A 72,089-nucleotide genomic window follows, 5' to 3' on the forward strand; every position below is an offset into this window, starting at 1 on the left:
GTTGTCGGAGGCGGGGGTCCCCTGAAAGCCCGTGTGGGCGTCAAATCCCACACGGGTGAGTAAGGGGCTCGGGGTCAGGCCGGGGTGTGGTATCCCCCCGGCCAATGACGTATGTCCCTTCCCCGGGGGAACTTGGGGCCCGGCCTTGGGGTGTGGCCGGTCACGTTTCGGGGCACCCCTTGGCCGGTGGGGGTATACCCTGGGGGTATACGACGGAGCCGCAGCGGGATAGTGGGAAGAAACAAAATGAAAGTACAAAAGCAGAAAACAAATAAGAGGAAGAACTCTAGCTCAGATGAGCCTAAAGAAATGGAGGAGGGAAAAGGTCTACCTTTGGGAGATCTATCTCTCCCTAAATGGGAGAGATAGATCTCCCATTAAAAAGGACGAAGGATCTCCTAAAATAAGGACAAGACTAGGCGGAAGCCTTGATGAAAAACAGGGAGGGACGGGAACAAGCACCAACATGCTTGAGTACACGGTTTCCATCAGAAGAATGAAAATGAGCCCGGCGAGCAGTACAAGCTCTGCTAACATCACAGTCGGAACTAAGGAAGGACAGGAGCAAAACACCCAAGAACAAGTGGTGTCCGCTAATAAACAACAGGAAGCAGAGACGGACAAGGACCAGTCGGACTCTGTCGCTGACAGTAAGTCTCAGCGGACATGAGACAGAGGAGGTGGAAGTCACCCAAATGTGTGTAGACAAACTTCGTAAGAAGAAGAAGGGGGGGAAGGATTCCCACCACTGGCGCCTATTATTTAAAACAGGAGGAGGAAAAAGAGAAGAAAGAAAGATTTGCATAGATTGAGAGAGATATTCTCGATAGTACATCGAAGCCCTACGACACGAGGGCGTATCAAGAATTTCTCTTATCCACGAAGAATCTAGAGGAAGAGATGAAGCTGACTCCGATAGTAGATATAGAGTCAATAGTTGCGGAAGAAACCACCCAACTCTACAAAGTGGCTAAGGACTCGGGAAATCTGAGGAACCTTTCAGAAGCAAATCAAGGAATCGGCCGCTAAGATGAGTGCGGCAGCGACGATCCTTACAATGAAATTGCAAGAGACCGGCAGCCCCTCAACCATCGAGAAGAGATTGGAGGAAATGAGCAAGGAACTAAAAGCCTTGAGAGAGGAAAATAGTAAATTAAGAAGGATAATAGATAGTATGAGGTATAAAGAGAAAGGGAGGGAAAGATCCCGTGACAAGGTCTCGGATATGGACGAATGGGGACATATTGGATGGGAGGAAGCCTCCGTAACCCCTCTTCCATCAAGCGATGGGGAGGTCACGGAGGCGGAAAAGGGAGCTCCACTTCTACCCGCAAGGGGTAGGGAAGCCCTCAAGAAAGGATATCCAAGGAAAGGAAGTGTTGGAGAAACCCCACCTCTGCCAAAGAATGGCAGGGGAGCCGCCCCAACACACGAGAAAGGAAATATTGAGGAAACCCCACTTCTGCCAAAAGGCAGGGGAGCCTCCCCAATACCAAAGACATGGGAGAGGATGGAAGTGGAGGAAGAGAGTACACCACAGCCTCAAGCTCAAAAAACAGAGGATGAGGAAAATAAACTGGAGGAGAAAATAGAGAAAACGCTCCATAGAATACTCTACGGTGAGTTCTTCCCAATGATGGAGAGGATGATTGGAGACGCCACCGCCACCGTGGCCAAGCCACTAAGGCCACCTCTTAGGTCGGACGAGATGCCGACCGAAAGAGACAAGAGCCTGAAAAGCAAAGCGAGCGGGCAAAGGGTAACAACCCTCAACCCGCCCGCTCGTAACCCGACTCCAAGAGACCCAATTCCCAGTAACATAGGAAAAAAGGAGGGAAAGAAAAACAAAGAAAAAGAAAAAGAGAAGGGGAAAATCAAAGCAACAGAAATAGTTGCGAATCCAGAAAAGGAAAGTAAAAAGAAAGGGGAGGAAGAGAAAAAGAAAGAGGACGAAAACAAATGGATCACTGTGGTCAAAAAGAAGAAAAACAATAATAAAGAGCAAAATGCTCAAGAGAAGGGGAAGACCTCCACAAACGGACAGCCCCAAAGGGAAGGTTCAAAGATAAAGAAAGAGAGGCTCAAGAAAATCCCGCGAACAGTTGCGGTGATTCTGACGTGCCCGAAAGGGACATATGATGAGAACATGACGGAAGCAAGGAAAAAGATAAAACTGACGGAACTAGGTTTCCCGGAGGGAGAGGGAATCCAAATTAAAAGAGCCCTCACGGGAGCGATGAAATTTGAAATTCCCTCAATACGAGGGAAGGAAGGAGAAGTAATCCAATCTGGAAAAGAGCTAGCCGATAGCTTTGCTATGAAGCTCCAAGAGGTGCTCGCCGGGAAGGAAGGTGTGAGAGTGGATCGACCCACCAAGACCGCTGAATTGAGAGTTAAAGACTTGGTGGGGTCGATCTCACTCTCAGAGATAAGAGAGGCGATCGCGGAAGCCGGAGAATGTGACGCAGAGAGCGTCAGAGTGGGGGGACATCAGAATGTCTCCTGCAGGTATGGGCACAGCCTGGGCTAGATGCCCACTAGCGGCTGCAAAGAAAATAGGAGAGAAAGGGAGGATCACAATTGGATGGGCAAGGGCCAGAGTGGAAAGACTCCAAGACAGGCCCTTGCAGTGCTTCAAATGTCTGGAGGGGGGTCATGTGAGGGACAGGTGCCCAAACAATGTAGACAGAAGCTCCCGCTGTTATAGATGCGGGAGCGAAGGACACCCCTCCAGAACATGTACAGGAAAGGTGAACTGCCCGGTCTGCAGTGACAAAGGACCCCCTGCTAATCATAGGGCAGGGAGTGGTGCATGCGGACCGATGCAGAAAGGCAGCAGGGGAACCGGATTAGGACCAAAACTCCTAGAAAAGAAGGAGACCCCAGCGGAAAAGGGGAAAAAAGAAGAAAAGGAAAAGAGTACAACACAAGGAGTAGAAAAAGAGGGAAGAGAAAAACCTCGTATTGTTGAGGTGAAGGAGGTGGCACTGTCGATCACCACTAACACTGCCAGACCCCCTATCCCCTCAACGTCCAGAATCCCTGTCAAAGGGATGAGGACAAGGGCAAGAAGAGGAAAAAGAAGAGAGACAAAGGGAAGGAGGAAAGAAGCAAAGACTAAGAAAGAATCTGAGTGAGGACGGTCCGGATGCAATGGAGGTGGCACCAGAAGAAAGGCCAAGCAAAAGCTCAACATGAGCTGCCCAGTGCTGCAGGGAAACCTGAACCACGCCAGAAGGGCTCAGGATCTGTTTATACAGAGCCTTGCTGAGCGTAGTGGAGGACTTGATATTGTATCCGAGCCGTACCGTGTTCCCGAAGATAACCCAAACTGGGTGGGAAGCACGGACGGCTCGGCTGCCATTCTATGGAGAGGGGCAACTAACTCCCCTCCGGTTTCGAAGATCGAAGCCGGAGTAGGATATGTCGCGGTAAGATGGGGGGCCATTGTCGTCGTAAGCCTCTATGCCTCTCCAAATATGGGAGGCATGGAGTTCGATGAGAGGTTAGGGTGTGACCGGACGATGGGTCTTGAGAGTTCGGAAGTTATGTTGTTTAGGTAGATTTCCTACCTTTAACACGGTCGCCAGTCCGTTTCTCTACACCACGGACAAGATCTCTGGATCCCCGGAATGAGAACCCCTTCACCAGATGAGTACCGCTGCTGCGAAGTCTACCTGGTCCACAGACAGGACCTCTGGATCCCCAGGATGAGAACCCCTTCTCCAGATGATCACCACTGCTACTTAGTTTACCTTATCTACAGACAAGACCTTTGGATCCCCAGGATGAGAACCCCTTCTACAGATGAGCACCTTTACTGCTTCACTGCTCGCGGCTACTGCGTAGCTTCCTTTGCCAGAGACAAAGGCACAAGATGACGTCATCCAACTGTCACCTTTGTTCGTTGTATGCAATGACGCAACACTCGCGTCACACACTTTGTTAATAATTAATTGTATTAATTATTGTTTCCGGATCCACCAGGATGTGGCAGCTTCCAGTCTATGCGTCAGGACCTGTCCAGGATTCACCGAAGACGTCACCACGCACAGGATTTCGTTTATGGATAAATGAACGAGCACTCGATTTTATATTATAAATATATAAAATATTTATTTAAAATTAATATAAAATAATTCTCTCCCTTCACATCCAAAACAAAATAAAATTACACGCACAAATAAAATAAAATATTCTATTGTTGAATTGCACGACTTGACTCATGCGTCTTTCCGCGTCGGTGGTCGCGAGAGCAAGAGCCCGGTATCCTCTCCCGGCTCTCCCTATATAGCCGAGCCCCCACTCCGCATGCTCGAGAGCTCCTTGCGCCTGCGCCTCCTACAATCACGCATACGCGTCTTAAACTCTAAATACATATTATATCGTTCACGCTTATTATATCTAACCGCTTACAGTTCAATAAACGCTTAATTGTACCGCAATTAATAATAATTAATAATTAAATAAGAACTAAATATAATATGGTTATCTCCGCAATGGTAAGTACCATTGGTAAGTTCGAGTGTCGGTAAACTTACCGACTGCGCTCGGTCGGTAAGTCGGTAAGTCTTTTTTGTGTTCACTTTACAGTCGGTCACTTATCGTCCGTCGGTAAGTTGTCAGGCTCGACGTGTAAAGTCTTTTTCCTCGGATCGGTTAGTTACCGACCGTCGGCTGTCGGTAACTGTTTATCTCCTGTCGCTTAGTTACCTCAGAAGAAGTCCGCAGCGGCTGACCTCTTTCCCAGGTCCCGGATCTGGTCTGTCGGGACTCCTTCGGCCGTCTTCACCTCCGTAGACGGGCTTGGCGGATGTTTGACTGGATTTGCCGGCTCCCTGCTGGTCGAGGCTGTGGCCATCCTCACCACTCGTACCTGCGGTTGCAAGGGGCAGTGGGAGAATGTATAAGGAGGCATCTCCCACTCCCAACTATAATTGCGGGGGACTTCAACGCCAAATCTGACGCTTGGGGTTCCCCGCAAAATAACGCAAGAGGGAGAGTAGTCCTGGACTGGGCGGCGGAACTGGGGCTCTCCGTAATGAATACGAGCACCAGCACATATGTTAGGATGCGGGGGAAGTCGGTCATAGACCTGACATGGGCGACTCCCTCCGCAATGAGGTTGTCGGAGGGGTGGAGGGTGGCGACGGAGGCGGAGACATTGTCCGATCATAGGTACATTGAATTCTCCGTCTCCGTCGTCCCGCCCGAGGTACAGGACCGCCGCCGAGCCCAGGAGAAGATGCGACGACAATGGTCCCTCAAGAAGCTTGACGAGGACATGTTCGGAGCTATGCTTCAAGCGCTCTACTAGCCAGGGGAGAATAGGGGGGGGTCGGAATCTGCAGGAGCATTTGGGCTGGATGCTAAAAACAGAAGAGGCGTGTGACGCCTCCATGCCTAGAGTTAGATTCCGACCCCCCAAATGCGCCTACTGGTGGTCGAAAACGATCGTCGATCTAAGGCGATTGACCGACCAAACCAGGAGACGACTTCGAAGAAGGCGACGGGGAGAAGACGCGGACGAGGACGCATGGAACGCGTACCGAGCTGCGAGGGATGAATTGCGTGCAGCGATAAGGGAGACAAAGGCGGTGGCCTGGAACGAGTTCCTCTCCCTTGATAGGGATCCGTGGGAGCGCCCATACAAGATGGTTCTCAATAAGCTGAGGAGAGGGACGTCCCCGCTGATTGAATTGATGGATCCCTGTTTCGTCGAACGGATCATCGATGTCCTATTCCTGCGGGAGATACAGTGGGTTGGGGAACCAATCCCACGCAGGGAATTCGAATGGTCCGGCGACGAGATGGGGGTCACGGGAGGGGAGCTGAGAAACGCCGTCAGGAAGATAAAAAGGGGCAAAGCCTCAGGTCCTGACGGCATACATGGTAAGATATGGGCCACTGCCTTTGCCCATTTAGAGAAGGAAATGCTGCAAGTGTATGACGGCTGTTTTAGGGAGGGAATATTCCCCCCGGTCTGGAAGAGGGCAACGGTAGTTCTTCTTCCAAAGGGGGGCAGACCGCTGGAGGAGCCCTCTGCATACCGGCCTATCTGTTTACTCGATGAGGCGGGCAAAATCCTAGAAAGGATTATTGCCGACCGCCTCGTCGACCATCTCTCGCGGAGTGATCCTGATCTTAATAAGGACCAGTATGGCTTCCGGGCTGGGCGGTCCACCATAGACGCGGTCTTCAGGGTCCGCTCAGTTGTGGAGGCCATCACTGAAGAGGGCGGGGTGGCATTGGCTATATCTTTGAATATATCCAATGCATTCAACACCCTGCCCTGGCGAAGGGTAGGTGAGGCGATGGAACATCACAGAGTGCCTCCTTACCTCTTCGCCATAGTGAGGGACTACTTCCGCGAGAGGAAGATTGGTTATACCAACCGCGAGGCTGATGTATGCGAGAGGGAGATGTCGGGTGGGGTTCCGCAAGGCTCAGTATTGGGGCCATTGATGTGGAACCTCACCTATGACACGGTTTTGCGGACTGCCCTCCCCTCCGGCTGCAGCATAGTGTGCTATGCGGATGACACACTTGTTGTGGCCGGGGGAGTAGACTGGGGGGAGGCTCGTGCTAGAGCAAATATAGCGGTGAACCGCGTGGTGCGCGCAGTAAGGGGATTGGGGCTAAAAGTGGCTCCCCGAAAAACAAGCCGTATACATGCATGACGGCTTTCACGGGAAGCCTCCGGAAGCCCATATTAACGTAGAAGGAACCCCCGTCTTGGTGGGGGCCCAAATTAAATACCTGGGCCTCCACTTGGATGGTAGATGGGCCTACAGGGAACACTTTCGCCGGGCAACCCATAAAATAGAGAGGGCCTCTATGGCCCTGAGTAGGTTATTACCAAATATGAGGGGGCCCGACGGAAGGGTTCGAAGATTGTATGCGGCCACGGTCCATGCGATGATCATGTACTGGGCCCCTGTGTGGGCGAACAAAGTCACGGCCACCCGCGATATTAAAGCAAAACTGCACCAGTTGCAGAAACGGGTGGCCGGTCGTATATGCAGGGGCTACCGGACCGTCAGTTGGACGGCGATGGAGATCATCGCAGGGATACCCCCCGTGGAGCTGTTGGCTCAAATGTACGCCGAGGTTTACCGGCGTACATGCGAGCTGAAAAGGAGGGGTGTCCCAATAACGGACCGTGACCGACACGGAATTAGGGCCCAAGCTCGACGGTCCCTGATGGAGAGCTGGACCGGTATGTTCGAGGATCCGAGACTACCGGGACAGCGGACCGTCGAGGCCATCCGGCCCCACCTAGAAGAATGGATAGGTGGGACTAAGGGAGGGTGACTTATAGAATGACTCAGATGCTTACCGGGCACGGTTGCTTCGGTAGGTACCTGAGTCGAATAGGCGCACCACGCGGTGTCACCAATGTGGAGCAGAGGAGGACACCGCGCAGCACACTCTAGAAGAGTGTGCTGCGTGGCATGGGGAAAGGGAAGAGCTAAAGGGAAAAAGAGGTGGGGACCTCTCCCTCACAGCAGTGGTGGGGGAGATGGTCCAATCTAAGGAAAAATGGGGAGCCTTCTCCTCCTTCTGCGAGAAAGTAATGTCGCGAAAGGAGGAGGAGGAAAGAGAAAGAGAGAGAAGGGGGAGGGGAGGAGAAACTCCCCCCTGACATTGGAAATGGGGAGGAAGATGAAGGAAGCGGCGGGGACGTTTCCCCTCCTCCTCCGCCGGATGCGGGTAGTCCCGCAGACGGCGGAAACCGGGGGGGCGGACCCACACCCGGTTCGGCGCAGTTAAGCCTCGACCCGTGATGATGCCGTCGGGGGGGACCCGGGACATTTAAAGTCCCGGAACTCCCCCCCGCGGCCTCACGGGAGGGTGGGGGCTCTCCTTTTTCCCCCGTCGTCGGTGGGGGTGTCCACTTCGGTGGGCATCCCCATTTGTGGTGGCGGGGGAGGGGGGAGGCGTCCCCAACATAATACCTGCGCCACACAGGGCGCAGGGCGGTGGTCGAGGGGGGGCCTTATTTTCTATTAACGCTGTGGAAACCTCATGGTACCACTCACCCCCCGGAGTGGGGATGAGGGTTATGTGGGACTCCTTGTCCCGCATCGCTGATCCACGCATGGGTGGGGAAACCAAGACCTGCCGCACTAAAACCACAGCGAGTGCCTACGCTGGCGCTTATGGTGATGGCGGGGAACTAGCAATTGCATCACTTCCCGCCATCCCTGGCCCTACCTGTCCCGGGAGAGCATCTTCCCCGTGAGGAAGATACTCTCCTCCGCCAACGTGCGGAACCAACCCGGTTGCGGCGCAGGGTGGCATCACCCCCACGCCGCGCCCTCCCAAAAGGTTTGTGGGGCGAGGTCACGGCTGGAGTACTCCCGCTCGAGCCGCCACCCCCCGCTCCCGGAACGAGGCTCCCTCTCCCTCCCAAAGGGGAGAGAGATTCGGTCAACGCTCCGGGAGCCCTACTCCTGGGAATTCCCCCCAGTGGGGGGGAACCCCCCCGCAAGCAGTGGTGCCCTCCCAGCAGCGCTCTGAGGCACCGGTGAGAGGGTCTTTGCAACGATGGCCGGGAGCGATAGATCCTCGCCAGTCTTCTGGGCGAGGACACGGCGTTCTTCTGCCCACGCTGGGCAGAACTCCAGCGTGTGCTGCGCCGTGTCCTCGTCCTCAACACAGTGGTGACACTGCGTGGTGCGCTCCTTTCCAATTCGACACAAGTATTCGCCGAAACATCCGTGTCCGGCGAACACCTGCGTCACGTGGTACGACATCCAGCCGTGGTGTCTGTCCATCCACTCCTCCAGGACAGGCCCCACGGCCCCGACGACTCTCCTTCCCGAGTTGGATGGGGGGATGTGTCTTAGATACTCCCTCCATATATTGGCGGGGGGGGCCTGGGACTCTTTTGGAGCCTTGGGCCTCCCCCGTCGCCCCCTTGGGAATGGGGCGCGGGCGCCCCGGCCCCCAATTGGGACCGACACACACGCGCCCCCAACAGGCAACCCCCCTGGGTGCGGCCGAATCCTAACTCCTTTGGGAGCGGAGGATGCCGCAGCCGGGGAGGCCGGGGGGAGGGGTCGCGCGCCTGCGGTCGCGCTTTGCTCGGCCGCACGGGGCGCGGACTCACCCCTCTTAGACGTAGATGCGGCGGGAAGGCCCTCTCATCGGGTGCCGAAAGGCACTGGTGGGAGGGCATCAACGCCGTAGAGGGGGTCCCTCTCCTTCTGAGAGGGCCCCCCCGGTGAGGGCCTCCGGGGCTGGATGCCGAATCCCCTTTCCCTTTGGCAGGGGGAGGGAGCACCGCTCCGGAGGCGGGGGGTGGCGGCTCGAGCGGGCTACTCGAGCCGTTACCCCGCCCCACAGATTTTTTGGGAGGGCGCGGCGTGGGGTCGGTGTCGCTCTGCGCTGCAACCGCGAGGGGGAGAGTCGTCGTAAGACGGCTCTCCTTTCCGGGAAGGCAAGGCGGGGGGGGCGCGGAGTCGGCATGGGATACCAGCATCCTCCGCGCCCCCCATCCAACGCCCGCGATGGACACCCGCTGTGGTTTTAGTGCGGTAGGTCTTGGGCCCCCTGGTCGATCCTCTTGTGGATCGATCAAGGGGAACAAGGAGTCCCACATAGTCCTCATCCCTTACCCGGGGGGTGAATGGTACCGTGATGGTTTCCACAGCGTCAAAAAGAAAAAAAGGCCACGCACCCTAAGTTCGTCTCTTTTGGCGGAACGCGCAACTCGAACCCCCTCTTTTTCCTTGAGGGCCTCCCGTAGCTTTTGGGCAAAGAGGTCCGCCTTCCTAATCTTATCTTGCCCTGGTATTTCATATACCAGGGCCCCCGTGATGGCTCTGCGAACCTTAACCCTCTCTATCTGTAGGTTCGTCAGATTTATTTCCTGGCGGGCCATACGAATCGCTTCGCCGTATTGCCCCTCCGGGCATGTAATCGTTACGGCTGCCGTCTTTGAAAAATGAATCACCCTGTATAATTATTGATGTAAAATAAGAAAGTGAATAAAAAGCGTAATAATATATAATAAATTATATATTGAAAAATTATGATGAAAAATGTGACATACCTGATCCATATATATTATAAGTATTTTTCATTAAAGCGGTCTAACCAACTTAATCTATACAAGGTGGTTCACGTTATGGTCGCCACGATTTTTGAGACATTTGCGCCAGTTTAAAATAAAGTTTATACAGTAAAAATTAATCTACTTTACGCAAGCTATAGCAAAAAAAAAAAATTAAAAAAAATTTTTTTTTATAAAAAAAATCTCATTTTGAACTTTTTAAATTGCACCATACAATTTTTCTTTCAAAATATTGTAGAGGACTTCAAGATGAATTCAACGCACTATAAGTATCACTTTTATTGATATTTAATATTTACAATATTATTTTAAATAGCAAGCTCTGACTAAAAATGTAAACATAAACATTGAACATTGTGTGGGAATTATTTTCATCGTTGTTGTGTGCCTCGAGCAAGGCACTGGGATTGCATCGAATAAAGGATGAGGATCCTCGGGTCGTGCAGGACTTCGTAGGAAGTTAGGAGTGTTGTACTCTTTTCTTTCTCTTAAAATGCACTTTCATTTCTGATTTAATTTGGTTTTATTTTATTTCTCGTTCTTTCTTTAATTAAATATTCGCGTACATTTGAGGTTTGGCTAGCGAGCGTTTATTAGTAATTCTTCTTAATGATACAGATTTTTATTAGTGAGTCTCGTCCTGATGTTCCGGATTCTTATTAGTGACTGCCTTCGCGGGCGGGCTCTCCGTCTTATATCTTCTTTTGTTTTTCTTTGATTTTCAACAGGCGAGGCCATTGGAAACAGGTCCCCGATCGGTTAATAATATTCACGCGTTTTTGGTCTAAATGCAAGCGAAGCAGGTCGAAGTCCCAGGCCTTCGCTTGCATCTCTCGATTTCCGGTGCTTCGCGCGTGTCTCGCTGCGTTAACGTTTTCGTGCGACGAGCGTTTGGCGAGAGCGCTCGTTTATTAGTAAAAATGTCTTACAATATTCTTATTCCTAATAACTACTGGTTATAGTTCGGGCTATAACAGTAACTATAATAACATCGCACTATCAAAGAAGTGTTAGATTTAGATTAACGAGGGTGCCGGCCATTTTGATCTGGCTTTTGCCGTGACTTGCAGTTTGGAGCCGGTGCTGAATTCTTTTCCTTTTTTTCCTTTTCTGACTTATTACTTCGACAACTCTTTATCTTTAGCCCGTTCTTTACCTTACATATATCTTTATCTTTATTCGATTTCTTTTTCCTAATGTATTATTCTTTTATTTTTATATTTCCTAGTTATTGATGAATAGGACTTGTATTAGTAGTAGTAAGATGACTAATTTTGATAATTTTCAGGAGTGTAAAGATTGCATAGATATTGACTCTGAACCTCAAGAGGTTTTGGAAGCATTGAGTTCACTTACTCAGGAAGCTGGAGGATCAATTCCCGGCAGGATAGCACCTTTGAATGACGCTGGCGAGGAGAGTATATCTCTGGGGTTTACATCATCTCAGTACTGTAAGTCGAAGAGCTTGAAGAGGAGAAGTCTGCGAACAGAGGAGAATTCTGATTGTTCTTCTGCAGTTGTTAAAAGATTTGCTTCGCATGATGTAAGTAAGTTAGTTTCTTTGCAATCCTCATCTAATAGTCACGTCTCGGGTTCTGTCGTTTCTTTATCGAGTGAGATTCTATCTAATCGTTATTCAATTAGTAATCAGGGACCATTTAGTGTACATATTCAAAGGATATCTAATCCTAAATCTCTTTTACATCCGATCTATGTGGGGAAAGTAATATTTAATGTCATGAAAGGGAGTGTCTTAGAGATTAAGAGAATAGGATTCTCGAAGGTGGCGGTCTTTTTGAAGGACAGAGAGGCGGCTAATAAATTAATTGAGAGCCAGTGTTTAGGAGAAAAAGATCTTATTGCCTTTATTCCTCCTTTTTATATTTCTCGGAAGGATTATAAGGGATGTTCCTCTGGATTTGACGGAGGAAGAGATTATGCAGGGCGCGGAAAGTCCATTTAGAATGGTAGCTGTTAGAAGGTTTTTCAGGAAGAATCGATCCTTAAATAAAGACTCTAGTAATAATAAGAATAAGAATAATAAGAAGGACATTGACGATGGTAAGAAAGCTGATTTAAGTCCTACTTTAACGATGGCAATAACTTTTGAAGGTCAGCGTCTACCTAAATACATAACACTTTTTCATGTTTCATATCCGATATATCCTTATGTTTCTCGTGTTTCTCAATGTTATTCGTGTTTTAGATTTGAACATGTGAGTGCGATTTGTAAGGGGTTTCCTCGTTGTGTGTCGTGTGGGGAGGGGAGACACGTTGAGGTGACTGTGTGTCCTCGAAAGGAGCCTTTATGTGTTAATTGTAAAGGAGCTCATCCGGCGAATTCTTCAGAGTGTCCGGAGCTGAAGTTGCAGAGGGAGATTCGTATGATCTCGGCTTATAGGAATGTCACTTTATCGGATGCGAGGGATATTGTTAGGGATTTTTCTCGATCTGCTGTGCCCTCTAATTCCTCTGAGGAGTTTCCTCTATTGGTGGTTCCCATTCGGATGGGCGATTTTTGGATGGTAATCATGGAGCTTCTTACGCTAGGGTGGCTGCTGGTATGTCCTCTCCACCTTCGGCGGCTCATGTGTTATATGTTCCTTCTTCTTCGTCCTCTTCGCCTTCTTCGGGTGGAATTTGGATTCCGAAAATTAAAGCGTGGAGAAAGAAAATTAATAGAATGCCGTCTAACGTTTCTTTTTTTCCCTGAGGATTCTTATAATAATTTAGATGAAGATAAAAATAAAAATAAGTCGTCTAATGTGGATTGTAGTTTGAGTATTGGTCGTTCTAATGGTTTTGATTCTTAGAAGAATGGTGATGGGAATGAATTTAGTGGTTCTGTAAATAATTATGATGTTAATTTTAATTCTTCCGATAATGGTGATATTTTTAAGCATATTTTGTTTCAATTTAATTCTTTTACTTTACTTATTTCTAATATTTTACAGAAAATGAGTGTTTCTAATGTTTCGGAATCCGATGGGAATAATAGTTTGGTTGTATCGGCTTTGCCTTCTTCTTCTGCTGTTAATCATGAATCCTAATAAGGTTATTGCAGTTGAAGATCATGCAATGGAATTGTCATTCATTTTTAAATAAAAGGGATTCGATCGGCCTACTTGATGATTGTGATATTTTTGCTTTTTGTGAGACGTGGTTGGATGATAGACATAATATTAATTTTAGGAATTTTAATATTATACGTGCCGATGGACCGTCTTCCAGATCGGGAGGTTTGATGTTTGCTATTAAAAAGTATATCCCCTTTTCCTTGGTGGAGGGTATTTTTTCATTGGAGAATCAACTGGAGTCATTAGCTGTGGAAATTTCTACCTCTTTGGGATCATTGTTTATTGTCTCCATCTATAGACATCCAGGGGTATTTTCTTTTGATGTTTGGGAAAGGCTTTTGAATTCTTGTATTGGCTTTTCTTCCTTGCTGATTCTTGGGGATTTTAATGCACATCATCCGAGTTGGGGGTCTGCTGTTGCTGATTCACCTGCCTTTCATCGTGCTGTGTTTAGTAATTCCTTAATTCCTTTGAATGATGGAACTCCTACGTTTATTTCTCGTTCTAATCAATCTGATTCTGTTATCGATCTTGCATTTGTTTCGGCTTCGTTGTATCCTATTTGTAGTTGGAGTTTGTTGGAGGATTCTTATAATAGTGATCATATACCTATCAGTATTACGGTTAATTCCTTGTAATATTATTAGTTTTTATTCACATAAAATTAAATATAAAAATATGAATTGGAAGAAATTTACTCGTTCGCTTTATGTCGCTTTTTCGGATCTTGAGGAGAAACTCAGTGATTCTCGGGTCTCTTTTATTCAAAAATATAATATCTTTTTTGATCATCTGAGGGAGATTATTCAATCGTGTCTTCCGTCTGTTAATGTTTCTAATTCTTGCAGCAAAAAAGTTGGATGTGTTTCTCCTCCTTCGCCTTAGTGGAATGAGGAGTGCTCTGAGGCGGTTGTTGCTAGGAAGGAAGCTCTTAAAAATTATCGTAGACTTATGAATTATCCAAATTATATGGAGTATAAAAGACAAGAGGCGTTAGCCAAGAGAGTTTTTAAGAAAGCTAAGCGTAATTCTTGGAGAGCTTATTGTGAGTCGCTCAATTTTAAGTCCTCAATGACTTCTATATGGAGTATGGTAAAGAGATTAAAAAATCGTTATCTTGGTTTATCTGCTTCCTTGATTACTTCTATTTATATAATTTCTGATAGTTTAGTTAATCAGATAGATGCATTGTGTCCTCCTTATACTGCTTCTAAACCTTATAGTGATTGTTGTGTGTCGTTGTCTGATTTTCATTGTGATTTGTTTGACTCTCATTTTACGAATAATGAATTTGATAAAATTTTTAGTTTCCTTAATCCTAGAAAGTCTCCGGGGCCTGATCAGTTAGATCATATAATCCTTCGTAAACTTCCTTTGAAATATAGATCAGTCTTATTGGATATTCTGATGGGTTATTTTTGGGGGGGGAGTTTCCTTCGTCGTGGCATGAGTCTATTGTTTATATGATACCCAAGTCTTCTCCTGGTAAATTTAGACCAATCTCTCTCACATCTTCTGTGCTGAAACTTCTTGAAAGACTTGTTTATTCGAGACTAAATTGGTGGCTGGAGTACAATAGATTATATCGTAATACCCAAAATGGATTTCGTAATTTTAGATCGTGCGTTGACAATTTGGCTATTCTTACTACTCAGATAAATCTTAGTTTCGTTAGGGGACATTGTACTGCTTGTCTGTTTTTAGATTTAACTAGTGCTTTTGATAATGTTTTACCACATATATTTTTAACTGATCTAGATGAGTTGGGTCTTCCCTCTCATCTTTGTAAATTTATATTTAATATAGTTCATTTTAGAAAGCTTCAAATAGTATGCAATGGTAGAATCGTCGACGCACGACACACATATAAAGGTGTCCCGCAAGGATCTATATTGGCTCCTCTTCTATTCAATGTTTATTTAGTTAAGTTGAAGAATCGCATTTGTTCTGATTGTGAAATTCTTCAATTTGCAGATGATATTGTATTGTATTTTAGTTCCCAATCCTCCGATAGAGAGCATTCAGGTGTATAAAGAGATCGGCTAATCGGTGTATTAATTACCTGGATTCTAGGGGTCTTTCAACTTCCATTACCAAATCTGCACTTATGGTGTTTTCAAGGAAAAGGATTTCCCCTACTTCTTATTCCATCAATTTGAATGATTGTGTGATTAAGTCTGTTCACTCTCATAGATTTTTGGGTATCATATTGGATTCTCGTTTGCGTGGTGAGGAACATGTTAATTATATTCATAATAAATGTACGAAACTTAATAATATCATTAAGGCCCTGAGGGGTACATGGTGGGGAGCTGATCCTAGAACTCCGCTTTTAATTTATAAAGCGTTGATTAAGGGAACTATCTATTATGATTGTTTCATTTATCCATACAATAATGGTTCTATTTTTAGAAAACTTGAAATAATTATAAATCAATCATTGCGCTTGTGTTTGGGTTTGCGTCGGACTACCCCTACTAATGTTATTCTTGCAGAGTCGGGGGAGGGTTCTCTTTATCATAGGTTACTTTATTTGACATCTAAATTTGTTTTAAAGGTATTCTCTGAGGAGGATCATCCGTTAGTCGACAAATTATTTTTGTTGAGTCATTTCTCTCGTACATCTCGTAAAGTTTGTCCTTCCTTTTATTTTCTTCTGTATAAAGCATTTGATGGTATTTCTAATTATAAATCTAGAATTGCATCTTTTGATATTTTTTCTCTGTTTCGTACTAATTATTGGGCAATTGTTAATTGTCCTAATACAATAATTACTTCCACTAACGCTGTAAAGTCCATTAAGGATGCTCCAATTCCACAAATTATTTTTATGGATATGTAAAAAGATGTAATTAATAACTCTTGTATTTTATACGGATGCTTCTAAGAAAAGTACTTCTAATTTTGTTGGTTTTGCATTATATAGTCCTACTCTTAATATTCAAGTCTTATATACACTCGTCAAAAAAATTATCGCAACACGTAATTAATATCAAAATTTAGCATAAATTCAAATAAGCGTATCTCCGCAAAAAATTGTCGTATTTCAAAAATTTTTTTTTGTTTTAAAGGGTTTACTTTAAGGAACTTTCGTTCGATTTTGATTTTATTCTCTCCCCCTTTCTCCATCCCTTTAAAAGGAGGGACGTGTTTTTTTTTCAAAAAATTGCATAGTTTGACGAACTCTACGGAGTGTACTAAATTTTTTTCGCAAATATCATCATTACTGTCGTAAAATATGGACTTTTCTCTACAAATTTTTAAAAAAATTGAATACCGTACGATTTTTTTTCGCGAAGTTACGGCTTATCAAAGTTACCTATGCATTTTTGCCTATATATTCAATTACCGCCAACATTAGCATTATCCAATGGGCACTACGGGGAAGTTGCTGGTCGGATTTTGCCCATCGTGTGTGTGTGGGGGGGGGGAGGGTAGGGATATATGTTCGAATTTAAAATTGTGTATTTCTGCCTCGTCTTCGGATAACCTTTTATGTGAAGATGGCTGCATGATTTTGAAAGACTACCAACCAATTTCCAGCAATTGGAAGCAGCCCTACATCGAATATGGTTCGAAATTCTGCAACCCACAATTAGAGCCTGCAATATGTGTAAGCGCCTGCAAGAGGTCATCCGAAGACGAGGCAGAAATATACAATTTTAAATACGAACACATATATCCCTGCCCCAACACACACACACACACACACACACACACACACACACACACACACACACACACACACACACACACACACACACACACACACACACACACACACACACACGATGGGCAAAATCCGACCAGCAACCTCCCCGTAGTGCCCATCGGGTAATGCTAATGTTGGCGGTAATTGAATATATAGACAAAAATGCATAGGTAACTTTGATACGCCGTAACTTCGCGAAAAAAAATCGTACGGTATTCAATTTTTTTTTCAATTTGTAGAGAAAAGTCCATATTTTACGATAGTAATAATGATATTTGCGGAAAAAATTTAATACACTCCGTAGAGTTCGTCAAACTATGCAATTTTTGAAAAAAAAAAACACGTCCCTCCTTTTAAAGGGATGGAGAAAGGGGGAAAGAAAAAAATCAAAATCGAACGAAAGTTCCTTAAAGTAGAGACTTTACCCTTTAAAACCAAAAAAAAAATTTTTTGAAATACGACAATTTTTCGCGGAGATACGCTTATTTGAATTTATGCTAAATTTTGATATTGATTACGTGTTGCGATAATTTTTTTGACGAGTATAGATTATCGGTTTCGTCTGTTTTTACAGTTGAGGCTTTTGCTATTTTGTATGCTTTGGAATATATTTTACAAAAATCTATTCACACTTCTGTTGTATTCACGGACTCTCGCAGTGTTGTGGAAGCGATTTCTTCTCCTAATAGATTTAAATCTTCTAATTTTGTAATTTTGTCAATACTTCAAAATTTGTATAATGCATATTAGGATGGGGGGATTTAATTGTACAATAGTTAGGATCCCAGCTCATTCGGGAATTTTAGGAAACGAGACGGCTGATCTTCTTGCTAATAGAGCTACTTCTCGGGGTAAAGTTGTTCCTGAATTTTTGCCACACTCAGATTTTTATGAACTAGCGTTTCGTAAGTTTATGGAGGGATCTCAGAGAACTCTCCTTGCTCAGGCGAATTTCAAAGGTAAGAGCTATTTTAATTTACATAAAGAATTTAAAAATAAGACTTGATTTCACAAAATTAATCTTAAAAGGAATTATATTACTTCTTTAATAAGGATCAGAGTTAATCATTATGCTTTGAATGAGAGTCTTTTTAGGTGTAACCTGGTGTCAAGTCCTGCTTGTCATTGTGGTTTTCCTTCCCAGACTGCAGATCATTTATTTTGGTCTTGTCCTGTTTTTTTCTCTCAAAGAACTAAACTGATAATTTCCCTTCATAATTTGAATCTATTTCCTCCCTATGAGATTTCTGTTCTCCTAAAAGATCCTAAGCCTCGGGTCATCAATGTGATCTGTTCTTTCCCTAGATCTTGCGAAATGAATCTATGATCCTAGTTCTTGGAATGATACACCCTCCATGCTGAAGTGTGGACTGAGAACGATTGTGACTCTGCTACCAGTTTTTGGCTTGATGGATGAATCATTCTTGTCATCCTGTTGCCAATAAATTTTAAGAAGAAGAAGAAGAAGAAGCTTATCCTTGTCAGCCATCACTGCAGGCTGTGGTGGTTGCCTGGCCAAAGCAGCGGCCAGTTGCCGCTGCAAATCCTGCATTTCTGCTTTCAAAATTTTATTTTCCATTGCAACAGTAAACTGCTCATCACTACTATCAGTCTAAAAAAAAAAATAAACATTAGTACTCCGATCTCTCTCTCTCTCTCTCTCTCTCTCTCTCTCTCTCTCTCTCTCTCTCTCTCCCTCCCTCCCTCCCTCTCTCTCTCTGAGAACGTGAAAACGTGTTAAAGATCCTTCTTCAAAAGTGATATCTTTTTAAGCGGTTAAAAAGTTCGGAGTGTCGTAAAAGTTTCTCAATCCATGGACAGGCATTAGCCATAAGCGTTATCTATCCGAAATGTACTGAGTTGTGGGCAGGAGAAGTGCATTACCTGTTTAGGATATCGAAATTTTATATGACAGTTAAAGATATAAAGACGAACGAAAAGTGTTGATATGACATGTAAAGTGAAATAGAGGTGATTGACTTGTTTACGCTTAAATCATCGATTTCATATATACACTATCGATATGAACAGTGGATATGCCGAATATAGATGTTCGGCATGTAAAAAAGAAATAAAAAGTCAAGTGGTGGCCTGCAAAGGCTGTTATCAAGAAAATCGTAATAAGCTGTTTTATCATCCAGGATACGTTAACAAACACAAAATCTATGATAAAAACCAGGAGTTAATAGCGTGCCAGGGCCCATTTGACAGGTTTAATATTGCAAACGAAACAGATATGAAGAAATCATCGGCAGTGGCGGGGAGCAGCAGGGATAGACTGGGATCTACAGGATCTGCAGGATCTGCAAGCTCGTTCACGACGCCAAGCAGTAGGAATAAACTATCAGGAGTAAATAAATTGTCGGGTATTGACGATAAAATAGACTGGCTCGTAAAAACCGTAAAAGAAATAAAAGATGAGACGTCATGTAAGAAGGAAATTAAAAAAATTGTCAAAGAAATGGTACGAGAGGAATTGGAAGGTGTCAAGCAGGAATTAGCAGAGTTGAAAAAAATGATTCGAGAAGAAGTATGTGGAACAACTAGAGGAGTAAAAATTAGTTATAGTGAAGCGGTTAAAGAGAAAAAGAAAGAAAACGTAATAGTTGTCAAACCCAATACTCAACAAGAGAGTGAAGTAACAAAAAAATTAATAAGAGAAAAAGTAGATATAAAAAACATGGCGTTAGGAATAACGAAATTAAAAAAAGGAAGCAATGGTACAGTAATTATGGGTTGTGAGTCAGAAGAAGAGATAAAAGAGTTAAAGGCTACAGTGCAGGACAAACTGGGAGAAGATTTCCAAGTTACGGAATCAATTCAGAAAAAACCTAAGTTAAAAATTATCAATATCAGTGACGAGGAAATGAAGATGGATGATAATAACCTAATAACCACAATTAAGAAGCAGAATAAAATTGACGCAGAAAACGATGGGTTTCAAATGCGAATAGTGAAGAAAATAAATAAAGAAAGGAGAGAGGATAAAAAACAACAAAGGAGAAGAGAGAAAGATGAAGGCTCTATAATAATTGAAGTAGACAAAAGAACGCATGAGTTGATATTAAAGAAAGGGAAGTTGAGTATAGGATGGAAGAAATGTCTCGTATACAATCACGTCAATGTTAAAAGGTGCTTTAAATGTTGGGGATTTTACCATATTGCAAAAAATTGTAAGAGAAATGAAACTTGCCATAAATGTGCAGGGAAGCATAAAGCAATTGACTGCACGGCAACAAAAAATCAATGTGTGAATTGTATGTTTAAAATCCGAGCATACAACATGAAGATAGACGACGAAAATGATGCCCTTAGCATGGAATGTCCAACATTCAAGAAGGCGATACGGGAAGAAAAGATGAGGACCGGCTGGGAGGATGCTAAATAGCAAAGACAGAAAGAAGCGGAGTTAATAATATATACTAATGCGCAAAGTTTAATGGCACATAAGGACGAGATACAACATCAGATTGCGGAAAAGGTGAATCCTGCGTTCCTAGCGTTATCAGAAACTAGATTAACTGCTGAAATTGCGGACAATGAGGTGAACATACCGGGTTATTGTATAATTAGATGTGATGCTGAAAATAGGTATACAGGAGGCGTCGTTTTGTATGTAAGAGATGATGTTAAACATGAATTAATATTAAATAAAAAGTTAGAATCGAATTGTTGGTGTGCGGCGATTGAGGTAAAGGATAAAGTGCATAGGGGAATGATAATGGTTGTATATCATTCACCGAGTGCATCGCACGGTGAATTCATAAGATTTTTGGAAGACACAGTAGGAGAGTTAATAATACGAGGTAAATGTATAGTGATAGGAGACTTTAATATAGATATTAGCGTAGATTCATTTTATACTAGGAAGTTGCAAACAACAATGTCGAGCTTAGGAATGAAACAATATGTAAATAAACCGACGAGAATTATGGAAAATAGTAAGACAATCATAGATTTAATCTTCGCTAATAATGAAATAGATGTGCAAGTAGTTCATAAACCTAAAATAACGGACCATGCGTGGTTAACAGTAGATCTAAATGTAAAAATAAGTGATAGTAAATACAAAGAATTTATTGCTAGAAACTATAGAGAGTTTAATGTGGACAAATTTGTTAAACTAGTGGGAAATAATTTAGAAAAAAATCAAGTTGTAACTGTCGATAAAAGAGCGAAAAAACTTGTTGACAGTATGGTAGATGCATTAGACATTATAGCACCTAGAAAGAAATTTAGGATACCGAAAATATGGGTAGGAAAGAAGTGGTTTTCGGAGGAAATAAGAGAAGCAGCGGCTATAAGGGATGAGGCTTATTGGAAGGCATTGTATGCGAATACAGAAGAAAATTGGTTGCAATTTAGAATAAAAAGAAATATAGTAGTTAAGTTAATTAGAAAAAAGAAAAAAGAATATTATGAAGTGCAACGGACTTTTCCTTCTAGTGCCGCGCAACTTCGTCACTTTCTCGATATCTCTGAACGCCAAAAATCCGATTACTTGGGCGCCAGGTACGGTCAGGCCGCACCACTCAAAATAACACGATAATTAATTCGACGATAGTGACGGCTTACGCTCGGTAACTCAGTTTCTTAATTGGCAGAGGGGCGGGGTTCTTAATGCGAGGAATCGTACTCGGGGCTTCGGAGAGAAGGAGAGTCATTGAATCGGCACATTGAAATACTTAAATAAAAGTTAAATAAATATATTTCATATTAGAAAATGGATTGAAGTTTCACATTACTTAGTTACGGCCTCGTGACTCGGTAGATCCTCGACACTCGAGGTAGTACAAAACAATTATGGTTCGAGATTTATCGCTACCGAGGGGAACATATCCCGTATTACATTTCAATCGAGGAGGCGGGGGAGAAAGACATTCCCAAATTACAAGACTTAGCGACTCGACACAAGACAATCAGAAGAACGAAACTTGATAATTAATTAGACTAACATTTATTCACAATATTCTGGACTGTCGACTCGGTACGGCTCTCCACGGAGAGAGAGAGAGAGAGAGAGAGAGAGAGAGAGAGAGGCTGCGCAGTTCTTACTTTAATGGCGAATCTCGGTACGGGCCTCGCGTTTCGCACACTCCCGAGTGCTCGGTAACGAAAGTAATTAACAATAACATCGATAACAATTTTAGCCGAGTTACTAGAGACGCGAGTCCCCGCCGAGTTCGCTCTTACCGAGACTTTGAAGTGGTGGCCTTACAATATTCTGTCGTCCGTCGGTGTCTCACGTGGTTCGCACGCCGCAGTCTCGTCGAACAGTGTACGACTCTAGGCTCACGGCACGCCGGTAGCCGGCGTCGGTGGCGCTGCGCGCGCCGCCTATAATCGATCCTTGATCCTCTGTCGACGATAGTCGATCCTTGTGGGCCTCGTTGCCCCGGTATTTTCGAAACTGCTCTCGGTACTTTTCGGAATGTTGGTGCGGATAATGTGGCTGCTCGCTGCACGTTCCGAATAACTGCTTCTCTCCTTCTCTACTGGCTGTCGACTTGCGGGGGAACCCGCCGAGAGATGATCAGTCTCCGACGGTTCCGCTTTCTTCGGGACGGTGCCGGCGGCCCCACTGGAGTAGCCATCCCTGTCTCGAGATGTCGGTACCTTTTGATGTGCTCCTCCGCTTAATTTCGTCCGCTATCCGAGGCTGTAAAACGTATCCGGCAGTAACGGGCCCTTGCGTATTTATTCTAGTTATTTTACAATAAATATCTTACTTGATCGTGTTATCCGGCGTCCCCGAGCGCACCGCTTCCACCCAGGTCGTCCACTCTTGCTGCATTTTCCGCCATCCCACGATGGCTGCTCCCTTCGATACATTAGGGCCTTCTCTGACCACTCACTTCCACTCGGTAAACCTACGGGACTTAAATAACTAAAGGCGAGTCGACGAAGAAAAGTTCGTCGCTCGCCGACCCAAAATTCGTCCTCTCTCTCGACCCTTCCTCGGCCGGGCCGTGCCGGCCCTGTGACGGGCGTAAAAACGTCACGTCACAGAAGATAGAATAGATCGCAACAAGGAAAATCCAATATATATGTGGAAAACACTGAAGGAATTAATTAGAGGCGAACCAGCAGAAAAAAAGAAATTAGAAGATATAGATTTTGAAGGTTTAGAAAATATTGAAGGATGTAGTGTGTGTATAGCAGATAAATTCAATTTATATTACATACAAAGTATTAATAATATAGTGAAATCTATAGGTAGAGATAATCCTAGGGAAACGTGTAATTATGTTATTGACGAACAGGGAGTTATGGAAAATTTCGAGATGATTGGGATAAAACATTTACAGGAAATTGTTATGGGGCTACCAAAAAAGAAAGGTACAGAAGAGGGTATAACTGGGGGTTATACTGAGGGTATAGTGATGTATTAAAAGCGGCATTCTACGCAATAAAAGAGGAATTTGTTAATGTGATAAATAACTCGTTGAAAGAAGGCAATTTTCCAGAAGGATGGAAAACGTCTGTAATAATACCGATTCCAAAAATAGAAAAAGCTAAAAAAGCAAGTGAATTTAGACCTATCAATATGTTGCATATGGTAGAGAAAGTGTTAGAATTAGTAGTAAAAAAGCAAATCGAAGCATATTTAGAAGATAATTATATTTTAACAGAACATCAATCGGGCTTCAGGAAAACATATTCATGTGAAACAGCAATGCAAACCGTTATTGATGAATGGAAAGGGATAATCAGTGAGGGGAAAATGGTGGGGATAATTTTTATAGATCTCAAGCGAGCCTTTGAGACAATAGATAGGGAAAAACTAGTAGAGAAACTATTTCAATACGGAATGAAAGGAGCAGTTCTAGAATGGTTAAGATCTTATTTAAAGAATAGAACGCAACAGGTTCGATTTAACAACAAATGGTCTGAATTATTAATCACAGAATATGGAGTGCCGCAAGGATCTGTATTGGGACCTCTATTGTTTATATTGTATATAAATGATATAGTCAAAGTTTGTCCAGAAGGATATAATATAAAAATGTTTGCAGACGATACGATAGTGTATGTAAGTGGGGAAAGTAGTATTGAGTTAGAGAAGAAAATGAATATGATATTTAATATAGTAGAGGAATGGATGAATATAAATAAGTTAAAAATGAATGCGGAGAAAACAAAGTATATGATAGTCAGAGGTATAAGGAAAGAACTGAAAGGTAATATTACTTTGAAATGCTTAGATGGAACTGAATTAGAGCGAGTGAAAACAACGAAATATTTAGGCGTAATTATTGACGATAGACTGCAATTTAGTGACCATTGTGATTATATGCTAAGGAAAATAGGAAAAAAACGAGTTTTCTAAATAGAATTGGCAATTATATATCGTTATATACTAGATGTATGGTATATAAAACAATCATAGCGCCTCACTTTGAGTACTGTGCAACGTGGTTGATTAATATGGGAGAAACACAGCTAAATAGACTACAAAAAGCGCAAAACCGAGCCATGAGGGTTATATTACAATGTGATAGATACACCAAAGTAGAACATATGCTGCAAGCGCTGCAATTTATGACCATACGTCAGAGATTATATTATAATGTGCGTATACTAATTTTTAGGATATTGAGTGGCATGCTACCGGATCAATTTATAAATAGGCTAGAAATAGTGGGAAATAAAAGCGGAAAACAAACGCGACAAGCCGGCGACATTGCAATACAATACCGTAGAACTAGAAGTGCGCAAAAAAGTATATTTTATAAAGGAATACAAATGTATAATTTGCCAGTTGAAATAAAGAAATGTGATAGAATTGAGCCATTTAAAAGAATGTTGAAGCAGTATATATCAACAAATGTAACGTAAGATTATCTGTATAAACAAATGTAATTTAAATGTAGTATTAATAGCTGAGAAAGCTAATAAATTTCAATCAATCAATCAATCTCTCTCTCTCTCTCTCTCTCTCTCTCTCTCTCTCTCTCTCTCTCTCTCTCTCTCTCTCTCTCTCTCCCTCCCTCCCTCCCTCCCTCCCTCCCTCCCTCTCTCTCTCTCTCTCTCATATTAATTAAAATTTACTTACATTTTGCTGTTTTGAGTTGCACGTAACTGTATTTTTGCTGATCCTTTTTGTTTCCTTTTTGTATATTATGTCACGACGTGAGATGTAGGACAGAAAGCTCCAGTAACAATTGAGGTGATGTACGCATTGTTGCCAGTTTCGGGACGCGCGAAACGCCAAGTCGTAAGGCTTCTGCACATAGGACGCGGAAACGCTTGCCGCGCGGCAAAAAGCAGTACGTTTTTTTGAGAGATTGGCTACCACTTCGCTTCTTGCCGCGCGGCAAGCGTTTCCGCATCCTATGTGCAGAGGCCTTACGACTTGGCGTGTTGTGCGTCCCGAAACTAGTAACAGTGGTGATACGGATACGGTACAATAATATTGGCGTTAAAAATGTTACCATGGTAACGGCATCCAAACAAAAGGTTTATTTACACAAATTAAACAAGCACAGACCTTTAGTTTAAATAAATGCGGTTACTATGATAACATTTTTAGCGCCAATTATTATTGTCGCGTGTCACAATTTACAATACATTGTTACAAGTATTGAAAGAAGAAAGAAGAAATAGGAATCGAGAAAACGAAAGAAGAAGAAAAAGAAATAGGAAAAACTAAAATATCACGGTATATTTACTTTTGTAACTTTTGTAATGTAATATGTAACGCGAGACTACCGTGAAACTACCGTGTGTCTCTTGATGTAATATAAAATAGAAAATATACATATACATTAGTTTAAATTTTTCTGATAAAGGATTTAATATCTATGTTTATTTATTTATTTCATATTTAATATATAATTTTTTTTCAGTTTCTTGAAGAGAAGTAATAAGGTTGAAAGGAAAGAAAAAGAAAATATAAGAATAAGAAGAATATATTTAGGTAAGTTTAGATGTGGTATACTCTTTTTTTAATAAATATCTAATTATTGATATAAAACAAAGAAGTGAATAAGAGCTAATAATATCTCATAGCACTCATAATAGTTCTGAGTGCTGCAGAGCTATTAAAATAGATTTAAATGCATATTTTTTGTAATTAGTTTTTTAAAGTATTTATTAGCTCTTATATTTACTTTCTTATTTTATATCAACAATTATATAATATATTTATGAAAGAAAGAGTAGGATGACAGCGTAACAAGAAAGTAGTTGTTATTATGAAAGAAATAGTAGGATAGTAGCGTAACAAGAAAGTAGTATAAGTATCATTAATATATATAGTTATGAAAGAAATGACAGGATCTACATTCATATTTCTTTCATAATAATTAGTTTCTTATTGCACTACCACATCCTACTATTATTATTTCTATGCTACCATATTTCTTTCATAATATTATAATATTATTTCTACGCTACCATTATTTCTACGCTACCATATTTCTTTCATAATATTATTTCTACGCTACCATATTTCTTTCATAATAATTACTTTCTTGGCTAGACTTCCATTCTACTATTATTTCTTTCATAAGTATATGTGAATATGTTATAATAGATAAATTTTTACATATAAGGAAGTAATACATTTTTACATTTAATACTTATATTTATTTAATTTTCTTCTCTTCCAGAATTCTTCCAGGAGGAAAATACCAAAGGACAATAAGGGATACGAAAGGAGGAGGACACGAAAAAAGGAAACGTAATAACGAAAGTACAGCAAAATATAAAAAGGATATGTAGGTATATTTATACAGTATATATATTTAATTTTAACAAATTTATATTTATATATTTGCAAAAAAATACTTTCTTGTTATGTTACTGTACTAGTATTTCTTTCATAAGTATATAATTATTGGTACAAAATAAAAAATCAAATAAGAGCTAATAATGATAAATAATGTAATAAAGAGAAAACTTAAAAAATGTACATTTTTGATGTCTCATAGCATTCATAATAGTATTATTAGTATTATGAGCTATCAAAATATAGAAAAATTTTATAACTAATCTCTTTACGTTATTTGTTAGCTTTTGTTCACTTCATTATTTTATATCTACAATTATATATTTATGAAAGAAAAATAGTAAGATGATTGTATAACAAGAAAGTAGTTATTATTATAAAAGAAATAGCAAGATCTACATTTTGCATTACTATATTACCTAATAATATATTACATTATTAGCTTTTATTGATTTCGTTATTTTATGTTAACAATTATATATTTATGAAAGAAGTACGGATGATAGCGTAATAAGAAAGTAATTATTATAAAAGAAATATAGTACATCACATACATGTAGTAAAATGCATATTATAGTATGTATATAGTAGCATGTACATAGTATTGTATTGCAAAATGTAGATCTTTTTATTTCTTTCATAAATATATACATATTTATATAATGATATTTGTAGCTACTTTCTTATGCTACGATTTTATTATTTCTTTCATGATAATAACTATTTTCTTTCTACACTGCCATCTTACTTTTTTCATAAATACATAATTATTGATATAAGAAAGTTAATTATTTATAAGATCTAATAATATAAAGAGAATAAGTAACTTAAGAGGGATGGTAAGGTTTAAAATTTCAAAAATTCGATTTTTTGTTTTTTACACATTTCGATAGTGTGATTCTTTAAGAATATTTCTCTGTTTTATTATTTGAGAAATTCGCAAAATTGAGCTCAGGAGAGCCAAAAATGTGAGACCGTGCACGGCCGGCTGTTTGTATGTCTGTATGTTTATATGTTTGTATGCTTATATGTCTGTATGTGTTGTAATATTGTAAACATAAACCTGCACTACATGCCAAAGTACAAGAAGCGATAAAACCTGTGTATGAAGCATTGTCTAACGAGGAACTACTATTAAGATGCGTGGGACACTATACGCAAAATGCGAATGAAAGCTTTCACTCGCTTGTGTGGGCAATTGCTCCAAAAGTATCATTCACTGGCATTGATATCGTAGAAATTGCAACAAACATAGCTACAACGATATTTAATGATGGCTCGTTTCGTTTTTTGGACATAATGACCGGATTAGGTCTAGAATTCGGATCGCGTTCTGTTGCAATGTGCGAGAAGCGTGACAAGACACGCTTGTTGCAGGCAGAAAAAAAATCGCTGGCATCAACAAAAGAGGCCAGAGCCGAAAAAAATCGACGTTCTGCGATTGCTGCTGCAGTGGAAGCTAACATGGAGACGTCATTTTATAGCGCGAGTAACTTTTGAACTTTGTATCAATTCGTAAGTATCAATTTTTTAGCCAAAATTAGCTTTTTAAACTTTAACCGCGTTTTTTCCGAAATGGTATTTTTCGCTAATTTTGCCACGATAACTCAAGAACGGCTGCAGATATCGACTTGAATTTTTTTTTTTAATAAAAATAACGAATTTTTCCATAAACTGAACCTATTTTAGCGCATAAAAATTTATTGTTTATAACCGTTTCAACAACAAATAACTTGAATTTTTCGAACTTTTTTTATTTTTGACCATTGTTACAATCTTAAAATTTTTTTTGTAATTTTAGGTTCAGTCTGTAGAGGGGAATCTTAGCAACAAAATGGCACCAAGAAAATTAAAAAATTCCAACTCGTTCACTCGGAATCATGGCAAGAACAGAGCAGTGCGCAAATTGCGCGGTTGTATTTAATTATTAATATTATCCTTAATTATTAATAATTTTTGGATTTTTACGGCTCATTTTGTTCACTAAGAAAGCATTAAAAACATGCTTTAAAAAATTTTATGTATGTTTATTTGTTTGTCCACAAACAACATTTGAATTCTACCCAATTTTCGGCCGTTTAAACCTTACCATCCCCCTTAAAGAGAAATAAGGAAGCAAATAAAAAGTAATAATAAATAATGTATATGCGCACTTTTGCCTAAATCTTACATATTTTCTCAAATTGCTTGATTTTCTGATATTTAACTGTTTAAAATAAAATGAAACACCTTATATACAGGGTGTTTTTTAAGTAATACAAAATTATTATAATAAAAGAATCATTTCTTTTAATACTGATAAAACATTTTTAGATCCATAAAATTTAATAGTTTTTAAAAAGTGAACCGTTTTTAAGTTAAGATAAAAAATTAAAATTAAAAACTGTAAATTAGGGAAGTATTTTATTATAAACAAAAAAATGAAATATAACAATAACTAAAAAGTAAATATCTAAACAATTTTTGGATTTTCAAAATTTTAATTTTTTTCACATTTGACACCATGTATTTTGAAAATAAATCAGTTTAGAATATATTTCTATAGGACCTTTTTTCCTAAATAATGCAAGGAATATTCTTTTTAACTTTTGTGCTTACTTAATTATTAGAAAACACTTTGTATATACATTTGTATGATTTGTCATCTAATTTTTTTTCTTCTGTCATCATCATTTAAGGAGAATGTATACTTTAAATCTACAAAAAAATAGATATGAAAATTATTTGTGACAATAATTATTTGATAAATATAAATAAATTTATACTAGTTTCTTACATGGACTTATGAAAAATGAGATACTTAAAGTTACATAAAAATTTATTTACTCTAAATAATAAAATATACAGGGTAATAAAAAGCTTTTTGATTTTACGTTTAATCTGTATGTAAAGTTTCAAAATTTTAAATGACATTTTCTCTAAGTTCAGTTTATAGAGAAATTAATTACAAACAATGTATAGAAACTTTGATATTTACATTCTTTATAAATTCATGTAGAAGCTAGTATAAAATAGAAAATTTATTTATATTTATTGAATAATTTGTTGCATTTAAAGGTATCCATTCTTCTTAAATGATGTTAGTAAGAAAAAATATTTTATAATTCTTTGCGCAGATTAACTTCACGACTTCCATCTGACGGCTCCAAAAACCAGCGGCTTCAGCGGTAACAGGTAAGTTATTCAATTAAATTATACAAAAAGGCTGCTGTGCGCCGATACAGAGCTGCTGTGCGCCTGTAAAAAACGGCTGCTGTGCGCCTATAAAAAACGGCTGCTGTGCGCCGATACAGAGCTGCTGTGCGCCTGTAAAAAACGGCTGCTGTGCGCCGATACAGAACTCTTTGCGTCTGTAAAATCGGCTGCTGTGCGCCGATACAGAGCTGGTGTGCGTCTGTAAAAAACCATAGCTTTTCGCCAAATAGAGCAACTGCGTGACTGAGAAGCGCGATTGCTGAGTGCTCTTATAATAAAAGAGTAATTATAACAATTGTTTATTTTACATTATATACAAAATGTCTGTAGAGACAAAGAAGCATATGGTTCTATTATCTAAAGAAAAAATAACTATTCAAGGCGAATGGTTAACTGATATGCATATGGAACATTTCGGTTATCTTTTACAAAATTGTTCAGATTTTAAACCTGTCGAAACCTGGCGAGTGCAATGTCTTGATACGATTCAACCTATGCCAGTAGATAAAAAATATATGTATACAAATATTACATAGTTTATTGGGTCCATTTGATGGACATTGGGTATGCAGTTATTATAACATGAAAGATATATTTATTTACGATTCCTTAAATTCTAAGAAATTACATGAGCATCATAAGCAATTCTTAACAAGATTATTTCCCACATATTTTGAAAAACGTCCTGTCATATTTCCTACCGTGCAACGTCAACCAAACTGTAACGATTGTGGTGTTTTTGCAACAACTTTTGCGATTTCGTTGTTATTTAATATTAAATCTGAAAAAGTAAGGTTTGATCATAGTTTAATGCGTCTGCATTTGCTAAAAATTTTTGAAACAAATATAATCGAGCATTTTCCTCAAGATTTACAATATAGCACTCAGAAAGTGTTTCCATTATCAGTAATAAAAGCAAGAGAGGCTGAAGCTATTCGTATACGTACGAAACGTCAGTGTGAGACACAGCAACGAAAATTAAGATTAAAGGAAATTTTCGACATTGCTCAATCTAAAAAAGATTTAAGTAATAGTAAGTTACAAACAGAATGCAATTCAAAACAATGTTCAGAAACATTGAATAATCTTAACATTGAACAAATTAATAAATATTCTCAAAACAATAAGGAAAATAAAATTTACGATATAAATGATAATTCTGAAAATAAACGTCTTCAATATGAAAATAATGTACAATTAGAAGATGTCAAAAAGAAAAATTCAAATATAATTTGAAAAATCAAGATAAAATAAAGCACAATTTGTATTTTAAAAAAAATCGAAATTTAGAAAATAATTGTGCTCATTTAGAAGATAATTGTGCTAAGCAATGCGCACAAGTTTTGGAAAATAATCGCGCTAAAAAACGGCAACTGTATACACAAAATTTGGAAAATAATCGCGCTAGAAAGCGGCAACTATATGCACAGAATTTAAAATATAATCGCGCTAAAAAACGACAACGATATGCACAGGATTTGAAAAATAATTGCGTTAAAAGCCGGCAACAATATGCACAGGCTTTGGAAAATAATCGTGCTAAAATCCGCCAGCGTTATGCACAGGCTTTAGAAAATAATCGTGTTAAAATGCAGCAGCGATATACACAGAATTGGAAAATAATCGCGCTAAAAAGCGACAACGATATGCAAATAATTTGAAAAATCAATATAAACAGGATTCACAAAACAATTGTGTTATAAAAGGAAATCAATATAAGCAAGATTCTAAAATAAGCACAAAATTTGTACCTACAATAAAAAATTCAAATTTTGCAAATAAAGTTATTAAAATATATAAAAAAATTTTGTTGAAAAACTCTATAAAGTTTCGATATATTCTTTAGAAATAATTATAAAAAATATTATAGAGAAACTAAATATTAAAGGCCACATTGAAAAACGACTAAAAACTGAAAAAATCATACGATGGTGTATGTATATTAGAAACAATCATGTTCGCAATATATACAAAATGTTAGCTTTAATTAAAAAGAAATCAGAAGTGAGTTTGACACTTATTGCTGAATGTTCTACAATTGAAGAAAAAAAAGAAGTATTATGTGGCGAATCTAGACATACAGCCTTATCCGAAAATTATTTTATTGATTCTACATATCATCATGTAACTTCAAAAGAACCTTTGGATACGAAAGTTTTGAATATATTACCGTTAATAAAAAATGTAACTTCGAAATCTTTGGTAGTAGATACAAAAGGACAAATTGTGAATATAGGGTGGTTTGAAAAGTCCGTGCAAAAATGAAAACTACTTAATTTTTCGGGATAAACTTTTTTTATTTTTCAACGTAGTCTCCTTTTAGGCTTATACACTTCGTCCAACGGTGCTCCAGTTTGTTGATCCCTTCCAAATAATAAGATTGGTCAAACTCTGCAAAATAGGCATTCGTTTCCGCAATCACCTCCTCGTTTGAATAAAATCTCTTTCCCCCCAGCCATTTCTTCATATTGGGGAACAAGTAGTAATCCGAGGGAGCCAAATTTGGAGAATAGGGGGGATGCGGAACGAGTTGGAACCTTAATTCCATCAATTTTGCGGCTACAACTACAGATGAGTGAGCTGGTGCGTTGTCGTGATGGAAAAGGACTTTTTTGTGGGCCAATCGTGGACGTTTTTCTTGCAGCTCGGTTTTCAAACGGTCCAATAACGATGAATAATATGCACCTGTAATAGTTTTGCCCTTTTCCAAATAGTCGATGAGGACTATTCCTTGCGAATCCCAAAAGACAGTCGCCATAACTTTCCCGGCCGAAAGAACGGTCTTCGCCTTCTTTGGTGCAAACTCCCCGCTGGCAACCCATTGTTTGGACTGTTCCTTGGTCTCAAGCGTGTAGTGGTGTTTCGTCCACAGTGACGAAACGACGCTTAAAGTCCTGTGGATTCCGCTGAAACAGCTGCAAACCGTCCTTGGAACACCTCACACGATTTCGTTTGTTGTCAACTGTGGGCAATCGCGGCACCCATCTTGCGGATAGCTTTTTCATGCCCAAATGTTGATGCAAAATATTATGTACCCGTTCACTCGAGATGCCCACAGCACTAGCAATCTCGCGCACCTTCACTCTTCTATCATCCATCATCATATCATGGATTTTATCAATGATTTCTGGAGTAGTGACCTCAATAGGGCGTCCAGAACGTTCAGCGTCACTTGTGCTCATATGGCCACTCCGAAAATTTTGAAACCACTTATAAACTGTTCTAATCGAAGGTGCAGATTCACCATAATGTTTCTCAAGCTTCTCCTTAGTCTTCTGAGGCGATTTGCCTTTCATAAAGTAATGTTTTATCAACATACGAAATTCTCTTTCATCCATTTTTTGGAAATCACTCGACTTTCTCGATTTAAACGAACGCCAAACACAGAGAAATAGACCGATCTGGCTGAAACTTGGTGTGTGTTCTTCCAAGAGATGCTACTAACTAAAAATAACCCCGATACGCACCAGTGGTGCCATCTCTCTGACTTTGCACGGACTTTTCAAACCACCCTCGTATTACCGTTATAAGAATCACAAACAAAATCTTGGTTGTGCAATACTTCATGTAAAATTGATCCATCTTTAATTGATCGTTATCAAAAGTTCCTGCAAACTATAGATAAATGTACTTTAAAGAATGTACCAGAATTGATACAAAACATTCATGAATGTACTATGAAAATCTCAAATGAGAAATTGGGTCATACGCGTAGCTGTCATATTGATTTAACACTTTGTAAAGGAATGTTTCTTCCAGTTCAATTATTATCGCCTCATTTTCCAAAAGTAAAATATATTAAGCGTTTAATTTATCAAATGACAGCTTTTTATCGAAAGATCGAAAATCTCGATAAAGCATTAACTCATGCTGATTTAAACGCATTAAACGAAATTGTAACTTCTGCAGAAGAAAAAATAGATATGTACAAACATCAACAGACAGATACAATTCTGAGTGATGATGATATTTTATCTAAATATCATGAAGCATTTAAAGCTTTAACTAAACGTTCAGAAGACACACCACGGCATATTTGCGTATCATGTGAGAGATTGTGTTATAAAAGAAGTGTATTAAAAGTTAGTAATATTCAAGCACAAATAGACATTCAAGTCTGGAGAGATTTAATGGCACATATTCAACAACAAAAAATTAATGCAGAATTTATAGGGTTTTGTTTATAAGTATCCGAGCAAATATCTCGCAACTGATCAAAGTTACAAGAAAGTTTAATAAGAAAAATTTGCACGGCTTTGAGTCAGCTACAAAGTGCATGTAAAAAAATTTTTTTTTACTCGTGACCTTTTCAAGTTATAAAGGTCAACATAGTTTTTTTAAATGGATATCTATAATTTTTTGCATATTTACATAGTAGAGGTTATTTGCAATCAAAATCATATCTAGTAAAAAATTGCTACTACACTGATAATAAAATGGATGATAAAATTGACTATAATTGCATGGTAAAAAAATTATAGTTGAAATACTCATTTTAATAGTAAATTCTACTATAATATTAGTAATATAAACCATATACGCATGATACCGAGAACCAATAAAACTTTTTACTATAAATTATAATAATTTCGACTCTATATAGTAAAAAATGAAGGAAAAAAATAGTACATAATTTTATTATTCGAATATAGTCATCGCAACTATAATAATGGAAAGTTACTATATTATTATTAATCATTTAATTATTAATATAGTAATAATTCGAGACCTTGTATATAAAATTGACTATAATTGCATGGTAAAAAAATTATAGTTGGAATACCCATTTTGCCCCCTCCATACATGCTGGCAGCGGACAATCGGACAACACAGCGTTTCAAAAGTGGCATCACCACGCATCACTGTAGGCTAGTAGCTTTTGTCTGCGCGTCATTACGCGCATTACGTGTCCTATGTAAGGCCGCCATTATATCTATCGTACGACGTACGACAAACTTTTTAAACGTATTGATTAGCTACAATAATAGAGATTCAAGAAAATTTCTATATTGCAGTCAATCAATGCGATTAAACAGTTTGTCGTACGACAAATGTATAATATTAGCCTTATAAGAGTTTTTACCGCGAACGTCTCCATCATCTTATTTTCGGGTGAGCCGTGTGTCACGATTGCCGCCTGCATGTACGTGCCTCGTGCCTGTCAAAACACGATACCGCATAAAAGCAGTGTGTAAATATACGCATAATTTATCCATCTCAAGAATCATCGTGCAGACAAGTAAGTTATATTGAAATAATATATATGTATATATATTCACTTGCATGGTGCGAGGACTTTTTTTCTGACGCATTTAAGACACATTTGATATGTAGATATGATAACCATGATAACCGGGCCATATATCCTTTATTCTAAAGATCTTTATTTCAATTAGCTGTCCTTTACTTTGCGTTGCCGTTTAATGTACTAACGTGAGAATTTCACTTTTTTCTATAGCATAATGTCATTTTACGAGGAAAAATTAGAAGAATGGGGGCTTTCCGAATACATACAAAAATTTAAAGGTTAATTAATTTTATTAATCCCAAGGAGAATTGACATCATTTTGACTTTTCTGTTTTCCTTGGAATCTTTTATTGTTACCAAAATATAATTATAATTATAATTGTTGGATTTTACATTTATTTAGATGAGGGTATAGATGATCAAGCATTTTTACATATGCCAGAACATATGATTAAAAAATTAATACCCACTCTTGGAAAACGGTTTCATTTTCTTGAAAATAGAAAAAAATTACTTTCAAAAAAGAGAAATTCAGTAAGAATTTATATTTTCTGTGGCTTATTTTTATTGAAATTAATAATTTTTGCAAATATAGATTAGCAAATAAGAATTATCAAGTTTATAGAAATATCAATTCTATATTTTGTCTTCTTTGAGTTTTGGTATCAAAAATTCAAAGGAGACATAAAATATAAAATTGATATTTCTATTCTTGATAATTCTTATGTGCTAATCTATATTTGCAAAAATAAACTTATAATTAACTTAAAAATGAAATAATTAACTTATCAGTTAAGTTATGAATCATCGTTGCAGGAAATTTCAACAGATTTGGTTACAGCGGACTTGGTTACAAGTGCAAGTGACATCGAAGAGACTGTCAGTACCTGTTCTTCGAAGGAATCCTGGACAATCGTGGACAATCGTGGAGAAGTATATATTTTTATACAAACTTTGAAATTATTTTCTTGAAATTTTATCGCATTTTTGAAGTAGACAAGTAAAAAAAAATATATATGTAATTCTATAATTTTTAATCTAGACTTTAAAAAAATTGCCGAATCCAGTTGTGGTCGACAAATTCTAACACAAATACGATTGACTGCATCAGACCGTAATAAAATAAGTCATTTAATTATTGACAAACTTCTGTGTAAATCTATGAAGTATGATACTATCTTATAAAATTGTTTGTATATGTATGTTTTTTATCACTAATTATTTCTATTTGATTGTAGAGTAAGTTCGGCAGATTTTCAGAAATGGGCTGAAGAAATAGTCAGTGTTTTTAAACATGAAACAACATCGACATATTATATTCCAAGTAATGCAAAACAAAAACGTCTTGCTAACGGAAAACTGTGAGACAAATACAATAATTTAGAAAGATACATTAAGAAACAAGCAATTGTTGAAGACACTGAAGAGAAGACTCCAGAAAGCCCCTGATTATGAAGAGGCATTGCTTACATTGCGTGCAATTCAGTCAGACGATCCTAATCTTCTAAAGCTGTGGGAAGAAACGTTTAACGTAAGGAGGAAAGGGACTTCGATTGCTGAATATTATAACGAGTATCCTATTTTAAAAAGCTCGATTGCTATCTCACTGGTAATTTCATATAAAATTTGTGTGTGTGTGTGTGTGTATGCGAGCACGCAAACGCGGTATAATATAATTATAAATTCTTCTAATGTAATGTCAATTATTACAGATACGTATTGATTGTGGCATTGCAATTGAAATTGATACGCTTATTTAAAAAAAAAAATGGCCTGAAATTTGTCCATATATAATACAAATAGCTGAAAAAAAACAAGAATGCCCAGCATTGTGTGAACTGAAACATGGTATAGTATATACATTACGCGTAAAACAAACACACACACAAATATGTGTACACATGTCTATATTAATATTTCAGATCGAAGTACTAAGTACCAATCGAAGTACTAAGTCTTTTTATTTTGCCTTATATAATTAATACATGTCACGTGAAGACAGGCAACAAAAAAAAATGGAAACCTTCTAAAGTGGAAGTTGCTGACAGCTTTATCTGTCGAATTCCTGTAAGTAACTTATTCTAACATGTTTGAAAAAAATATCTTAGTATTCGTATTTCAAATTCATATTATTTTATAATAATTATTTATTTATTATATTTATTTATTTATTTTATACGAGGGCAGTTCGATAAGTCAGTGACTTTTACAAGATATGGCACTCAAATCGCAATCTAATTTTATTTCTGATATTTACCATCTTATTTAAGTATACACACCAAGTTTCAAGTAGATCTGTCAAATAGAAATTTTTTGACAGCGTTCTAAAGCGGATAAGTTTGTGTTTTTTGCTAAAATGGAAAAAAGTGAATTTCGTGTGCTAATAAAACATTACTTTTTGCGTGGAAAAACCATTAAGGAAACTGAAGAAAAGCTAAAAAAGTATTATGGGGATTCTGCTCCGTCGCATGGAATGGTTCACAAATGGTTCACTGAATTTCGTTGTGGTTTTTGGTCGATTGTGAGCAAGCGCGGCACCCATCTGGCCGACAGCTTTTTCATGCCCAAATGTTTATGCAAGATATTAAAAACACGTTCGTTTGAGATGTTTACCATCTTGGCTATCTCGCGTATCTTCACTCGACGGTCGTCCAATACAATATCATGGATTTTATTGACTGTTTCTTCAGTTGAAAGCTGTTCCTCATTCGGACGTCCCGGGCGCTCAGCATCATTCGTGCTTGTACGACCACAACGAAATTCAGTGAATCACTTGTGAACCATTCCATGCGACGGAGCAGAGTCCCCATAATACTTTTTAGCTTTTCTTCAGTTTCCTTAATGGTTTTTCCACGCAAAAAGTAATGTTTTATTAGCACACGAAATTCACTTTTTTCCATTTTAGCAAAAAACACAAACTTATCCGCTTTAGAACGCTGTCAAAAAATTTCTATTTGACAGATCTACTTGAAACTTGGTGTGTATACTTAAATAAGATGGTAAATATCAGAAATAAAATTAGATTGCGATTTGAGTGACATATCTTGTAAAAGTCATTGACTTATCGAACTGCCCTCGTATATTTATTTATATATGTCGCGGACAATGACTAAATCCGCGAGAGCGTGAAACTCGGAGAGGAACTAGTACTGATCGGGAATAAAGGTAGAGAGAAAATCGGAAAGAAATTGTCGTTAATAGCTTTTCACTAGGTTAGTTTTTATTTTCACAAGAAAAGAGGGTAACACTTCCACTCGAATGTTTGAATCATGCGAACCGGGCGGTGACGAAGAAAAGAAAACGGGAAAGGGTAGACGAACGGAGATCTTGACTCTGGTCTCTCTTTGCTGCACGCGACGCGACGGAGATCTTCGGGAGAGCCCGGATTCGGGCTCTACGCGACGGAAATCTTGACTCGAGGACGATCGGAAATGCAGCGACCAGATCGCGACCGCGAATAGTTAGGCGTTGATCTTTTCTAAAGAATAGTACGGAGAGCTCTCAACGAATCGATAGATTCACTCTTGTATTCTCGGTTAGACGAACAGTTAAGTGTGTCGATCGGTGGCTCGAATAAGACTGAGACTGGAATTTTGTCATCGACGGCGAAAACGAGCCTTTCAACGCCCATCATACGTGATCGGGGTTGTTTTGATGCGTGATTATCACGTGATCGTCGCGTGAGGATCTCGATGGTCGAGAGAACTCTCCAAACTTTCGGCGATTAACAATAAGCATTGAAAGTCGCGAAATTCTCGTCCGCATTCCGAAACACACCGCCCGCCTCGAATGGTTACATTCGATAACAGAAAGTTATAATATCAATCGGTTACAATCAATAGATTTACAAACGCTAACAAAAATTTTTTTTTTTTTTTGGACAACTTATTACACTAGGTTTTTTTTGTTTGTTTGTTTCGCTATCCATCAGGGGGTCGGACGCCTGATCCGCCCGCCTTGACGGAATCCTCTCCGGTAGCGGTATTAATGTCAACCGGGAGAAAGCACACTTTTACAATGGATCGCTTATATTGAGAGCGCGCAGTCTTCACGGTAACGACACGAGTAAGGCCGTCATCTCCCGGGTGACACGCAATGATGCGGCCTAATTCCCATTGACAAGGGGGAGCCAGCGCGTTTCGTAAGAGTACTAGCTGTCCGACTTTCGCCAATTTTCGTACGACCTTCCACTTTGGTCTTTGCTGCAAGGTGAGCAGATAGTCATGAGACCATGCTTTCCAAAAACTCTCGGTAATTCGTTGCAACAATTGCCATCGTGATAATCGGCTTTCGTCAATTTCGAGAACGCTGGGCTCCGGGGTTGCTAGCAATGGCTCGCCTATGAGAAAGTGCCCGGGAGTTAAGGCTGCGTAATCGTCGAGGCTTTCGGAGATAGGAGCGATGGGACGTGAATTTAGGCAGGCTTCGACGCGACAAAGTACGGTTGTAAGCTCCTCGAAAGTGAGTGTATAAGCTCCGATACAACGTTTTAGATGATATTTTACGCTCCGCACCGCGGCCTCCCATAATCCCCCGAAATGCGGGGCGGAAGGGGGTATAAATTTCCACGTTACGCCTTTTGAAGATAGTTGGTTGATAAAATCGTGATGTTCATTTGCGTTTTTAACCGCGAGTCTCAACTCGCGGTCAGCCCCTTGGAAGGTGGTTCCGTTGTCGGAGTAGATGGATGTCGGCAATCCGCGGCGCGAGCGAAAACGGTGGAATGCAGCAAGGAAGGCGCTGGTAGAATAATCGCTAACTAGCTCTAAATGTATAGCTTTGGTAGTCATGCAAATAAATACGGAAATATAGCCTTTGTATGATTTATGATCTCGGCCTTTCGTGGTACGAATCGAAACGGGACCAGCGTAATCTACGCCAGTATGAACGAACGCTCGGGTGGAGCGATTCACGCGAACGTGTGGAGCGATTCACGCGAACGTGTGGAAGGTCGCCCATGAGCTCGGTGGGGATTGACGCTCTTTCTCGGGTGCAAGCGACGCATTTATACAGGACGGCGCGAACGACGGAACGCGCGCGGAGAATCCAATATTTCTTGCGGAGGAGAGACAGGGTTAACTGGGATCCCGCGTGAAGCGATTTCAGATGCGTTTCGCGAATGATCAATCGCACTAATGGATGATCTTTGAGTACTATCGGGTGGCGGGTAGTTTCAGCAATACTTGCGTTACGAAGTCGGCCTCCGACACGAAGGAGTAGATGATCGTCGAGGTACGGATTTAACGGAAGAAGCGAGCTCGATTTTGGAATCGGAGTAGCATTAGATAGTGACGATAATTCGAGAGGAAAAACATCGGCTTGGATGGATCGTATCCAAAAGGTCTCGGCGGTTGTTAATTCGATTTGATTCAAGAGAACAAGTGAGGCTGATGATTTAGAATTCGTTTCTGATTTTTTTTGACGTGACTTATTGATAAATCGTTGTATATATGCTGTCACTCGTAGTAATTTAGACCAAGACGAATAACGGTGCGATAGGTCCCATTGGTTCGTTACTGTCGTCGTATGCGCTGGTTTAGATGTCCGTTCCTCGAGAGTGGTACATGGTGGTTGCGCAGTTTCGTTTGGCCATTGCGCTGGTGGTTGAGTGAGCCAAGCAGGGCCTGACCACCACAGATCATGGGAAGGTAGTTCGGCGGGAGATATGCCGCGCGACGCGCAATCGGCGGGATTCTGATTAGTTGACACGTGACGCCACGAAGCGGTTGGGACTAACGTATGAATCTCTGCAACGCGGTTAGCGACGAATGTTTTCCAATGAGAGGCGGCCCGATTTAACCAAGCCAAGGTTATAGTAGAGTCGATCCAACACTGAATGGACGGTTTCTTGATTTCCATCGACTCGCAAATGAAATGAAGGAGTCTAGCTAACAATTGAGCCGCGGACAATTCGAGGCGAGGGATACTCATGGTTTTGAGCGGAGCGACTTTAGATTTCGCGGCAAGCATAGTCACTGTCACTGTGCCGTCCATCGCGACTACGCGACTATAGACTACCGCGGCATAAGCTTTTGTTGAAGCGTCGGCGAACCCGTGTAGTTCTTGCTCGAACGAGTGATGGCCACATTGGATCCAGCGAGGAATTGTTATTTTTTTGATCTCCGGGAAGTTTTCATGGTAAGTTTTCCAGATGTTAAATAAATTCGATGGGACTGGTTCATCCCAGTCGCATTTTGACGCCCATAGTTGTTGCATTAGAATTTTCGCACGAATTATGACAGGAGTGGCCCAGCCTAGAGGGTCGAACAGTTTAGCGATGTCCGAGAGAATTCTTCTTTTTGTATCTCCTGGAGTTGTAAGCGTGTTCACCTGGAATTGAAATACGTCGCGATCTGGATTCCAAATGAGTCCAAGCATGTTGAGACGTTCGTCATCGCGTAACTCTCTGTTTTGAGCAATGCCGTGAATTTTCGGATCGAGATCGTCGAGGAGATCGCGGGAGTTACTCGCCCATTTACGAAGAGTGAATCCGCCTTTCTTTAAGAGAGATATAACTTGATTACGAGTTTGTCGCGCGAGAATTTTGTCGTCGGATCCGAAGATGAAATCATCTACGTAGACTTGACGGTTGATCACTGTAACGGCTAGCGGGAAGGAAGTCCCTTTGTCTACGGTCAGTTGATTCATCACCCTTAATGCTAAATAAGGAGCGGACCCAGTACCGTATGTAACGGTCCGCAAGCGATATTCCTGGATAGGAGAGGCTGGAGTGGGTCGCCAAAGAATTCTTTGGTAATCACAATCGCGTTGGTCAACGAGAATCTGCCGGTACATTTTCTCCATATCAGCGGAGTAAACGTACCGGTATAAACGCCAGTGCAATATAACGGCGGCGAGATCCGTCTGGAGTTTTGGACCAACGTGTAGATGGTCGTTCAGCGAGGTGCCGTTGGTAGTTTGATTCGAGGCGTTAAATACAACGCGAACTCTGGTTGTCGTACTACTGTCACGGACGACGGCGTGATGAGGGATGAAAACAATCTGCGTTGGATCATCAGGTTGTTCGGTGTCTGGTACTCGTTGCATGTGTCCGCGATCAACGTAATCCTGGAGGAATTCGTTGTACGTGGCAGCTTTAGAAGGATCCCGTTTCAGACGTTTTTCAGTACGAAAGTATTGTTGAAGAGCTGAGTTTCGAGATTCTCCGATGTTAATGGGAGGCCCGTTTTTAAAGGGCAGTCTAACGATGTATCGGCCTTCGCGGTCGCGAGCGTGCGTATGGAGAAAGTGTTCCTCACACGCTTGATCTTCGAGAGTTAATTTAGACGTACGGGGAACCTCCTCTATCTCCCAGAAGCGTCGAAGAGTCAAATCGAGATCCTCATTCGCGAAGGTATGATGAACTCCGATCGAAGTCTGTTTATCGAATTGAGCCTGTCCGGTCGGCCCGGAAATGATCCATCCAAACACGGTATTTTGCGCTATTGGTTCGTTCGCGGTGCCTTTACGAATACCGTCTAAAATTAGTGAGCCGAAAAGATCGGCTCCGATAATGAGATCGATGGGATCGGATCCTGTAGGATCAGGATCGGCTAATTTGAGACCGCTCAAATGTGACCAGTGGCATTGAGAATTCACTCGAGTAGGCATGTATTGTGTTAGAGACTTTAGAATTAACGCGGTGGTGGAGTAGGCAGGGGTTTCGGAGGCGCTTGGAGTGATCGTGATAACGGCCGCTTGCCGGGCGGAGGTTTGCGTTTCTCCGATGCCTGTTACTTTGATCGACGTTCGTATTTTAGAAATGCGTAATAATTGAGCTAAATTCTCTGTCATAAACGAAGACGCGGAACCTTGATCAATCAAAGCACGGACGTTTTGAAAACGACCGTGATTGGAGTAAACTCTTAGTCGAGCAGTCGCAAGGAGAATTTGCTGGGTTGGTAAAGTCGGTTGTGTGGCAATATGGGAAGTGACCGCGGAATTCGTCGATTCGATTTGTAAGGTTGGCGAAGACGTCTCATTGTCGAAATGTTTCGAACTTTCAGGAAAGTGAAGTAATGTATGATGCCTTTTTTGACATTGTTTACACGCACGTTGATTCGTACATTCTTTCGCTTGGTGTTTCGAGCTAAAACAATTTATGCATCGTTTGAACTTTCGAATTAATTCATATCGCTGAACCGGTGGTTTATTTAGAAATTCGGGACATTGATACAAAAGATGTTGCGCGGAACACACTTGACACGACAATCTTGTTGCGCTAGCGGTATGTGACGCGATCGCTTTAATTTTTGTTTTTGGTTTCGCTGCTACATCGGTTGATTTTTCGGTTGCGCACGGTACTATTGAATCGAGAGCTCGGATACGTGATTCGATGAACGCATCTATTTCGGTGTACGTAGGATAATCGGTGTTGGAGCCTAATTTGAGCTCCCATGCTTCTCTCGAAAACTTATCGAGTTTTTGAGTTAAGAGAAATACAAGAATATCGCTCCATTGATCGACCGGACGCTTCAAATTTTTTAGTGCAGTTATCGCGGACTTTAGCTTGTCTCGCAATGCTCGCAATTCTTGCGCCGATTTCGCGGTGACGGTAGGCAGTGTGAATAGTTTATTGAGGTGTGTACTAATTAAGCGTCTTTTGTTTTCGTATCGAGACGAGAGTGTTTCCCACGCAACGGTAAAATTCTCGGACGTTACGGCTAAATGATCGATTGCTGCGCTCGCGTCGCCTTTTAAGCATGAAAATAAATGATGTAATCGTTGAACGTTAGATAAACTAGCTTCGGATATAATCATGGAAGTAAACTTATCGCGGAAGCTCTCCCATTTCTTGTATGATCCGTCAAATTGCGGCAATGTGATCTTCGGTAAGTTGAGCGTCGAGTGAGGCGGAAGGTCGGATGTACGACTTACTTGAGGAGAGAGCGCACCTGGAGAGGGTGAAGCGTCATCGAGAGCTTCGTAGAGATAATCCAGCGCAGCGTCGTGGGCGTCCTCGCACTTTGCGAATTCGAGTTTGGCGAAATACGGATGCGATGTGAGGGTAGCGTCGTCGACGAGAACTCGCAGTTTGGCGTCCAATGATCGACACTGTTCAAATCTTTCCTTTGTCATCTCAATTCGAGCTTTAATCAATACATACGTTTTCTTTTCCGTCTCTAATTTCTTAAAACTCGCAATAGTGTTCGTGATTGACGCAATTACAGAACGTTGCTTGTAAAGCAGCTCTTCGAGGGATGGCATCGTGGTCACAATTAGCACTGTTGAGTTGAAGTATCACTTGACCGGTGTGGGAAATCACCACTTTCAATGTTAATGATTATTCAAACGGAAAGAAAGTCCTCAATCCCGATCCGGCTCGAAGGACCAGAAATGTCGCGGACAATGACTAAATCCGCGAGAGCGTGAAACTCGGAGAGGAACTAGTACTGATCGGGAATAAAGGTAGAGAGAAAATCGGAAAGAAATTGTCGTTAATAGCTTTTCACTAGGTTAGTTTTTATTTTCACAAGAAAAGAGGGTAACACTTCCACTCGAATGTTTGAATCATGCGAACCGGGCGGTGACGAAGAAAAGAAAACGGGAAAGGGTAGACGAACGGAGATCTTGACTCTGGTCTCTCTTTGCTGCACGCGACGCGACGGAGATCTTCGGGAGAGCCCGGATTCGGGCTCTACGCGACGGAAATCTTGACTCGAGGACGATCGGAAATGCAGCGACCAGATCGCGACCGCGAATAGTTAGGCGTTGATCTTTTCTAAAGAATAGTACGGAGAGCTCTCAACGAATCGATAGATTCACTCTTGTATTCTCGGTTAGACGAACAGTTAAGTGTGTCGATCGGTGGCTCGAATAAGACTGAGACTGGAATTTTGTCATCGACGGCGAAAACGAGCCTTTCAACGCCCATCATACGTGATCGGGGTTGTTTTGATGCGTGATTATCACGTGATCGTCGCGTGAGGATCTCGATGGTCGAGAGAACTCTCCAAACTTTCGGCGATTAACAATAAGCATTGAAAGTCGCGAAATTCTCGTCCGCATTCCGAAACAATATATTTATTTATTTATTTTATATATTTATTTGAATATTTATTTATAATTATTTATATATTTATTTATTTATTATAATTATTTATTATAATTAATTGTTATATTATTTTATTTTCTGTAGAATATATAGCACAATTAGAATCTGTATTACAACAACGAAAAAAGAAACTTCAAGCTGTGGGTTTAACTCTTCAGCCAACAGTGATTGCAGTGGGTTCGCTTATAAACCTTACATCTTTTTACGTTCTTGTGAATGATGTAAAGTACACAGTGACAAGTTTGCCGAATGCAGTAGATCTGTGTTTTCAAATCTTTTTTGCACTAGATGCAAAGTATCCAGTAGACTGCGAAAGGGTATGGTATTTTTTACAACAATTTGTGTATTGTATTACCAGCGAAAAATATTCCCGAAATTTTATTTCTTTAGATATAATTTGGCATGATATAAATGAATTAATGTCTTTAAAATAAGTTCAAAATAAATTATAAAAATAATTTTACGTTCTTATTAAATAAATTACGTTATAGCTGTTTTATTTCAACACATAGTAAATATATATTGATATTATTTTTAAAAAATATATAGTTTTGTATATTTATATATATATCCGTGAAAATGCTTAAATGCAATATTTGTCTTAAAATTATATCTAAAAGGAAATTTAAACTGCATCTTACGGTTGCACATCAAAAAAAAGTCTTAGTTCTATAACTTATACTTGTCCATATGAAGCTTGTAGACGTTCTTATTCAGATTATAAAACATTGCGTAAGCATCAGAAGGTTTACAAACATTTTGAAGAAGTTTCAACAAATACTGAGAAACTGCTAGTATCAAATATAAATACTGAGAAGTTGTCAGTATCAAATATAAATACACAAAATTCGGAAATCAATATTTCTAACAATTGCACATCAGATTGCAATGATACAGTTGTATTAGAACATTCGAAAATTGAAGGTGCACGAAATGAACTTCTTATGATTGCACTAGCAATGATTTCTTCTTTACAATCTGACGCTACACTCAGTCGGATACAAAGTGATCGGATTACGCATATATTATATTCATTTCTTAACACAAACTACTTTAACAATTTAAAACACATGTCTGCTATGGAATCTCCAAATTCAAAATATATAGTGGAATATTTCGAAATATTTCAGAATGTATTCAAAGATCTTGATAATGAATATAAACGTAATAAAATATTAACGAATCTTGGATATAATATTGCACCAACTCCAATATTCTTTGGAACTATAGAAACAAGAAATAAAGACGCATTGAAAACTGAAAATGTATATGGGCAACTAATATCATTACAAAAAGTATTTAAAGTCTTTTTCGAAACAGGTGATACATTTAACAAAACGTGCAAGTATATTACATCATTGAATGAAGATAGTAACAATGGAATTACCAATATCATACAAACTACTTTTTGGAAATCGAAAATCGTAAATAAGAAATAACTTTCCCCTTATTCTTATATGAAGATGCTTTTGAAACGGCTAATCCACTAGGCTCACACGCAGGTATATACAAATTAAGCGGAATGTACGTTTCAATTCCATGCTTATCATCAGATTTATACTCAAAATTAAATAACATTTTCCTCGCACAACTGTATCATGCAAATGATTGCAAAATATTTCCGAAACAACGCATTTATTCACATATAATCAAAGAGTTACAACTTTTAGAAACAGAAGGTATTTCATTAGTAATAGGAAATTCAAATATTCAAGTATATTTTAACCTAGCATTAATTATTGGTGACAATTTGGGGCTACATGGTATCTTAGGATTTGTTGAAAGTTTCTCTGCTAATATCTGCTGTCGATTTTGTAAAATACAGAAAGATATTTCTCGTAAATTATGTTGCGAAGATGTTAATGCATTACGCAATAAAATTAATTATGCTGAAGATGTACTATTGAATAACGCAAATTACAGGTATTAAAGAAAATTGTGCATTTAACATTTTACACAGTTTTCACGCCATTGAAAATTACAGTGTCGATATCATGCATGATTTATTAGAAGGCGTATGTGTCTATGAAATGGGTTATATTTTATATAATTTTATTGTGCAACAACGATTGTTTACGTTAGATACTTTAAACTGGCGTATAGAGTTTTTTAAGTTTAATTCCACATCTAGCCGCCCTCCTACAATTTCACATTCACAATTACATTCTAAATCCATTAAAATGTCGGCTTCAGAAATGCTAAGTTTTTTTTTTAATGCTGGTTTAATATTCGGTGATCTGGTAACTGATTTTCATAATAGACACTGGGAACTTTTTATATTGTTATGAAAAATTATTTCTATAACGCTTCAATACAGTGTTACTGAATCGACAGCAGATCTACTAAAAAACTTAATTAATGAACATCATATGCTGTATATCGACTTGTTTGGGGAAACTTTGAAACCTAAGCATCACTTTATGTTACACTATCCTCGAATTATGAAAATTATTGGACCGCTTCGTTCTTTATGGTCAATGAGATTTGAAGGCAAACATCGGCCTTTAAAACAATATGCACGTGCAATTACTTGCAGAAAAAATATATGTTATAGTATTGCTGTTAAGCATCAATTAATGTTAAGCGATTTCTTCATCACATTAAAAAGTGGCGGTATACCATATATCACATATACAGAAGATAATTCATTAAATGCTATTAACAAAGTATTATTAAATAACTGTACAAATAATATTGCATTGAAAAATGTTTCCTTTGGAAATGTAACGCTTACAAGAGGCTCGATCGTTTTATTCGATATTGACGATGATAAATGTCCTATATTCGTTGAAATTATAGACATTTTTAAAACCACGACAAATGTATGTAACAGAGTATGTATACCTTCTGATTTTACTGCTAATGTCAAATATTTGTTTACAAAATATTTTGATATTCACTATCAGGCGTATGCTATACATATTTCAGATAAATTTCATACAATAAATATGAATTCTTTACAATTTCATAAAATATACACATTAATTGAAAAAGGAGATTGTGATTTTTATATTAGTTATTAAAAATACATGTTTTTATTTTCTAGATATATGTGTATGTATATGTGTATGTATGTATACACACACACACACACACACATATGTATATAAAATTTATGTTGTCAGGAATCATATTACATAACGTACGTTTTTTATTTATTTTGCGTTTTCTATGGTCTCTATTATTTGCATTGCGTTTTCTATTAAGAAATATACACGTACTTGAATATTAATACAAAATGTTATAATTTATTTTTTACATGTTCATGAAGATATAAATATACATATAAATGTATATTAGTACGAAATATTAATTGATTTTTACATGTATGAAAAAAAATTTTTTTTAGTTTGTTTTAAAGCAATATTTTTATTTTAAGTTTTAGAAATATATTAGTATAGTAATTCAATTATTGTATAATCAACTATATAAAAAATGTATAATCCATCTCAATAAAAAAATGTTAAATGAACTTTTTAATATTGTTGAGTTAACTTTTTAAAATTATTTTGTCCGAACCATTCGAATATTGTCCACTTAACCATAAATAATAGTATAAATTATTACTATATATATTACCATTATTATAAATACGGGTTACTATTAGTATACAGTTATTCGTACTTTGCAATCTTATGTTAAATTTATCAGTATTTTTAGTAATGACAACCGTAACCATATCGTTATACGAAATAAATATTATGATTTTACGAACTATATTTTCACGTTAGATTAACTATGTTTTTTAAAGTAAAGAGCACTATTTTATATGCTTGGCGCCGTAGGATACTACAAATTATAGTGAAATTATAGTACTTTTGACTATATTTTTTTTCAGTGTATGCATCGTTTACGAGATAATCGACATCTTTAGTATGTAAGTAGTAAACTGGATTCTAAGGATTTTTAGATTGATATTTGAAGAGGTGGAAAGACTGAAACAACTTTTTTATGAAACATTTATTGACCCATAAATTGCTCGAAATTTTGCCCATCATGTTCGATACAGCATTCGAAGCGATTTTATTCTTTGGGGTTATATTAAGGACATTGTCTATGCAACTGTTCCTGAAAATGAAGAAGATTTACGACATAAGATCACTAGAGCTGAAGGCATTACAACAGAAATGCTGCAATCAACAATGAGAAATGTTATAAAACGCGTCGAATGTTGTATCGAACATGATGGGCAAAATTTCGAGCAATTTATGGGTTAATAAATGTTTCATAAAAAAGTTGTTTCAGTCTTTCCACCTTTTCGAATATCAATCTAAATTCAAAAATCCTTAGAATCCAGTTACTATAATACTTACATACAAAAGATGTCGATTATCTCGTAAACGATGCATAGTAGCAATTTTTTACCAGATATGATTTTGATTGCAAATAATCTCTACTATGTAAATATGCAAAAAAATTATAGATATCCATTTAAAAAAACTATGTTGACCTTAATAACTCGAAAAGGTCACGAGTAAAAAAAAATTTTTTACTTGCACTTTGTAGCTGACTCAAAGCCGTGCAAATTTCTCTTATTAAACTTTCTTGTAACTTTGATCAGTTGCGAGATATTTGCTCGGACACTTATAAACAAACACCCTGTATATGTAATTATTGTGCAGACAAATTTCGTAAAGGCCTAATACCTGCATATTGCATCATGAATAATCTCTTCACAGGTGTTGTGCCCGAAGTAATATCATCTCTTAACACATTTGAAAGAATTCTTATACAGAGAGCTAAAGCATTTCAAACTGTTCTCAAAATGGAAACTGTTATGAATAAAAAGTTGCCTTATAGGCAAATGATACAAAAAGTTAAAGGTAGAACATTTCATTTACCACTTCCATCACAGGAGACATTAAATAAATTATGTCATAATACTGATTCTATGAATATTAATCATGAATTATATATATTAGTCAGAGGTATCCCAACAAAATCAAAGATTATTTGGGAAGAGATGGTTAATGTTAAAAAAGTATTTGATGCTTTAACATGGTTAAAGCGCAACAATGCTTTATACTCTCATATTATATTGCCAAATAATCATAATGAGTTATGTTTAGAAAAGTTAGAAAATTTAGTATTCCAAGTGGAAGAGACAGAAAATGATACAGAAGCAATATTGGATGACAAATCTGAATTATCAAATAATTCGATAAAAGAGACAAAAAATGATATAGAAGATATATTAGAAGATCAACAAAAAGCAATGTTAACTCAGGTTACTGACGAAAATGATAGCTATTACGAACAATATACTATCTATCCCTTATATGAAAAAAAAGCAAATAAAACTTCGACAAGTTTATATCAAATGTTAAAAATTCAGGATTTGCCTTTGGATAATCGTGAAAAATGTTTAGATTTGCTGTGTTTTCCAGATATATATCTTTTTAGTATTAATGGACAACATGAGACTAGGTCAGTCAAACTACATGATCATGAATTTATTAAATGTCGTTTGACATGTAAACATCCACAATACAGATTAAATCAACAATATTTATTTTATTTATTAAACGATGCAAATATGCGTCAACTAAGTCGTGGAATTTTTCATAAAATGAATGTAACTAATCCGCGAGTTCGTTATACAGCTGCAGAATATTTAGATGCAATGTCGAAAGAATTGTTGGAATCTAATCTGAGTACAATATTTTCGACACTTCGAAATACAGAGCAATATTGACGTAAACCGAGAAGTGATTTAAATTGTATGACGCAGCATTATGGGCCTGCGACATGGTTTTTAACAGTTATTCCGAATGAATGGTTATGGGAAGATTTAGGTGAATATATTCATAAAGTAAATGGATGGCATGAAACTTCCTTATGCGTTAGCGTACTTATTGCTAGAGATTCTGTATCAACATCCAGGTTTCTCGATAATAAATTTCGAGCAATGCTTGACTTTATTAGCTCTAAAGATCATCTAATTGGAGAAGTAATGCACTATTTCTGGCGACGAGAATATCAAGGTAGAGGTATACAACATTTCCACTTATTAATTTGGATTAAAAATGCACCTATTTTCGGTGAATCTACTATTGAAGAAGTTTCCAAATTTATCTTACAACATATAAGTTGCAAAATGCTGAATCAAAATATTTTGCCATTATTATACAGATGTGTTAATACGCATCAGCAACATATACATAACGGTTATTGTCTTCGCTCTAAAAAAGTAGGACGTAAAGTTACTCGTCGGTGTCGTTTTGGATTTCCTCGTCCCGTTACTGAAACTTTGAACATGAGAGATGTGGCAATTTCGATAGCAGGTAGAAAACAATTAAAACATAAAAGTAGGCTTTATGATCTTCCTCGAACGGATAATGAAGTTAATATAAATGATTATAATCCTGTTCTTCTTACTGCATGGGAAGGTAATATGGATATACAATTTATTGGTAAAAAATCATCGCTACTTACTTGGTACATTACTAAATATATGAATAAAGCAGGAAAAAGTGAATTGTCCGATGCTATCCTTAGTAAGAATGAAAACAAATCATTAGCAAGTTATCTTTGGAATATTGCTTTGCGATTTACAAATAATAGAGAATGTGGATCTCTCGAAGCTGCTGATACATTGTTAGGTATTCCTTTATATGGAACTGATCGAAATACATCTATCAAATGGTTAGATGTTAACCAAATACGATACAGAAAATTAAAAAGTTTTAAAGAAATTGAAGCTCTTGATGCTGAATCTACGAATATATTTCATCCATTTTTGATAGATAATCATTATCCACATCGACCAAATAAATTAGAAAATATGTCTCTTTATGAATTTGCACAATGGTATGATATCTCAAAGATCAAACCGAAAAATAAGTATATTGAATATTATAAAATAAATAATGGTTATTATATTAAACGACGACAACGTGGATATCTTATAAATCATTATAGATATGATGTTAATACACAGCCGGAAAATTATTTCTTTGCGTTATTGCTTATGTTTAAACCATGGCGAAAATTAGAGGATCTTAGAAATGAATGTGATATTTATGCTGAATCGTTTCACAAAGTAAAACTACATCTTGTAGAAGCATTGCAATATCATGAAAGATTAGAAGAATTCCAAAAAGCATTTAAAACTGCAAAACAATTAGTTCAACAATATCTAGATGACAATTTAGAAAAACAATAGTCTCAGGATGATCCTAAAAATCCGATAGGTGTTCAAAATATAGAGGCTGGTGAAGCAATGCAAGATTTTAAAGATCTTAGTGATAAAGTAATTCGAGAAATTAATGTATCTGAAATAATAGCAAAATTAAATATGGATCAAAAACGAGTATTCAATAAAGTTATCAATACTATAGAATCAGATACATCGGTATTATGATTATATGTTACCGGAGAAGGTGGTACTGGAAAAAGTTTCTTAATCAAGACTATTCTAATGTAAATGTTGGATAAAACAAAATCTTAACAAAGATACTGCTGTAGCAGCACCTACTGGTATTGCAGCATTTAATATAGATGGTTTGACAGTTCATAGATTGCTTCAATTACCCGTTGAACAGGGTTATACTCCCAAGTACAGATAACTATCTGATCATGTATTGAAACTTTTACGAGTAGATTTTAAAGATGTTATTCTTTTTGTAATTGATGAAGTGTCAATGATATCTAATTTGACTTTAATGTATATACATCTACGATTGTCTGAAATATTTGATACTAGTGATTGCGATGATGGTTGGTTTGGTCATATTCTTTTATTCGAATACTTGCTTCAATTACCTTCTGTACATGAAGATCCTATCTTTATACATTTATCAGATAAAAAAATTGCTAAACATCTTGGTTCCTTAAATGCTATTAATTTATGGACTACGTTATTCGACTACGATGAATTGACAATCAATATGCGTCAGCAAGGAGATAATTCTTACCGTGAGTTATTGTCGCGAATTTGTATTGGTTTAGTGACAAAATCTGATTGTAAAATTTTAGAAAGTAGAAAAATATCTTTTAAAGGTGAGTCTTTCGAATCTAGATTAAATGAGTTATGTGATTTTATTAATAATTTATCATTGGACACTGTTTGTTTATTACCTACTTGTAATATGTGTGATGTTCTTAATGATGCAATGTTAAGTCGTATTGTCTCCAAAGAAATATTATTAATGGCTGAAGACACGATTAACTGTGTTCCATATTTAAAAAAGAAAGCATTAAAAGTATTATCAAATAACGATGATGATAATTCTAAAACAGCTGGACTTTTGAAACAAATTAAAATTAAAATTCGAGCAAAATTTATGATTCGACGTAATATCGATGCTAGTTTAGGTCTTGTAAACGGCACAATTGCTAAAGTATTTTCAATTGTACAAGATACATCTACTGATTACGTAGAAAAGGTTAAACTTCTTTTACCATCAGATTTAGAATATGAAATTGAAAGAGTAAGTGTTAAATTTGAGGTGGTAGATAGAGTGTATGTTATCAGAAAACAATTTCCATTATCTCTAAGTTACGGTATCACTATTCATAAAAGCCAAGGACTAAGTTTGCGAAGTGCAATTATGGACATCGGTAACTCTGTATTTAGTTGTGGTCAAATTTATGTTGCATTATCGCGAGTAACATCTCTAGAAGGCTTACATTTAATTACGATCCTTCATCAGTAATGGCTAGCGAAAAAGCTATTATTGAATATAATCGTTTAAAACAGTTACACAATCCAAACGCAGAAATGATTACCATGTCAAAAGAACGCAATCGCAAAATAAAAGATGTTTTATGGGCGTTGCCAAAAATAGTTACTTCTGTTCAAAAATCAAGTTCAGATCAAACAGTTCGACGAAATACTGTTTGGATCATACGTGGTTTCCAAAATACAGACAAAGTTTCATGCTATGCAAATGCAGTATTGCAATGTTTATTACATTTAAATGTCATTAGGCAACAATTATTTAATTGCAATAAATCAGATGTTTTACGTATATTAATGCATCGATATGAATATGGAATGTCTAATTTAAATACATATACAATACGACAATGTTTAGGAGAATATTTTTCGAACACCGCGAAACGAAATGCATCTCATTTTCTTACGACTCTTTGCAAAAAATACGATTGTATAAGAAATTTGATAGAACATCAAGTTACTTCTATTAAACGATGCAAAACTTGCGGTAATACTAAAATTACTGTTGATAAAAATATTACTATTTCAATTTCTATTAATAATTTGAAAAAGAAAAGTTATAATCTCAATGATTTATTAAATGTTACGTTTTCACACTGGAATAAATCACACAACGAATCATGTGAACATTGTACTGGAAATGATATAATATTTAAAAATGAAATAACATTGGCAAGAGAGATAGTTGTTATTCATTTAATGGTATTTTCACAAGATGATAAATTAATGAAAACAGCACACAAATTAAATTTGTGTACTGTTCCAACAACTAAAGTATTAATAGCTGGACAATCGTATAAGACGATGAATGCTATACTTCATCATGGTTCATGTATTGATAAAGGTCATTATATAAGTATGTGTAGAGAAGGAGTATATCTAATAGCGTTTTTCACTGGGCAGAACTGAGTGCGCACTTGAAACTCGTCGAGTTCAGGCGACACTGCCGGAGTGCACTGAAAGTGCGAGTTTTTTGCACTCCCAACTAAACACGTCCATTATTCTCAGTGCCATCTCAGTGCGGTTTTGTGGCGCATTGTGCCGCTGTATTTGATACCATTTGATACAAAAATTTATAATTCATTATAGAAGGTTTGACCGATTTGACTATTTCTTTTAAAGTCAACAATGATATAATAACTATCACCCTTCAGCCGCTTGAAATGGATTTATATAATAAATTAAAGAGTAAGTACATACATGTGATCTTGGTTTTTGAGAGAGAGAGGTTATTCCAGTGCATATGTTGATGAAAATTTCATTTCAGGAAAACAAGCGTAAAAAACGTCTTAAGCCATTCTACAATTGCGTAAACGTGATTGTAAAGTGATTGTAAGACGCAGTTGTAAGCCATTGTTACGGTTTTAAAGTACGTTGTAGGAGATGGTCGAACTTCATCTTCCACGTTTACAACCAAAGCTGTGTACTTTAAAACTGTAACAGCGGCTTACAACTGCATCTTACAACCACTTTACAATCACGTTTACGCAATTGTAGAATGGGCTTTAAAGTTTCGTTGTACAGTTTGAAGATATATAACAATAATTTTATTTATTACATTTTGAAAACGCATTTTGCCTGGTTGACGACGACTCCGTATTTTCTGAGTCGTTCTACTGCCTCCAGATGCTTGAGATGTTCTTGCTCTGTTGTTGATGCGACAAGTATATCGTCGATGTAGGCGTAGCAACAGTCTAATCCTCGAAGCACTTCGTCAATGAATCGTTGAAAAGTCTGCGCGGCATTGCACAACTCGAACGACATATAAGGAAATTCGAACAGCTCGAACGGCGTAGTTATGGCCGTCTTCTCAATATCTTCGGGAGCAACGGGAATCTGGTTGTAAGCGCGGACCAGATCAATCGTAAAAATGTTTTTACCCCGTAATGCCTGCGCGAAATCTTCGATGTGCGGGACAGGGTATAGGTCCGGTAGGGTCCTCGCGTTCAGGGCGCGGTAGTCGCCGCACGGTCTCCATTCTTCCCCGGCTTTCTTCGGTACCATATGCAGAGGCGACGCCCAGCAGCTCTCTGACGGTCGGGCCGTACCGAGGCGGATCATCGTCTCGAATTCTTTTTTGGCCGCCCGCAATTTTTCGGTTGGTAAGCGTCTCGGTTTGTTGACGACGGAAGGACCTGGTGACGTGCGGATATGATGCCGCGTCGCGTGCTTGGGCTCGATGGGAGCGCCGTTCGGTCGGGTGATCTCAGGGAATTTCTGTAACAGCTCGTGGTACACTGATGTTCCGGAAATTGTCTTTATGCTGGGAATGTCGCATCTCGCCACGTGCCCCCTTGCTGTAAGTGAAGTCAGTTGATCGAGAAGGCGGCGACCGCGGATGTCGACTAATAACCCATAGTACGCGAGAAAATCCGCCCCAATGATGGGCTTCGATACATCGGCGACAACGAATCTCCAACTGTACTCCCGTCGCAATCCGAGGTTGAGCGTGAACGGAATGATCCCGTAGGTCGCGATGGCACTGCCGTTCGCCGCTGTCAGTTCGTATGTCGATTTTTCGCGTTGTCCTCGTAGGAACGAACGCGGGTAGACACAGAGGTCGGCGCCCGTGTCGACCAGGAACTGCGTCTTTGTGTCTCTGTCCGTGACAAATAGGCGGAGAGACGAAGGGCACGGGTCGCTTGCCGCTATTAACGACCGCCCTGGTCGTTTCCCGCGTGGAAACCGCACGGCAACTCGCCGCACTTGGTCGCGTCAGAGCCGAAACGCCAGTGGTACCAGCACATTCCGTCTTTACCGTGGCCGCGGCCGCGAGAACGAGAACGAGACCGGGCCGGGGAGCGTCTCTCTCGCTCGGCTGTTGTGGGTTGGGCTGCGGTGGTTGGTTTCTGCGATCTCCTGGCGGAAACCATTCAACATCTCTCCAACTTTAGCAGTAAGAAGGATGGTTAATCGTTCAAACATTGGTTCGATCGAGTCGACTGATGTCGCTGTTACGTGGCGTTTGTCGGGAATCGCGTCGCCGATAGCGTCGGCGAGCTCAGCCATCTTGTCCAGTCCCGCTTCTTTCTGCGTCACAAGGATGGCTTGCATCGATGCCGGGAGTCGCCCGACCCAAATCGTCCGTATGAGGTTGTCTGGAACGGCCGTGCCCGCCAGCCCGCGAAGGTGGCGGAGGAACTGCGACGGCTTCCTGTCCCCCATTTCCTCGTGCTCGAGCAGCTGCTGTGTCTTCCTCTCTTGCGACGTGCCTAGTCTACGAACGAGCTCCGCCTTGAGGAATTGGTATTTTCTGCTTGCCGGGAGATTCACGAGGATGTCGCGGACCTCCGCAGCATACCTGGCTTCGAGGTTACCCAATACGTAATAAAATTTGGTCTCGTCGCTCGTTACGCCCGATAACGCGAACTGGCTTTCAACCTGTCGGAACCATAACTCGGGGTCGTGGGCCCAAAAGGGTGGAATTTTGACTGCGACGCGGTCGATCGACGTCGCGGTGATCGGCGCGTTTGCAGCGGTCGCGGTTACGACTGGCGTATTCGTGATCCGCGCGTCAACAACGGGTGTGGCTGTTGTCTCGTCAGCCATTGTAGCGATATCGATAGCGGTTAGGTCTCCGACACCAGGCGTTGTTCCTACACATATACTACACGTTTATTCGGTACTGGCTCCTTATTTTCGGCGCGGTCACTCGCACTTACACTTCGCACTCGGATTCGCGTAAACGTATTTTGCAAACGGTGTTTCGCGGCTCGACTTAACTGGTTTGCGCGAATGTGAGATCACGTCGGGGTCACCAATATGTGGGTGCGAATGTTAGCAGTGAAGATAATAACAGGCGACTTCGTATAGAATGATTGTAATATTTATTGATACGTACGCTAGAACCAGAGAGTCTGTCCGCGGTGGAAGTCGAAGAAGAACTAACTTTATTTTTCGACCTCTCCAGTCCCTGTGGGTACAGATGGTTAAATAATAAATTAGTAGGAATCCGAGATCTCACGCGGTTTCGCTCTATTGCTACGAAAGGGTTCTGGACGACACATGCCGAAGACAATACGTTTCGGCCATGTGTGTCGAGCCCGCGCGTACCGGTGAAAATCGCGGATTTAAGTGGATGAAAGTGGGATACCGCTGTATTAGGAAGCTAAATAGTATTATAAGAGTTCAAAAAGATAAAAATGATTGTCCTAAGAACTCAAATGTTATTTATAAAATAAATTGCAATGATTGCGATGCATCCTATATTGGACAGACAAAAAGACAATTGGGGACCAGATTGAAAGAACACAAGAATAACATCAGATTAGACTCTGCGAGACATTCAGTCGTTTCAGAACACATTTTAAACGAAGGACACACTTTTGATTGGGACAATACGAAAATTATAGATTGTGAGAAAAATTATCATAAAAGGTTAATATCCGAAATGATACACATTAAAGAACAAAAAAATAGCATTAACTCAAACAAAGACACTGAGTTGCTCGACGAGAGTTATTTTGACATTCTTGGAAAATTGTCTGAGTCATAGTCCATGGAAACATCGAGAAACAATACTTGGATAAATATAAACATTCTAACGTTGGCTGTTTTATCATTTCCATGTCTGACGTTCAACCATACACACAACACCGCTAAATAAAACGAACATATATAATTTCAATAATCTGTAAGTAATTTTATATATATAATTTGACTGTTTTAATTCCTATTATATAAAGAACATTAAACAATTCCACAGCACAATTGTAACTATCTGTGCAGTTGTCAACTTTGGACCCATAGAATTATATAAGATTCATAATAACAAATTGACGAGATAAGAAAATTGACCAACACATTCTTCGCCTACTAACGATGAATTTTGTTAACAATTGTTCACTCAAATTCATTGTCCAGCGACTGTTTTGTATCTTGACTTTATTCTAAAATAGAATTTTAGAATTAGAATATTTATTCCGCTGCCCCTCAGGGATTGCGGGGCGTTTTCAGGGGACCGCCAAACCCCTCACATCCACCCGTCTATCTTCTACCTTTCTTTACAAAAAATCTCTTTCCTTAATACATCATACATCATACATCCAATACTCCTCTTCTTCTCTCTTCTCCTCTCCTGTCCTCCTTCCTTCCTTCCTTCCTGTCTTCCGGGCCACTGTTTCCTCTTCCTTCTCCTCTCCTCCGTTCCTCTCTCCCTCACCCTTTTACACAATTTTCTCAATTCCCTAACCTGGCCAATTGGAGTCCAATTGGAGACCTCACAAAAATCTAACCTGACCTCCCACACCCTTTTCCCCTCTCCCCTCTTCCTCTACTCCACTTCCTCTTTATCCTCCTCCCCCCTCCACCCCTACTCCAACCTTCCCCCTCCTCCGCCGCTCACCTTATCACCTCCCTACCTTTATCTTTTGACCCACTCTCCTCCCTCACTATCCCACCCCCATTCCTCCCCGTCTATTTCTATCTTCCTATTCCATACCCTTACCGCCTTCCCTTTCCTTTCCTCCTCTCTCGCCCATTCTAACGATTTCCACCTTATTCTCCTCTCCTCCATCGTCAAATCCTCGTCTATGCCGACTCCCCACCTTCTCCTAAAATCCCACTTTCTCTCTAACAACTTTTCCGTATCCTTCTCTTCCTCTAATTCCACTATCAGCACTTTCTTCCCCCTTTCCCCCGTTCTCTCTCTAACTTCCCTCACCTTCACCTCCTTTTCTACTGCCCATGCCATCAACCATTCCATCATCATTCTTCTTTTTTCCTCATCTTCCCCCTCTATCCCTCTCCAAATTATATTCTTTTCACTAATTCTTCTCCTCTCTATCTCCTCTCCTCTCTCTCTCCTCTCTTTCCCTTCCCCCTCCCTCTAATCTCTTCTTTCTTTCTAACGCCATCCCTTCCCACTTCCTCCCTATCCTATCCTCCTTTTCACCCTCTTCCCTCCCCCCTTTCTCCTTCCTTTTTCTCTCCATCTTCCCTCTTTATCTCTTTCTCCCCCTTATCCTTTCTCCTAACTTCATCCTCTTCCATCAACTTCCACCACCAGTCCCTCCTATTTCCCTCCGTATTACCCCCCCGTCCCTCTCTCTACGCTTACTTCTCTCCTTTTCGCCCTCCCGACTCTTTCCTCCTCCCTACTATCCCTTTCTGTCTTATTCCTCTCATTCCCCCCTCTCTCCCTTTCATCGATTTCCCTTCCCCTTTCACCTTCCTCCCTCTCACCGCCCCCTCTCACCCTCGTCCGATATCCTCTTTCCTCCTTCCTCCTCGACCTCCTTGACCTCGTCTCTTTTCCCTTCTCTCTTCTTCCCGCCAGCGCTTACTTTCTTCTCTCTTCTTCCGCTCTCCTCCTTCCCCGGCATATCTCGTCCTCTCTGCCTCTTGCTCACACACCCTTCTCCTTCCGCCACCTCTTCCCTCCGTTGCACTGCCTCATTCCTGCCATCTTCCATCCGCTCTCCTCCGAATCTTCTCCCGTCATCTCCCGCTGTTCCTTTTCTTTCTTCCATTCTTTCCTCACCTTCCTCCTCTTTCCTCCGCTCTCCTTTTACCACATCGCTCCACCTCCTGTCCTCTCCGCTCTTCAACTCTTTCTCTCTGCACTCCTTCCTCCCTTTTCTCCTTTCCTCTTCCCTACTCTCCTCCCCTTGCATGCTCATCCTCCATAACCTCTCACTCGCCTCCATTCTCTCTAGCCTTTTCTCCACTCCTCTTCTCCTTTCCTCCTCCACATTCTCCCTCTCCGTGTTCCTCTCCATCATCTTCAACATCTTCTCCATCATCCTTCTCATCTCCTTTATCTCTCTCACACCGTCTTTTATCCACTCCATCTTCCGCTACCACTCTATCCAATCAACTCCGTATTAACACTGCTACCGATCTGTACCACCTTCTCTCTTCCTCTTGCCTTTCTCTACTTCTATATTGCTACGCACACATGCCACTGTTCCAACCACCTGTTTCCGCTCTCTCTGCCGCTATCATGGCGCCCTCGATCCTGCACGTGTCTCTCCTTGCTACATCCAGCGCCCTCTCTGACAACGCCTCTTCTCCATACTACCGCTCTCTTCCTTATCCTCCTTTTACCGACGCTTCTCCTTATCCGCCACGTCATCCTTCCTCATCCCGTGCCTATCTTTCCTTCTTTTCCACACTCCAATTTTCCTTCCGCCAGTGCACCTCCGCCGTTCCATCCTTTTCTTTTCCTTCGCGGCCACTCACTCCATTGTTCCCAAGCCATCTCCTCCTCACCCTCTCTATAACGCTCCAACATCTCACCCAAACTCGGAGCACCGACCGTCACCTGTCACTACTCCAACGGCCATCTTTTTCTCCTCTTTATTCTAAAATAGTATTTTGTGATTTAAATTATTCTCGGGCTACAGTCCGTTGCTCACAATTATATAATATTTTATAATTGCGAAAAGACACCTCGTTACTATTTTTGTATTTTGCTGTTCCTATTTGCGCAGATTTATATGTTTTTTATTATGTAAATTATTGATTTTAATGTGACTCTTGTTATTTTGGTATTGAAGATGACTGAATACAGTCGAAACGTTTACGAAGATTTTTTAATAATACAAATTCATAATAAACAATAACAACCTAAAATTTAATGCTCGTTTAGTTGGCCTAAATATTTCACTCCTCAAATAATTTGTTAATTTATACGACCCTATTATTATTTAATTTTTACATTTATATAATTATATATAAAAATGGACATATTTCACATATAATTATGTATAATTATATAATTATTTATATATAATTATATATAAAAAATTTTTTCCCGGGTTGAACCCTACAACTTTTATATTTTGTTCATAAGACCACTATTTTTTGGACATAATTGGCCATTGCCGGACTTTTGAACCACCTTGTGTATATATATATATATATATATATATATGGTAGATTATATATTCTCTTTGAAAAATACATGAAAATGCACGTCAAAATAAGCAAAATTGTGTTCAAACTATGTTATAAAGATAGACACATTTATATATGTATGCTTTACTGTCATTGACATGCTAAACGCGTGTGCGAGATGATTCAACAGTAAAAATATATTATGTTGTCTGATTTTAATATGTTGAACATAATTCGAAATTGTTTTATGACATGCATGTAAATCTATAATATAGATTACTGTCGATAATAGCGGAATTAAAATTGTCGGTAATTATCGATAATTTTAGTTCCACTCAGATGAGGGCGCAAATCCATCGGAGTTCGGCCGTCACTCCGGCATCCCCTTAAGAAGAATTGTACATGAATGGAGTATTGAAAAAAAATTATGTTAGCAGTATCAGATAGTGCTAGCAATATAAAAAATGCTATTTCTAAAGAACTAGGATGGAGGCAATTTAGCTGTTTTACTCATACTTTAAATTTAATTGTGAATGATGCTCTACATGTTGACGCAATCACTGAAATTCTAAATAAAATTAAAATTATTGTTGGTTATTTTAAAAGGAATTATATCTCAAATGAGAAATTGATGTTATATCAAAAAAACAGTGGTGATCAACCTTTAAAACTTATTCAAGATGTACCCATTAAAGATGGAATTCTACATATTTTATGTTAGAGAGATTTTTCAAACTCGAAACTGCAATTCGTAGTACATTAGCTATATTGGATAAAGACCTTCCAATAGTCACAATGGAAGAATGGAAAATAATTAATGAATTATGTCAAGTATTAAAGCCATTTGAAGCAGTAACAAAAACAATTAGCGGAGAAAAATACTGTTCTGCGTCTCTAATCATTCCATTATCAAATGGTTTAAAAAACATATGTACAACTTTACCAAAAAAGGATTTCTCACCTTTTATAATGGAAGTGATCTCTAAACTTCAAAATGGCTTTAATACGAGACTTGGCAATATAGAGAGTAGTACTACTCTATCAATATGTACATTTATGGATCCTAGATTTAAAGGAATAGCATTTTCTAACACAAGTGCTGCTGAACATGCAAAAAAATAATGATTTCATCATTAATAAGTAATATAGACATTATTGAACAAAAAAAACATAATACTGTTAATGAGAATAATAGGCCATTAGATCAAAATATACAAAAAAAAAGACGAATTATCTGTATGGTACATGTTTGATAATATTGCTGTTGCTAAGCCAAAAAACACGTCCATGTCCAGAGCTCTAATTGAAATTCGACGACATATTGATGATGTAGAAATACTCCCACGGCAAGAAAATGCAAATAATTGGTGGAAAGAAAATGTACAATATTTCCCATATCTTTCAAACTTAGGAAAAAAATATATTTATGTGTTTTAGGAACATCTGTTCCATGTGAAAGACTTTTTTCAAAGGCAGGTCTCTTTTTGTCAGATCGTAGAAATCGATTATCTAAAAACAAGACAAAAATGTTATTATTTTTAAATGCAAATATTAAAAAATAGTCTTGTTATTATTTTATTTCTATTTTATTTTATTTTATTACTTAATTTTGCGTATTTAAATCTTCAAGTGCAATTTACATTTATGTCAATTTATGTGATAAGTTATACATATAAATTTATATAATAAGTACAAAGTTTATGTAATAAACGTAGTTTATGTAATGAGTACAAAGTTTATTTAATGAGTACAAAGTTTATTATGAGAATAGAAACATGTTCTTTTTCGTATTTATATGTAAACATTTATGACTTTTATTTTTATTAATTAATGTAACAAATTAATTTAATCAATAAATTACTGTAATGTAAGAATTCAGGTAAATTATTATGTGATGACTATTTTATTATAAACTAGTATGTGATGATTATTTGCGATAACTGTGATTATAACTGTGATTTAATCATATGTCTATTATAATAAATAATAATGCAATAACTCTTATGTCTACCTTTTTTCACAGATTTATCTTTTAGAAATTTAAAACTTTATTTTAAAATTTTAAATATAGCAAGTGGAATTGAATTGGGACAAGTTTGTCTAGATATACCCTTACACATACAAAAAAAATTGAATATTGTATAACTGTATAATATTTTCTTTTATTAAATATAATTAGTTTCTCTATATACATATATGTATTATATTATTTTGCAAATCGATCTTAATGGATTTTATAAAATAACTGTTTGTTTTTAATTGAAGCTGGCACGATAAAGGAATCTCACTCAACGTTACTCACAAAAATAACATTTATTCACTTTCTGTACAAACTTAAATTGAATCACTATAATAAGCCACGAAAAGCAATTTAATATTAAACAGAGTTTTTAATATTTTTCAGCTCCGCAAGCAACGGGAAGAAATAGTTGAGTAAGGAACGATAGTCGTTTCGCGAAGCGCGCTACTAAGATAGTGTCTTTTGACGGTCGTTCGAGAGGTGAATTTATACTGTTTTGTTTTCGAGAACAGTCGAGATCGTCTCGGAAAGATTTCTACCCGAGCGGTCGAAGTCTCCTTTAAATTCGTTTATTATTATTCGTCCTCTCGATCGGCCGCCTTTGTTTTCGCTCTCGCGCGAGAGGCGCGTTTTTTCGCGCGTGGCAAGGAGCGTGTTGTTGGAGCGGCGCGGGGCAAGAGACTTCCCCGCAGCCGCGCGCTATGTTCGATTATCCTTTGGAGTATTTCAATATAATATCTTGTTCTTCAACATTCCGCCCGCCTTCGTAGATCACGGCCTACGAACTTAGTTGACTCAGGCGTACAATTTATTAACCTTCCAGTGAAAAAATTAGATAGTGCTATACCCCAACCAACGGATAGAGTTGAGAAGAATTGCCAGCGTAGTGAGCGCTTTGCAAGGTAAAGAGCATTCTATCTGGCGTTCAGGGGCGGCGCTATTGATAAACTAATTGCAATTTTACTTTTTATAGTTATGCGGTGTTCTCGACCTCGGAACTACACGGAAGAAGTACGAGCTTATTTACGGGTCGCGTAAAAGTTGAGGTAGCGGTCCGGATTTCTACAACGCGGACGTGTCCATCTGCACCCGGGTGAACTTTAATTACCCGCGCGAATGGCCACCTGGTGGGTGGCGTTGTCTCTCCACGCAGAAGGCACAGTCGACCTACGCTGACCTCCTCGCTGACCTTGGACCATTTCGGTCGGTGAGCCAGAGTATTCAAATATTCTCGAGCCCACCGGTTCCAAAAATGGTCTCTCATTTGTTGCAGAAGCTGCCAGCGAGAGAGGCGCGCCGTCGGTTCGTCGGTAAGCGATGGCTCAGGCACGGCGGTGATCGCCGAACCTATCAGGAGGTGTCCGGGCGTCAGAGCGCTGACATCCTCAGGGTCATCGGAGAGGGCCTGCAGCGGGCGTGAATTAAGACATGCCTCGACCTGCCTCAGTAGGGTGGCTATCTCCTCATATGTGAGAGTAGTCTCGCCGAGGACTCGGCGCAGATGGTGCTTAGTCGACTTCACCGCAGCCTCCCAGATTCCCCCGAAATGCGGAGCGGCCGGTGGGTTGAAGTGCCACCGGATGCGGTGAAATCCATCGCGGCGTGTGCGGCGATGCGTTGCCCTTCACGGCTGGAGGCTGAAAAGAGAGCTCGCAACTGGGAGTCCGCCCCGATGAAGTTGGTTCCGCAGTCGCTGTATAACGAGCGACACAGTCCACGGCGAGCGACGAAACGACGCAAGGCTGCTAGGAAGGCGTCGGCTGAGTAGTCCGAAGCGACGTCGAGGTGAACTGCCCTAGAACTTAGACAGATAAATACCGTGATAAAGGCTTTGGTCGCCTTGTGGCCTCGACCCTTGGATGTTCGAAGCCACACAGGACCAGCGTAGTCAATCCCAGCGTTCAGGAACGGGCGACTGGGCGTTACTCTCGTAGCCGGTAGATCACCCATAGGAGGCTGTGGAGTTGTTGCTCGCCAGCGTAGGCACGTCACGCAACGATGGATGAAGCCTTTAACGATCGCACGTCCTCGAAGCAACCAATACTCCTGGCGAATGGAGCATAGCGTCAGTTGCGTACCCCCGTGGAGAATTCTCCGGTGGTGAGCATCGATAACCAGTTGAGTGAGGTGGGATGAACTCGGCAATATAATTGGATGAGCCGTGTCGATTGCTAAGCTGGCGTGTCGGAGTCGGCCACCAACTCGAAGAAGACCCGTGTCGTCCAGGTAAGGAGTTAATTTGATAAGCGAGGTGCGCGCAGGCAGTGCTCTTTGTTTCCGTAGGCGACTAATTTCTTCCTTATAATATATAACTTGAACGACTCGGATCCAGCCCAGGCGGGCTTCATCTATCTCGTTGGCTCCTAGTGTAAGGACATCTGAGACAGCAGCGTGATTGTTACGGCGTCCCTTTAACCATCGCCGGCACCAGGCTGACACTCTGAGGAGCCGTTGTAATGAAGAATACCGAAGAAGTAATTCAGGCTCTTCTTCAGCTGTATTAGCAACGGCTGCTGCGTGAATTTGGGCGCGCCGTTCTGGTAGCTCGTTCTCAAGGTCGTCTCCGGTGAAGATAGTCCAAGGTCTCCTTTCCTCTCGTAGCCAAGGTGGACCGTGCCACCAGAGTGTATGGCCGTTCAGCTCGCCGGGGAAAAGTCCTCGGGATGCACAGTCGGCCGGGTTGTCGCGGCCAGGAACATGATGCCACATCGCCTCCGGAAGAGTCGTCTGAATCTCGCTTACCCGGTTGGCCACGTATGTTGTCCAGGAAGCCCAGCAGATTCAGCAGGGTGCCCGCGGATCCAGCCCAGCGTCACCGTCGAGTCCGACCAAAGATGAAGAGGGGCTGATGTCGCTCCGATGATTGACCGCAGATGAGCTACTATTCTTACTAGCAGTGTGGCCGCCGCTAACTCTAGTCGAGGCAGTGAAATTTGTTTCAGCGGCGCGACTTTGGTCTTAGCGGTTATTAATCTAACCTCGATTTTTTTTCTTGTCTCTGTCCTCAAGTAGACGACGGCTGCATAAGCACGAGTTGAGGCATCGGCGAATCCGTGGATCTCCAGGCTGCTTCCGGCTGTATCTCCACACAGCCACCGAGGTATTCGAAGGCTTTCCAGGTTCGGGAGCTCAGCATGGAACTTCCGCCATCGTCTTACGTCGTCGTCAGGAAGAGGTGAGTCCCAATCAACCCCCAGCAGCCAGGTCGACTGGATGTAAATCTTGGCTAGTATCGTCGTAGGCGCGAGCCACCCGAGAGGGTCGAAGAGTTTCGCCGTCAAGGACAGCACGGTCCTCTTGGAGACTGATTCGAGGTCGATGTGGCGAGTCGTGAAGGTGAAGATGTCCTCGCAGGGCTGCCAATGTATTCCCAGAGTGGCGTGACTGTCTCCAGGTTGCCATCCTCGAGACTCTCTTTGCAGACAATCCTCGGCGGGTAATTTCACCAGAAGTGCTGCGTGATTAGCTGCCCACTTTTTTAGCGGGAAGCCGCCCGCCGTGCAAATCAGTAGTAGCTGCCGCTGAATCTCTTGAGCTTCAGAGATGGTCGCGGCGCCCGTCAAGATGTCATCCATATACACAGCCTGGCGGAGGACGGCTGCGCCTTGCGGTAGATCCTGACCTTCATCGTCGGCAAGTTGCTGAAGCGTACGGATTGCCAGATACGGGGCGCACGACAACCCGTAAGTAACTGTATTCAGCTCAAGATCCTTGATTTCCTCTCTCGGGCTCTGTCTCCATACTATTTTTTGTAGACTTCGGTCATCAGGATGTACTATTATTTGCCTGTACATCTTCTCGATGTCGGTCGCGAAGACGTACCGATGCCTGTCGCCACTGGAGCAGGATGTCCGCTAAGCACGGTAGTAGTGATACTAGGCCGGTTCTAACCCATGGGGCAATGAGGGGGGGTGAGGGGCGAGGGGAACCCAGGGCGCGGGGGGATGACGTCACGCGGGGAGGGGGAATGACGTCACGCGGGGAGAGGGTGGCGTCCGCGGCGAGGGGGAAGCGTCCGCGATTTAGGTGACGGGTCCGCGAGGGGGCCGCGGGGAGGTGGAAGTGTCTGCGATTTTAGGGTCCGCGAGGGGTCCGCGGGGAGGGGGAGGCGTCCGCGAGGTTAGGATCCGCGAGGGGTCCGCGGGAGGGGGAAGCGTCCGCGATTTTAGGGTCCGCGAGGGGTCCGCGGGGAGGGGGAGGCGTCCGCGAAAGACCGCATGAAGCTTTGTGGGTGAGGGGTCTGCGGGGAGAGGGGAATCCGCGAAAGACCGCATGAAACTTTTTGGGTAAGGGGTCCGCGGGGAGAGAGGAATGTGAAGGATAGCGCGAGGCGAACGCGAGAGAGATATCACAAGAGCGAGAGAGAGACGTTCGCGAAAGAGAGATAGCGGTAGCGAGATGATGCGGCGATTGAGAGCGCGAGGTGTTGCAGCGAGGCGTATATGCAAGAGCGAGAGAGATAGCGCGAGATGACGAGAGGTAGCGAGATGACGCGAAGGAGAGCGCGAGAGCTGATGCAGCGAAGGAGAGCGCGAGGTGCACGCGAGAGAGATATCACAAGAGCGAGAGAGAGATGTTGCGAGACGATGCGGCGATGGAGAGCGCGAGAGCTGATGCAGCGAACGAGAGCGCGAGAGGCGGACGCGAGAGAGACTTTTTTTTAATAATATTTTTTTTTAAATTAATATTTTTAGGATGAGGAAGGGGAGAAGATCTAATCTAAAATAAACTATATATTTTTAATATTTAAAATAATTTTTATTATATAACTATGTGTGTGTGTGTATATTTTACAAAATGTTTGTGTGTGTACGTGTGTGTGTGTGTGTGTTAAAATATAATAATACATAAAATATAAAATATAATATAAAATATAATATAAAATATAAAATATAATATAAAATGTAAAAAAGTATATAAAATTTACTGCAGCGCGATGGTGGCTGCGAGAAGCGGCGGGGACTGCTGGGCGGGGACTCCTGCATAACAGAAAATGTTATTAAGAATTTATAATTAATAGATAACTTGATTTATATTTAATTTAATTTAATTTATAACTTACATGATAATCTCAGCCTTTTGACGTCAGATTTATTGGACGCGTAAATATTAGTCCACCCAATGGAACATCTTCCAAAAAACGCCATGATGAAGCTTGCGCTTTTTTGGAGAACAATATAGGGGATATGTCATAAAACACGAATGCTTGCAAGAACAGGCATTCAATGTTTTCTTTTCACGATCTCGTAAAAACTGATGCAACGATTTTGCATTAGGACTTCGTTGACCAATTTCACGATTTTTTAACAACTTCACTACCGAAGTTACTGGCTCAACTTTATATCTTAATGCCTTTTCACGGTCCATTTCAACGTCTGATATATCATCAACGTTTGATATATCATCAATCACTATCATCTCATCATCATTCACCACATCATCATCATCCACCACCTCTTCTCTATCCATCACAACTTCTCTAACCATTTTACATTCAAGACTATCAGAAACTTTATGATGGGACACATATTATAATGTTGCTCCCCTCTTGATTTTAATTCTACATCTCTCTTCATCTCTCTGTTCTAACTGGAGTATCATCTAACTCATCATTTTTTGAAGAGTTTTGCTGATAATGCATGTGCACATCATACTATTCATATACATACTATTCATATACATATAGAACAGGGGCGGGAAAGAAATAATTAAACACACAGTTTAACAGTAAAATAATTTATTTGTTGCAAGCATTATAAATAATTTCATTTATAGCACAAATTATCAATTCACAATCTATAAGTGATTCGCTATTAAACATATTACTATCACGTATCGCCTTTGCGGCATTGCCCACATCGCGGATATTATCACATTGTAAAATATTTACAAATTGTTTAAATTTTTCATTAACACTATGAGTATTCTCACACAGCCAGGAATACATATGATCAATACATTTGTCGAAATCGAATAAATGTAGTAACGTTGATGGTTTCATGTACAAAGAATTATCAGATGAAGTAATTTTTATAATTTTTGAAGTATACATGTTAACCGCTTTGAGTGTTAGATCACTAATCCATAGCGGAGTTTCAGTTAGCTGCTCAATGTCTGCTCGTTTCCGCATTAGAGATTTCCATGTTTCAATGGGTAATATTATTTGATTGCCTCGATTATCACCGAGAGCCAATTCCACATAGGATATTATTCCGACGCTGATTCCTATTTCCAAATATTTATAGGATGTTGCGGTTAGAGCATATCTTCGCCCAAGTATACGAGTCGCACGCTGAATGCTATAAAAATAATTAGAACAATATTTCAAAAATTATTTAAAAATCATTATTTAACAACAAAAAAAAAGAATCGAAACTTACTTGTCACTTGTATTCTTAGACATTTTTTGTTTTGGAACGTAATAATTCATGCTGGCGGAGTACATTTTTAAAAGAACCTTTCACATAAGTGATTGATACAATACTAAATCATTATTACAAGTTTTTATTGATACAAAGCAATGGGGTGGGGATTATTGCTGACACAAAAATATTTTTAACCAATCATCAAAGCGCCGATGCACGATTGCTATGACATCATCCTCAATGAAATATTAAATGTAAAATAATGCAACATATCCAAAATTTCAAGCGTCAATGTACGACTGCTATGACATCATCCTCAATGAAATATTAAATGTAAAATAATGCAACATATTCAAAATTTCAAGCGCCGATGCATGACTGCTATGACATCATCCTCAATGAAATATTAAATGTAAAATAATGCAACATATCCAAAATTTCAAGCGTCAATGTACGACTGCTATGACATCATCCTCAATGAAATATTAAATGTAAAATAATGCAACATATTCAAAATTTCAAGCGCCGATGCATGACTGCTATGACATCATCCTCAATGAAATATTAAATGTAAAATAATGCAACATATCCAAAATTTCAAGCGTCAATGTACGACTGCTATGACATCATCCTCAATGAAATATTAAATGTAAAATAATGCAACATATTCAAAATTTCAAGCGTCAATGTACAGCTGCTATGATATCATCCCCAGGTGTTCAAAACATATGTAACAAAATCACAAGAAAATGCAACATAATTAAAATTTTCGAGCGCCAATGTACGGCCGCTCTCATCTTGAGATGAATCTCGCGAAATGTGCAAAAAATGTATCAATTTCAAGGTCGATACATCATTCGTACGTAACAAAATCACAAAGTGCAACATACTCGAGTGCCAATGATCTCTACGATTAAATAAAAATGATGGTAAAGAGGCATACTATGTCAATATCTTTGTCAGAGGTTCAAGAAGTACATCTCAAGTAAAGAAATATGCACAATTGGAAGCAAGTTTGTTGGAGCAATCCGCAAGGGTGAATTCGGTGGAAGAATATATTGTGTGGGAGCAGCAATGTGACGAATACATCGAATCACTGGAAAAACAAAGTCGAATAAAACGTCCACGATTACCGATCGGAGTTCGACAATCGCTTGTCTCCCAAATCGCGCGTCTCGAAGGGTTGAAGAATTCGGTACGCAGACGTTTTATACACGCAGGTGCTGGAAGCAGTTCGCGAGACGTCGGACTCATATGGCGAGAGATTGATACGGCGTTCGAGAGCCGCATCTTGACTGGTGCGGTGATAAACAGCAATCACATCGAACCTCGTCAATTTCTAGAGGAGGCCAAAGACATTGTGATCGGACACGTGCAAAAAGTGTTGCAAGAACACACTAGTGTGAAAGTGAACATTATGTTTAATGGTGAGTTTGTGTCGAGTGATAAACGCGCTAATAAAACTATCAATACGAAAAACTGTGAAATCTTTCGCACGTCTGATTTGTGCGAATGGTACGATCAACGCGCTATGGAGACCACGCTAGCATCTCTCGAAGAGTTTCAAGAACATGATAGTGGTTGGGCAGTGTCGCGAATAATCAATTTAATTGTAAATATAAACAAGTATAATCCAATGCGTGCGGGATGTCACATTAAATTACCGCGAGAAATAATGATGAAGAGAGCAGTGATTAACGTGAAATCAAAAGACACTGCATGTTTTGCGTAGGCTGTGGTCGCTGCACTGTATCCCGCTGAAAGAGACGTGGATCGCAAATCTATGTATCCACATTACACAACAGTGCTGAATCTCCAGGACATTGAGTTTCCGATGACGTTGAACCAAATTAAAAAATTTGAACATCATAATGACATTTCGATAAATGTGTACAGTATCGAAGAAAAGAACATTGTCCCGATACGTCTCTCGGAGGAAAAGAAAGACACATCAACTTGTTGTACATGCAAGACAGCAATAGCGTTGAACATTTCGCCTGGATAAAGAATCTATCCCGGCTTGTCAGCTCGCAATTGAGCAAACATGGTCACAAGACATATATCTGTGATCGGTATGTATATTTA

General features: G+C 39.6%; 4 protein-coding genes and 1 pseudogene across 4 annotated transcripts; 1 reads left to right on the forward strand and 4 right to left on the reverse strand.

Moving 5' to 3' along the window:
- Positions 1-32,641: 32,641 nt before the first annotated feature.
- LOC145946866 (protein GVQW3-like) lies at positions 32,642-33,136 on the reverse strand. Its single transcript, XM_083056618.1, has one exon. It carries the CDS (start codon positions 33,134-33,136, stop codon positions 32,642-32,644), a length of 495 nt encoding a protein of 164 aa, XP_082912744.1.
- Positions 33,137-33,616: 480 nt separating this feature from the next.
- On the forward strand, positions 33,617-54,689 carry LOC145946867 (uncharacterized; annotated as a pseudogene).
- A 24-nt stretch (positions 54,690-54,713) lies between these two features.
- Positions 54,714-57,329, reverse strand: LOC145946868 (uncharacterized). Its single transcript, XM_083056620.1, has 3 exons — positions 56,539-57,329; positions 55,359-56,379; positions 54,714-54,824 (listed from the first exon to the last, which is right to left on the reverse strand). The coding sequence occupies exons 1-3, from the start codon at positions 57,327-57,329 to the stop codon at positions 54,714-54,716; spliced, it is 1,923 nt and encodes a 640-aa protein (XP_082912746.1).
- A 7,828-nt stretch (positions 57,330-65,157) lies between these two features.
- LOC145946869 (uncharacterized) lies at positions 65,158-66,348 on the reverse strand. The gene has a single exon (XM_083056621.1). The coding sequence runs from the start codon at positions 66,346-66,348 to the stop codon at positions 65,158-65,160; it is 1,191 nt and encodes a 396-aa protein (XP_082912747.1).
- Positions 66,349-66,377: 29 nt separating this feature from the next.
- Positions 66,378-67,433, reverse strand: LOC145946870 (uncharacterized). The gene has a single exon (XM_083056622.1). The coding sequence runs from the start codon at positions 67,431-67,433 to the stop codon at positions 66,378-66,380; it is 1,056 nt and encodes a 351-aa protein (XP_082912748.1).
- Between the last annotated feature and the right edge of the window lie 4,656 nt (positions 67,434-72,089).

Source organism: Prenolepis imparis, unplaced genomic scaffold (genome assembly GCF_030444845.1).
Source record: "Prenolepis imparis isolate NDT839.2.m4 unplaced genomic scaffold, iyPreImpa1.0 SCAF_25, whole genome shotgun sequence".
Classification (NCBI taxonomy): Eukaryota; Metazoa; Arthropoda; class Insecta; order Hymenoptera; family Formicidae; genus Prenolepis; species Prenolepis imparis.

Bases quoted from the DNA above. Each gene is read 5' to 3' on its own strand.
- LOC145946866 (XM_083056618.1), bottom strand. From the start codon at position 33,136: ATGGATGAAAGAGAATTTCGTATGTTGATAAAACATTACTTTATGAAA.
- LOC145946868 (XM_083056620.1), bottom strand. From the start codon at position 57,329: ATGGCTGACGAGACAACAGCCACACCCGTTGTTGACGCGCGGATCACG. The intron at 56,380-56,538 runs GTAAAGACGGAA...TGTCACGGACAG, and splicing joins TTCTCGCGGCCGCGGCCACG to AGACACAAAGACGCAGTTCC. The intron at 54,825-55,358 runs GCAAAATGCGTT...TATCAAATACAG, and splicing joins ACGGAGTCGTCGTCAACCAG to CGGCACAATGCGCCACAAAA.
- LOC145946870 (XM_083056622.1), bottom strand. From the start codon at position 67,433: ATGTACAGGCAAATAATAGTACATCCTGATGACCGAAGTCTACAAAAA.
- LOC145946869 (XM_083056621.1), bottom strand. From the start codon at position 66,348: ATGTGGCATCATGTTCCTGGCCGCGACAACCCGGCCGACTGTGCATCC.